Genomic DNA, 68490 nt, shown 5'->3' on the forward strand with positions numbered 1-68490 from the left:
TTATTTGGGAGGTGACCCCCGGCACATGGACAGAGGAGGGGAAGGAGGCAGGGAAGGGAAGGAAGCCCACGTGGGGTGTGTGACGGAGCTGGTCGTCACGGCGGGCAGCTGAGTGCAGTCTTGCTGGGGAACGGTGGCAGGTGGCGTGGAACACGCCCACGTATCCCACCTGAGGGAGAGGAAGATGTGTATTTATTCATTCCTTGAGGGCTGCTTCCAGGCCATTACTTTCTTGGCACTTCTGCCTTGCCCCTGTGTGTTTGAGCATATTCCCACTGCCAGAAACATAAGCCTCAGGCATTGTCCCTGTGTTCCCAGTCACCTGCCTTTGGCGTGTAGGGGTGAGTGCCCAGGGAACAGGGCGGGCACCTGCAGCGGACGCTGTAGGTAGACAAAACCAAGGCGAACCTCCAGCACCACGCTGTGAGGGCTCCTAGGTGCCGGGGATACACAGTGTACACGCACCACCAGGCTCAGTTCTCGTATGGCCCTGCGAGGCGGGCTGCCACCAGCCTGCTGTGCAGCAGAAGACAGCGAGGTGCGGAGGGGTCGTACCCAAGGCTGCAGGACACGGGGTCCGCCGTTTTCCTCCCGCTGTCCACTGCACATCGGTGAGCGAGCAGGTGGGCTGAGCCCTGCAGCGGACAAGAGGCTGACAAAACAAACTGGCCTCAGAAAGGAAGAGGCAGTGGGGGCTGGGGGAGCGGGGTTTGGGCTCAGAAGGTGGCTTCCCTGTCCACCTGAGTGGGCAGTCCGCTCCCCCCTGCCCCCCTCAGTGCCCACTTCCAAGACTGCAAGTCCCAGAGGGCGTGGGTGGGGGACCCTCTCCCACCTTCGGAATTCTGGCTTCCAGCAGAGCGAAGGCCACCCCCCAGACGAGTCACACCAGACATGTCTGTGTTTGGGATGGGGGGAGACCCTTCTCTCCACCCCTTGGCCTAAAATGCCAGCCAGCCAGGTGCGAGTGCGACCCGCTGAGGTGACAGGAGAGATGTGCACAATTGGAAGGGCCATTTCACCCCTTAGTGTAGAGGCGGCTTTTGCCTCGACAGCCAGGGTTTATTGCCACAGCATGCAGCAGGTGTGGCTGCCCAGACACCAAGTGCGTGTGGTTCAGAGCCCCGCAGAGGACCCCTGCTCCCCACCACGGGCTGTGGCAGCTCCTCGGCCAGCCTGCCTGGGGCTCAGTTTGCCCACCGCCACTTGCCCCCCTCCTGCACGGAGGTGTGGCCAGCATGCCCCTGTTCAATGCAGATTTGTTACCTCGCTGGGGCGACACATTAGTCGGCAGCACCGATTCATCATCGGCTTTCCCATTTGCAGGGAGCAAGGCAATGAGATAATGGAACACCGGACAGGAGGATTTTGATGAAGAATAAGCAGGAAAAGCTGGAGCATGAGTCACTGCTGGTCGGAAATGGCTCAGAAGGGGCTGGGAGGTGGGCTAGGCTGGCGGCAAAGGGGCTGCGCGTGGGGGCCTGGACCAGGGCTGGGGGGACAGAGAACAAAGGCTTTCTCCTTGCAGAAACGGGACTGTAGAATCATTGCCTGGGATGGAAAGACCCTCAGGGTCACCTACGTCATTTTACACTGGCTGGAGGCCTTGGGATCTTCCCAGCCTGGGGCTTCCCAGTCTCCAATAATGAGCAAGTGGAGGGGTGGGTGGGAGGAGCACCGGGCACATAAATGCTTCATAGAGTCGGAAGGGGTCGGAAGGGGCCTTGGCGAACTTCCGGTCACTCTAATTTCTTAGAGGAGAAACCGAGGCAGGAGAGTCCCCAGGACGTGCACCAGCCCCGCTGATTATGGGAGGGTCCGGGACTAGAACTCAGGCCCACACCCTTCGAACTCAGATCAGTAAGCAAAGGGGGGCCCACCACAGTTTCTGACCAGAGAGAGCCAGAGGATGGGGGAGGGTTGCACAGCGAAATCAGGGTGGGTGTGCAGGGGCCAGTGCAGAAGCCCACAGGGGCGACACTGGCAGAGATGGGCAGGAAGGCTCTGGCACGGGGCAGAGGGCCTCCGAAAGCGGGGCCTGGTGAAGTGACCCCCGCCCGCCGGTCCCCAGCTTCCCGACCCGGGCCGGGAGGGTGCGCGGCTGGGCCTCCGCCACGAGGTGGCGCCGACGCGCCGGGGAAGCGCGGCAGCGGCTCCACCGCCTTCACGGAGGAAACAATGCGGCGCCTCCCCGCGTAGCGCAGCGCAGCGCGGCGCGGGCCGGACACAGCACACCAGAGCGAACGCCGCACACCCGAGCGAACGCGAGGCAGGGCGGGCGCCGGGCGCCCTCGCTGGGAGCCATGGGCGCTGCACGGCGCCCGTGCGGGGAGCGGCGCGGGCCGGAGGCGCGGGGGACCGGGGCGCGAGCCCGGGGCCGCCTCTAGCCGGCACCGAGGGCGCGGGCCCGGGGATGAGGGCTCCCGCGGCGGGGAGCCCGTCTGCGCGCCGCAGCGCCGTCCCGCCCAGCGAGCGAGCCCGAGCAGGCAGACGCGCGGCCGGCGGTCTGGGGGCGCGCCGCCTCCCGGCCTCCAAAATGTGAAGCGAGGAGGGCGGAGACGCAGAGACGGCCCTCCGGGCGCCCTCGCCGCCCTCCGGCAGCCGCGCCGCTTCCCGTTCCCCGCCCGGCGAGGCCGCGCCGACCCCGCGGGCCGCGGCCCGAGCAGAGAAGCCGCCGAGCCCCCGCGTTCCCCGTCTCGCTCCAACTCGGCTTCCGCTCGGAGCGGGTTCGCGGCCCGGACGCGGCGGGACAGGGCCCCGGACGGCGCGTCCGGCCTGGCCCGCGGCTCCTCGCCCGGACAAGTTTGAACAATGATCACAGTCAACCCCGATGGGAAGATAATGGTCAGAAGATGCCTGGTCACCCTGAGACCCTTTCGGTAAAGTTCTCCCCCGGTTGGCGCGGGGAGGTCTTTTTCTCCGGGGGGCGCGGGGTAGGGGCGCGCGAGGTCTGTCCCCGCGAGGGTTCGTGTCCGGTGGCAGAGGGGGCGGTTCGTGCGCCCACCCCTGGCGACGGCGGTGGGGCTGGGGGGAGGTATGGTGCTCGGGGTTCGGGCGCGTGGGGGGGCGGTGAGTAATTCTGGGACTTGTCCCGAGTTGGGCTAGTTTGGAAAGGACTCCGAGTGCGAAGGTGGGAACGAGGGCCGGTGGCACCCAGGTTGTGGTCCTGGGCTTGGAAGTCGCCCAGCCGGGGCGCGCCTTCCCTGCTCCTCGGGGTCCCGCCTCTCGTCGCCTGGCGTCAAAGTTGGGGCGCCGCACCTCGGGTCGGCCCGCCCACCCCGTCCCGCTGTGCCACCCCTTCCCTACCCCCTTCGTCGAGCACTCCGTTTCTCGCCGCGGGGTGCGGGCTGTCTCCAACGGGGGGATCCCCGAGATTGGGGCAAGGAGCCTCTCTGATGGGGATTCGACCCCATCCCCCCATGTAGGTGGTGGAGAGGCGGGGGCAGGGGCGACGCTGCGCTGTGGGGGCGGCAGGAGCCCGAGATGTGGCGGGAGCGCGGAGGCAGGATGGAGGCGGAGACCGGTCCCTTCACTCAACCTCCGGCGGCCAAGGCCAGGCAGGGCGGGGGGCTGTGCGGCCGGGCAGGCTCCGCTGGCTCCACCGCGGAGGCCTCCAGGAGTGCTACCTCGCTGCCCGCTTGGGGAGTGGGGCACCGCGAGTGGGGGACGGAGGGGACAGAGGGAGCGGCCACAGGTGAGGGAAAGAGCCCTTGAGACTCCCGAGGCTCATGCTGTGGGAGGTGCTGAATTCGAGCCCCTCGTCCTGAGGCCTCCCAGGGACCCCCGATGTCCCGCCCTTCTCCTGACCAGGGGACCTTTGTTCACGTGGCGTCCGCCTCCCCTGCAGTCCAGCCCCTCCATCGGCCAGGTCTGTCGTTGGGTGCTGACCCACCGACGTCTGGAGGGTGCGAGAGGACCACAGGGCCAGTGGACTCTGCGGGCAGGCATTGACCCGGCCAATGGGAGGGACTCAGGAGCCCCCGACAGACACGTTTCCTATGGGAGGTGGGCAAGTCTGGAAGGGGCCTTGCTCCTCTGGGAAGTCCTGTGATCTCTCGCTGACCCACACCGTGGAGAGGGTCCTCACCCCTTCTCATCCCCCCATGTCCATCCTGCCGTCCAGGCTGCAGAAAGCCCAGCCGCAGATCTGAGCTTTAGCTGGACATTTCTGAGGGCAGTTGATGCCCTGGTGGGACTCCAGCACCACGGACAGCGCCTGCGCCCCAGCGGGTCCCTTTGGGGTCCTGCCCTGATTGGCAGGCTCTGGGGTGGCATAGGCCCCTCTCCCCACAAGTTGTCCAGCTTCACCTCAGGGTCTCCCTAGGCCAGAGGCCCACAGACTGCAGTGGGGTCTTTGGGGGGGGGCAGGCGACAGGCCTCTGACCATATCACCGCTGCTTGCCACCCTCAAGGGCAGGCTGGACTAGCCCCAGGTGCAGATGAGGCGTGCTGGGAACACCAGGCTCTGGGCTGAAGGCTGAGGCACCTTCTTGCAGCAGGTCTTGGGACGCTGGCAGCTGGTGTTCCCAGCTCTAAGTGTGACCCCATCGCTGGGGAAGGGAATGGGGGAAGGGAGGGATGAGTCCCTTGGGGGACCCGTCCTTGTCCTCAGGCTGGGAGGACAGACAGCTGATTTCCACAGGACCTTCCTGGGTGTGTGACCCCCTCCTCTTATACTGTCCCTCTGGCTGCTGTCCTGAGACCAGCCTGGCTTCGCTTTGGGGACCCTCAGGCCTGAGCCCCACCCTGGGATTGGTGGGATTCCATGAGGGGTCCCAGAAGAGGAGGGAGCGCTGTCCCTGTGCCGTCCCCCCCACCCGTCACCTCCTGGAGGGAGCTCCCGGTCCCCTCTCTGCTTTTGGATTCTGCACCTTCTCCGACTTAATCTCTAACGAGCTGCCTTTCAATATGTGTAGGGAATTTTGTTGGGCTTTTATTTTCTTCCACAATTATGTGTTTTCTTTAATGGACCAGAGTTTAATTAAATACTGCTCTGCCAGTTTCAAACAGTGAAGATTAAAATGCATAAGGCAAGTCTTGCACCGAGAGACAGGCACACTGGGGCTGGAGGTCTCTGGTGTGCCGGGGGGCTCCCTGAGAGGTGGGGTTCCTCTCCCTGACGGGGGTGGGTGAGGCTTGCCCTTCCAGCTCTGCCAGCTCATCAAGGTCTCTGATCGATTGAAAGTCCCAGAACAGCTGCCGTCTCCGGCCACTCCAACAGTATGCCGGGGAGCTCCGTTCTCCGGTTTGGGGCCCGGGGTCTAGTACAGAAGCAGCCGAGTCTGGGGCTGCGGACTTGATGGGGGCTGCCTACCACCCCCACCCCGCTGCTGGGGCTGCACGAGTGCCTGGCACCTGGTGGACGATCAGTAGCTACAGACTGACGCCATGGACAACAGTCCCTTTCTGGCCCGCTCCCCCGACCACGGTGACAGTACCCGCCATGTGACGCCCACAAGCAGGTGCCGATGCACTCTGACCGGTCCAGGGCTCCGGCCGACAGCCTACTGTGTGCCTGCCTGGTGGAGACGTGCATCAGGGAGAGTCTGGGCACAGGAGGCGACCTCACGGCCCTGCCCTTCTAGATCTTGCCATCTGGTAGTGACGGGGCACCCCCCTCCCCCCTGCCCATGCCAAGGAGGTGTTCCAGCATCCCATGACTGGGGGCTGCGGCCAGGGCTGTGCACACCGGTGCCGGCAGGCCCGGTGACTGACAGGACCTGGGTGGGTGGCATCGGGAGGGGGTTCCTGCTGACTCCTTCCTCACCAGCGGCACCTGGAGAGCTGGTGACAGCAGTGCTTGCCCCGCCCCCAGAGTGTCTGATTCAGGATGGGGTGGGGGTCCGTTCTCAAGAATTGACACTTCCAGCCCTTCTGAAGGGATGCCCAGGCTGCTGCTCCAGGGACCCCACTCGGAGGGCCTCTGTTAGCGAGGCTCGGACCTCACGCCCCGGTGCCCGTCCTTGTCCGTCACGGTCGGGGAGCCGCTGCGCCTCGTCCTTGTGGGGGGGCTGTCTGTCTCCTGCCCCGATGAGAGATGTGCCTTCGCTCAGCCCTTGACCTTCCGTTCTCCCCCTCACCGGCCCCGGTCACTCAGTCCCTGTGGGAGCCCTCATGGGACAGGGATACGTGCTGACCGCCCTGTTGCTCTCCGCAGGCTTTTTGTCCTGGGCATTGGCTTCTTCTCGCTCTGCTTCCTGATGACGTCTCTGGGAGGCCAGTTCTCAGCCCGGCGCCCCGGGGACTCCCCGTTCACCATCCGCACAGAAGGTAACCCACTGGGGAAAGGGGTGTCCGAGGCGGTACAGGCGCGTGTGGGTGAGGGCGGGAGGCCCTTGAGCCCGGCATGGCCCATGGCCCTCTGGCGCCTGTCCCAGGCATCCTGGCCACCTCGTCACTGGATGTGTGAGTAGACAAGGGCCTTGGCTTGGGCTGCGTGACCTTGTGTGCTGCCTTGGCTTCCGACTTGGCCATGGTCATCGGGGCCCCTCTCGCCTGGGCTCTCGGGCCCGGGTCTCCCAGGCACCAGAAAAGGCTGCCTATGTGGCTTCTTTGGTGGGAGGGCCTGACCATGATACTGGCCTCTCTGGGGTCCATGTACTCTGCCTTTGGTCTGGGCTGTGGCCCCAGGGGGCAGAAGACAGGCTCTCCGTGGGCTCTCGCGCCTCATTTCTGGGCCCGTTGGATGCCGTCTGGGTCCCTACGGCTCTGCCCACGCGGCACTTGCAAGGCCGTGGAATGGAGTGTCCGAGCAGGGTGGTGGGGACCAGGTGGCCCTGGTTGGTGCCCTGGCTCATTGTCTACCAGCTGTGCGCCATTGGCCTCGTCACTGCCCTCTCCTACAAGGGAGGAAAGCAACGCCCGTCCTCAGGGCTAGATCCACTGAGCTCACCTGCAGGAGCCATGACGGGGCCACGACCCAGGCGACCTCTGGCTGAAGGCGGCCCTGTGCCCTTCATCCTGGGAGGTGTCCACTGCATGTCGCAGGGCCTCTCTGGTCGACCGTGGGGAAGGGGGGCACGGGAGTGGGGAAACTGAGGCAAGCGAGGTTTCTGGAACTGTCCAGGGCTGGCTCGGTGGGCTTCCCCTGCCCCCCTGGGAAGTCTCTCTTTGACATCCACCCTCTCAAACCCCCGGGCTCAGCTGACTGGCTCCCCCATTTCAGGTGACGACTATACCCTCCTGTAGAAAGGTTGTGCTCCACGGGGTGCTCGGGGGGCATCGCTGTGCCCTGTGTCTCCACATCACAGTCGCTCCTCCGTCTCACACGCAACCCTGCAAACTTGCAAAGGTGAACTCCTGCAGGAAGTTTGCGTCTGTTAGTCGTTCCGGCCTGAGTGTGAGTTAGCCGAGGCCACCCCGCCACGCGCAGTCCCTGAGCCTTCGTGTCCCCCGATGGACGGGGACAGCAGCGCCCGCTTCCCCAGCACTGCCTCGGGGACACGTTCAGAGAGCTCACTCGAGGGGCCCCGAGCAGCGTCCAGGCTCTGTAAATACTTCCTGGAGGGGCTGAATGTGGGGCGGGGGACATTGCAGAAAAGGGCGAAGGACCGAGGGGGAGCTGGGACTTCCAAGAAGAGACACATGAAGGTTGGGGCGGAAAGGGCGGCCGAGCCTGCTGTGAAGGTGCCTGGAGGGCAGGCTTAGGGGGCACCCAGGGGGTCCTGAGGGGTGGGATGTGGGGAGTGATGCTGTAGCTCCCTGGGGGTCATCTCTGCAGAGGGGACAGCTCTGTCTCTGGGGGCTGCTATATATCAGGGGCTTGAGGGAGGTCCAGAAAGGTCAGGGGTAGAGGTCAGGGGCCGGGGGAGGAGGGTGCATGGCTGGGTGTGTGGGTTCTTCCGCTCACCTCCCTGAGAGGTTGGGGCCCACACTGGCCGAGCCCTGCACTCTTCAGTTTGCCTGGTAGGTGAGGTGGGAGCCCGGCTCCAGCCTAAAAGCTTTGTGTCTCAGGGGTGGACAGAGCCACAGAGGGAGGAGGACTTGGCCGAGGCCGCGCAGCCGGATGCAAGGCATTTGTGTGTGTGCCTGTGTGTGTGCTTGAACTTGCTGCTGGAGTGTAACAGGCGCACGCCGAACACGGCTGTGCCCCTGGCAACCCCGATGGAGAAGCAGGACAGGCCCCACCCCCAGAAGGCCCTCGTGAGGTCAGGACCCTGCTCTAGTGGCGCCGGGAGCTTTGCCGGTTTGGGGACTCTGAGAGTGGAGCCATACGGCGGCGTCCTCTGCGTGTGCCCTGTCCTCTGGTATCCCGTCGCCGAGGTTTGCGGTCTCGGGGTGGAGTTGGCATCGTTGTCACTGCTGTGCAGCATTCTGTGGTGAGAACACGCCATGGCGCAGGGTCCCTGCTCCTGTCGGGGGCGCTCGGGGCTTCCCGGTGGGGCTTCTGTGAGTGGTGCTGCTTTGGACGTTCTGGTACCCGCCAGGTGGACACGTGCCGGCGTGTGTGCCGGGTGCCTCAGGAGTGGGGTTGCCGGGGCTCTTGTTGGAAGCGGAATGCCTGCAATATGGAACTAAAGGCCTGAAGGAGGTCATGGTCAAGGGGGGGCCCTCTGAGAACCCCAAAGAACTGACCCTGATTCGCTGCATATCCCAGTTCTCGTTGACCCCCCGTTTCTTTCATGACCTTGGATTAAGTTCTCTTGGAGAGATGCAAAGCAGGGACTTACTCGGAAGAGCCCCAAGTTTATCTTGTGGGTTTAAAGTCTTGGTCCTGCAAGAGACACCCCAACCCCTGCCTGGGGGGCAGCTCTGGCCTGAACCTTGGAGCCCAGTGGGGAGGGCGTGGGCGGGGCAGGGGGGCCGGTTTACTCAAGGAGTCTGTGCTCAGCCCCGGGGAGACTCAGGAAACGGAAACACACATCTGGAAGATAAGTCCTTGCTTCGGCCAACAAAACCTTCTGAGCACAGATGGAGAAGCTGTCTGCTGCCTGTCAAGGCTGAGGGCAGTGGGGTCCCACAGGGAGGGCCCGACAGCCGAAAGGACGTGGCCAGGAGGCACAGCGGTTATGGAAAAGGAGAGGAGACCCCACCGCAGCCCCTGTGGACCGAGGCCTCCCCGGAAGGTTCTGGGTTCACCTGTGGGCCAGTTTATATTTTAAGACAGATACACTCTGTATTCTGCACACTTTCTTGAGACTTGGGGAGGAGGAGGCTGAAGGGAGACGCATAACTCGGAGGAGGTGTAACCCAATTCTGTCTCACAGCAGCGGCCGGCTGGGGCCCCGGGGGCGGATTCCGTGTGTGCTCCCTCTCCAGCACAGTCCCTCCCCGCTGCCTCACTGCCTCTTCCTCCGCTGCCCTTCCCTGTCCTGGGGAGGAACTCTGAGGCCTCCTTTCCAGTGCTGCTGCGGCCCCCCAGGGCACGTGGGGCTGCCCTGGTTCCCTGGCTTGTCTAGAGGAAGTAGAGGCCTGAGTCTGTGTCCGGGGGTGGGGGGCACAGGTCCGCAGGCTGCAGGCCCTTGGTTCCGCCGAACACATTGCCCTGAGTTTCTGCTGGGGCAGACCTCCGGGCCCAGCCCAGCTTGCTCTTGGCTGCCCCTGACCCTGAGCCTCAGCACCAGAGGGCTGTGGGGCACCCCCTCTCAGAGGCTGGCAATGGAGGGGCGCGTCCAGGCCTGGGGCCTGCCCCTGTGTCCTCCGTCGTCCGGAGCCCAGAGCCCCCGTGGCCTCGGCTGGGTTCCGAGGTGGCCCTGTGCCGAGACAAACGTGCTCAGACCTCCAGCTGCGTGGACAGCTCCCACATCGGGTGCGGGGAGGTCTGCCTGTCTGTCTATTCAGGTGCCGGCCCCTTCAGTTTCCAGGAAGCGGAGGAAAGGGCGGGGTGGGGACGAGAGAGGGGGAGGAGGGAGAATGGGAGAGACAGAAAGAGGGCACCTGTCTGGGGAGGGCGGGGCCTCGGTGGGCAGGAAACCCGGTCTGTCAGTGCGGGGAGCCATTGTCTCTCTCCTGCCCCACTTGCTTTATTTGTATGAAAATGTGGAGGGAACACGTGTGAGACCTCAGATGTGTCACCGGGGCCTCACATGAAGTCCTTTTCAGTGTAGCTGATGCTGAGCAGAGAGGTGGCCCTGGGCAAGCCAAGTCAGGAGCGTGCTCTGCTGACAGTCCCGGCTGGTGGTGGCATTCAGGGGCGCATCGCGTGGGGAGGGTGGTGGTAAAGCCAGCTTCTCTCCCAGGGACCCACCCCCGGCCTTGTCCTGGGCAGAAAATGTAGGGGGCTGCCTGTGAGGTGTCAGAAGTTTCCGGAGTCCTGCGCCCCCCTGCCGACGAGGGCCCCTGGGTCCCCGCAGCTGGGGAGGCGGCTGGGGTCCTGGTCCAGTGTGACAGAGGCAGCCTTGCAGACCCATCTGCGGGTGAGGGGCCCTGGCTCCGCAGCCAACCGTAAGCCTCATCTTCCGGAATCACTCCTTCTGTTGACGTGTTGAAGACCTGGCTTCCCCCTTCCTGTGCAGGGTGGTCCAGAACCCAGGTGCCTCCGAGGGACTTATGGTCCCTGGTCACCTCTTGCTCTGGTCTGCTCTGTTGAATTATCCTGTTCAGCGTCTCCCTTCCTGCCTCCTCTGCCCCCGACACTGACCCAGAGGGAAGGGCACCCTGTTCCCCCTTAGTGCCCCTGCCATGCAGAGGTGGGGCGGTGGGCCGGGGCTCGGATCACAGCTCAGCAAAGCGAGCAGATGACACCCTGTCTTGCGTCCTTACCTTTCAGTGCCCCCTGGCCGTCCCCACCCTGTCAGCCCCTCTGGCCGCCCGGCCACTTGCCCCTGTGCATCGCTCTCTCTCCTGGTCTCCCAGGCTGCACGGGGCACCCCAGTCTTCCTGCCTTCTCTCCGCCTCACTGCTGCACGCAGCCGGCTCCACTGGGGCCCAGCCAGGGCTTGAGCAGGCCGAAGCGGAGCTCTGTCCCTTGGGGGATCCTGCCAGCCCCTCAGGAACAGTCCTTTCCTGTCCTGTCTCCCTGATCTCCGCAGGCAGTCAGGGAAGATGCGGGCCTGTAGAAGTCAGCCCTCCGTTTTACAGGAGGGGAAACTGAGGCCCAGAGAAGGCAAGTGACCTGCCCATCCTGTCTATGTCCATTCTCTCCGATGCCCAACCTCACCCTCTGTCAGCCTGTCTGTCTGCCCTTCCTCCTCTTCCCCACCCCTGGCCCCTCCCCCCATTCACTCGGGTTCTTGCTCTGGAGCCAGGACCCTGGCTCTTTAAGGAGACTGCGACGCTTCCCTGCTCTGGATTTGGTGCCTGCTGGCACGGCCAGGGCCTGAGAGGGGGCCTCCTCTGCTCCCCATGGCCTCCTTCCAACCACAGGCGGGCTCAGTGGGCAGGGGACCCAGCCAGGAGGTGACTTGGTGTGGAAACCGGTGGTGTCCGCTGGGTTGGGCCCAGAACTAGGGGGCTTGAGGGACAAGCTAAGCAGAAGTGTCACAGGGAGCTCCGAGATGGGAAGCCTCCGTGGGGTCCCCCTCCTCAGCCCAGTCCCAACCTGGGAGCAGAGGAGACTAGCCCCTCTGACCCCTCTTTCTGCTCCTCTCTGCCTCCTGTCCCCAGGGGCCGGCTGTGCTCCCTCCCTCCCCCCCTCCTCACACTGCAGCATTGAGCTGCAGATGGGGTCTGGGGCTTTTCCTCGGGCCGCCGGTGGGCGGCAACTCTCCCTCAGCCACACAGAGTGGGGGGAGCGGCAGAGGCAGGTGAGAGCCCAGGGGTCTGTCTCCCTGCCCCTCCCAGCCCACTGGGCCCCACCCTTCCTTTGCCCAGAGGCAGTAACTGTTGGTGTCATGCCCCCGGGCCCTCCCCGTGCCCACGCCGCCTGTGGGCTGCCCTGCGGCTCTTTGTCCAGGGGCTTCCCTGCCCCCCCACGAGAGTCCCGGAGCATGGCTATCCTGGGAGTGACCCTGAAGCGGTGACTGGCGGGAGATGGTGTCACACCACCCAGCTCCCTCGTCCCCACCGGGAGGACGTTAAGTCGGGTCCTCCATCTGCTGGTTTCCCAGCTTGGTGACACCCCCCTTGGGGCTGTCTCCCCTGCCCTGTGTCACTTCGCCCCTCCCCCACCGGGCTTTCCTTCACCACCCAAATAAATGACCTTTGTTTTGGGCTCTGCTTCTGAGGAGCCCAACCTCAGGTGCCCCCCTGCCCCTCCCTTGAAGCCCCAGAAACACTGGGGGGGTCCATGGACTCAGCTCATTGAGAGATTCAGTGCCCGGTCCTTGGGGCCCGCGGGGAGCCGAGCTGGGGGCAGTGCTGGAAACCAAGCACCCAGGGCCCGTTTGGAGGGGCTGAGTGAACCCTCCCAGAGTCGTCATTAAGGAGGCATGTGCGGCACCGATGACGGGGACAGTTAGAAAGGAAACTGCGGAGAGCCTCCGTCTGGTTAATGGGATCTGGGTGAAGCACCTCGTTTTCATTGAATGTCACTCTTCACAAGGTCTCCCCTGCACCTCAGCCTTGGTGCTGGTCCTTGGGAGCCGGAAGACCAGCTCGAGAGTCAGGACAAATTCAGGGTGGTCTTCCACGGCAGGGTCCAGGGTAGGGGCGGGCCCCGAACCCCTCGGACACGGGCCTGCAGCCTCCCCTGTGTGTGTGAGCCATGTGGGGAGCGAGCAGTGCAGGATCCGGGGCTCCACACCCTGGAGATTCGAACAGACAGGTGGAGAGCAGGGCCCGAGAATACAGAATTTAACAGTCTGCCCCGGTGGGCGATTCGGGGTGGGGGGGGGTGAATGGTTCACCAGTTTAGAGCCCGATCCAGAAGTTCTGTCTGGAGCTTGGTGGAAGGGGGCTTTGAGTCCCCGTCCCACTCCTGGGCCTTCTCTGTCACCTTGAAGACCTGAGGGTACGTCTCCGGCTTGATTTCCTAGGCTGCCAAACCGAGGCCCAGAAAGATTAAAGGGTTGTCCGGGGGCGCCCCGCTGGGAGGGAGCAGGGTTGGTTCTCTGCTCTCTGGATTCCTGTCCTGCAGGCGAGGGGTGGCCAGACTCCCTTTCCTGACCCCTCCCCCTCTTCCTGGGAAGACAGGAGTGGGCTGGGGGCGGAGCCACCCTGGCCTGGAGACCAGGTGGCCTCAGGCAGCCTCTGGGCTGCTGGGGCCTCACCTGATTATGGCCACGCCCTGTCCACAGTGACCGGTGGGCTGGAGTCCCGAGGTGTCCTCCGCAAGATGAGCGACCTACTGGAGCTGATGCTGAAACGCATGGACGCGTTGGCCCGGCTGGAGAACCGCAGCGAGCTGCACCGGGCTGCCAGCCATGGGCACTTTGCCCTGGACAGGTAAGGGGGCATGGAGTGGGGGAGGGGTGGCGCCCCGGGGGTGTGGCCCTCCTGGGGCCCAGCGGGGGTGTGTCGGTCATCCCGGGGTGATGCTGGAGAAACCGGCAAGAATGCAGAGAGCTGCACGGTAACTCGAGCTGGACCGCTGTTCCGCCCACCCCCCCCCCACCCCCCCCCCACCCCCCCCCCCCGTCAGAGCTAGGAACATCCTGTCGCTGTGGTGGCCTGTCTGTCTCTCCTCCTCTGTAATAACACATCACAGGTGAGAGCTGAAGGGTCCTTTACCTGCTTCCCCCTGGAGACAAGTACCTTCCCGTCACCTTTCAGTCCATTGCAGGCGCGTTCCCACCTGCGTTTCGCACGCCTACGTGTTATAAATGCACAGTGTGTGGTTCTCACACGTCCTCCATAGGTGGCAGTTCGCAGCTCTGTCCGTTCTGAGGGGCGCGCATGGGTGTCCCTGTGGACTGCGATTGGCCATCTGTCCACCAGTGGACTGCACCATCTTTGCCAAAAAGGATTTTTGGGTTTATTCGTTCTAAGTATCCGCCGCTGAGGCCCGAACGCTCAGAGATTCCCGAAGTTTGCGTGGCTGTCCCCTACACCTCAGCGGTGTCCCCAGGAACCCGGGGGTGCACGTCCGAATTGTCTGTCATCAGTGTGTCCGTGGTCTCCGGACCCCAGAGAACCGAGTCAGGGTGTCCCGATTGGGGGTCCTGGCCTCCCCACCTCCCCTCGCTGATGCAGCTGTGGGGGAAGGCGCTTAGGCCCTGCTGTCTCAGGGAGACCTGTTAGGTATTGGGGTCCTTTGTGAGGTGGGTTTGCTCAGTGTGTTCTGGCTGCTGAAGAATTAGTTGGAAACCCACACTTTGACACAGTTTAGGAAAAGCTATACCTCAGCCAGTGTGATTTGCTAAAAGTGTTCTCCTGCTAAATAATACGTTTGAAATTCACACGTTGAGACAATTTGCCGAAAAGCTCTATCTCAGCCAATGCGTGTGATAAAAAAGCCAAGCTCCAGACGTTTCCGGAGGAAGAGGCTGCTACTCCTGATGGGAAGGCGGCAGGTTTGAGGGGCGAGGGAACTTCCTGGGGGGCTTGTCTCGGGCGGTGGCAACACGAATGGATCTCACTCGCCCGCCGGAATCACGGAGGGTCCCGGGGGGCCTGCACTGGCGTCAGTCACATGCTGTCCAGATGGTCTCAGTGACACCGTGCTCTCTCACAGCTGCGTCCTGCAGGCAGCCACCAGGGTGGGAACAGCGGGCAGGCGTGTGTTCCAAGAGCGGGGGGTGGGGTGAGGCCCGGGTCCAGCTCTCAGGCCAGCTGTGGCCATGTCCTCGATGACCTCCTCCAACAAGGGGGGGACTGAGGCTCAGAGGAGTTCAGGAAGCCGCTCCCAGGTGCAGGCTGTGCAGGGGCTGGGCCAGCTGGCTCCAGAGCCCACCTTTCCAACCACGAGCTCAGCAAGCGTGCAGCTCGCGTGGGTTCGTTCTTAACCCTTTGGCAAGACTTTCCATACCAGTGAATGCACAGCCCAGGAAGAAAGCCCTTTGTTGCACCTTTGCTCTGGTTTCTTTGGTTTGGAAAATGTAGCCAGTAAAATGACAGCCAGCAGCCTGGTGTCCTGCGTGTTACTGGGCGCCCAGCACAGTGCCGGCTGCCGGTGGGGGCCTGCACCCACAGGAAACTGGGCCCCTGGCGGGCTCCACGGCTGTGTGCTGGGCCCCCATTCGACGCTGCCCCACTCTTCAGGCCCAAGCATCTGACTGCATGAACTAAGGAGATCCCCTCACGAAATACATACTGGCCCTACTAAGTGCCAGGCGCTGTGACCGGTGTTGGGGACACAGTGATGTTCTTTACCCTCATTCCTGTGGGGAGACAGGCAGGAACCGAGAAGAAGAAATCAGTGAGGTGATGTCAGACCCTGACCCCCGCTCTGAAGGATTGGGGGGTCGCCTAGGAAAGGGCTATTCAAACAGGGGGTCTGGGAAGACCCTTCTGAGTTGGGATATCAGAGCTTGATTTGGAAGGAAGGAGAGGAAGGAACCAGCCACGGGGGCAGAGTTGAGGTAGGGAGAGCAGCAAGCGCAGGCGCCCTGGGGTGGGACCCCGCCGGTTGGCACGGTGGAGGTAAAGGCCAGCACGGCAGCCTGCAGGAGAGGCCAGCAGGCAGGTGGCCCGGGCTGTGGCAGCCCCACTTGGCCTCGTTGGGACACTGTTTTCAGGGCGGTGGGAGGTTGTTGGAGAGCTTGAAGCCAGGATCTGGCTTCTTTTTTTTAAGAAAGATCCCGACTGCTGTGGGAGGAATGGCTCAAGGACTTGGGGAAGGAGGCAGAGGGGCCAGTGGGGGCGATGGGAGACAGTGGCGAAAGTCGTGGGCTCCCCTGGAGTTCCCCCAGGGCATGAGACCATTTTCTTCTCCGTGTACCCAGGTCGATTTGCTCTGATGCTGCTGCTGTCCCCTGCGACCCAGCCTTTCATTGCCTCTCTTGTCCCTCCCACTCTCCTGTCTGCCCCCAGCTGTGTGGCTGCCCTTCTGGGCTGCGGATCCAGCCCTGTCCACAGATCTGTTCCCCAGGGCGAGGGCAGAGGACACAGCTGGCTCCCTGCTGAGTGTCCTGCGGTGGGCAGACAGTGGGGCCACTGTTGCGGGCACATTGCCTGTGTCTCTGGATTTCTTCCAGTTCCTGCTTGTCCCTCCCTCCCCTGCCCTTCCTCCTCCTGGGGCAGCACACGCCACCTCCCAGCTCCGACTGGGGAAGAAGCCACCACGCTTTACAACCAACAGGGCTCATCAAGCCCCACAGGAAGGGCTGTGCATCTCAGGAGCCGTGTTGCTACTCTGGCTTCAGAGACAGAAGCGGAGGGTGTGTCCAGGGCTGTGGGTGCTGCTTGCTCCCTGCTCCCCGTGTGGTAGCCATGTGCCGCCTCGGGGACTCTGGGCGCCCTGGGCACTGGCTGCAGTGGGTGCTGCATTGTTGCACCGTGACCTGGTCATGGCACCCTGGGGACCCACCTTAGGGAAAGAATCTTAGCTTCAGAAACGGCTCTTTGAAGTTGTGGTCACTGTGGCCTTTATAATAGTGTTAGCGAGTTCGAGCAACAGTTTCCGGGCCCGCTCCTACTTCCGGCACCTCTGCTCAGGGGGCTCAGGCCGCCATCGGGAAGTGCGTGGACGGGGAAACACGAGGATTTTCACGGCTGGGGGAAAATGCAAAAAAAGCAGGTATGCGATTATAAATAGAGTCGGACCGCATGGCGTGTAAAACTCGGTAAAATTAAAATACTGCAGAAAAGATGGCAGAAAGGAGATACATCAAAATTCTTGTCTGTGGGTAACGAGATGAGGGGCTTTCCCCTCCCCATAAAAAACTTGTTTTAAAAAGCAGCTTTATTCAAAAACTCAGAAATGCTTCTGGACACCCCAGCTTTGGGGGCCACGGGGCCTGGAAGCACAGCCTCCCTGGGGTGTGTGTGTGAGTCGGGGCTGAGGGCAGGGCAGGGGACACTCTCTCTGCTAAGAAAACTTCGGGCTCAGTTTTAAAAGACACACCTCATTTCTCTCAGCACCGGGGCCGGCCCAGCCCCGGGTGTGCCCCTCCTTAATGCGACAGCCCTGTGGTGAACTACCGGGGCGCTTGTCCGCCTCCAGGGCTGGAGAGAGGCCAGGCTACCGGGCGGGCGGGCGGCTGGGCGAGGTCAGTCCATCCTCCAGGGTGGACACGTATCACGTGTGACAGTAACTGTGAACGTGTGTGACAGTAACTGTGAACGTGTCTGACATCCCAGACAAAGACACAGGTCCGTCCGGAAGTCAGGCCTAAAACCAAACGAGTCAGAAACCAACAGCAAAAGTGAAGGAAGGCGAGTCAGGGACACAGACGCGGAGAGTGTGGACGGCAGCGTCGGCGTCCGGCCAGAAAAATCGGGGGTGAAGCACGTTGAATGGGGCAAAGGGTGTGGGAACAGTGTCAGCCTCACCCGCGGTAAGAATTCCACTCCCAGGAAAACAGTCTGACTCCCCAACCGGCACGGTCGCGTTCATTGCACAACTTTTGTCGCTGCAGGTGCAGCCAGGTCGTCACATCTGTGCACACGACGCTATTCAGACAGCTGGAGAAGGGTCGGTACAGTGTGCACACCCATGGCACCCCTAAAAACATAACCCCTGAGAGTCATATTAAAAATACTTAATGAATCGGCCCGGCTGGGGTGGCTCCGCTGGTTGGAGCGTCGTCCCGTAACCGAAAGGCTGCAGGTTTGCTTCCGGCTCGGGGCACATGCCTGGGTTGCGGCTTCGATCCCAGGTCCCAGAGCCCCGGTCCACACACGTACAGGAGGCAACTGATGGATGCTTCTCTCGCGCGCCGCTGTTTCTCTCTCTCCCTTCCTCTCTCTCTAAAAGTAACGAAAGAAATGTCCTCAGGTGAGGGTTAAACAAATCAGTAGGAGAGGCGAAATGCAAGGCATATTCAACGAGATCTCGGTGTGTCTTAAATAAAAGGCACATATGACATGTTAAAAACATCCTCCAGGAGAAAGCTGGGTCCTGGGCTGGAGATGGGGGTGGGTGTTCTGTCCCCCAGCCCGGTTTCAGCACCCTGCTTCTGCCTCATTCACAGGCACCCATCCCTTCCCCACGTGGTGAGGTCCCACCCAGTGCCCCTCCAGCCCCGTTCTGTCAGCAGTGGGAAGGCACCTGTTGTCTGCCATCTCTCTATATAGGCATATTTCTTGGTCCTCTGGCCTGGGGAGGGGCTGGCAGATCCGGGGTCACCTGTTCAGAGTCCCCCCACCCCCAGCCTCAGGGGCGCTGAGAAAGGAGCAGTAAGAGTGCAGGGAAGGCTGGACACGAGGGTGGGGGCTCCCCGTGTCCCGTATGGTGCGTGTGAGGGGAGACAGACAGACAGACGGACCAGGGGGAACGCAAATCCCGCCTGCGGCGCTCCGTTTCTGGCTGTGCCTGGTTGTGCCTCCCGGTCCGTGTGTCTGCAGGCACCCGTGTGCAGGAGTCTCTGTGTTTTTAAAGCAAAGCGCCCGGTTTCCTAATAAAATAACAACTCCCAGCAAGCACGCTGGCCAGCTGTGCAGAAATCGATGCCCTGTTAATTGAATGCAGCCCTCATAAATCATGGGAGGAGCTCGGAATTCAACCTCCTTCCCCGGGCATCCTGGACCACTCTCCACCGAGCCAGGGGAATGGAGGCTGGAATTGCTGATTGCCTTGAGGGGTCGGGAGGACAGGTCGGAGCCTCAGGGGAGCTCTTGGAGCTGGTGTTGGAAGGAGAAGTGGCCACTGGTCACAGGAAGGAGCCAGAGTTCCCTGCTCAGCCCTGGCCCCTGGCCCTGAGTTGGGAGCAAAGCGTCCTGTGGCCAGAGGGAGGCCTGTGGTGTTGGCTGACTCTCTGGGGGGTCCCAGGGCAGCGCCCAGATGCTGGTTACTCCAGGTCAGCCTTGGGGCCAGCTGGCTGTAGGGGGGCGCTTGTGGTCTGTGGGATGCTCGGGCAAGGGAACTTCGAATACCAGGGATACGTAGACCGCGCCCAGGCTGGCACCAGGTGAGAGTGGGCGGCCCAGAGCCTGGACTGGCCTTTTACTTTCTTAGTCAGAAGTGATGGTTGCGGTGGAATTTCTGGTGCTTAGTAGGTGTGCAGAAAACACCCAGGCCCAGGGCTCACGTGCCGAGTGCGTCTGACTGCTCTGCGGAGGCAGAGGGACAAGCAAGGGCTGGCGGGGGGGGGGGGGGGGGGGGGTGTTGATGGGACTTAGTTTCATCTTCCCTGGGCGGGGCTGCAGGTGTGTGAGGCCCTGTCTAGCTCGGAGGTCCTGGGCTCTGGGCCTGCTCGCTCCTGAACCGGGCCGGTTCTCCAGGCCCCAGCGACCCCAAGGAGGGCAGTGTGAAGGGTGCAGCACACCGATGGGGTGGCTCCGTCAGGCAGGGCAGGTAAGAGCTCCTGGGGTGCGGGTGCACCTGTCAGCCCCCTTCCCATGGGGCAGGGACTGCAGTGGCCTCCTCAGGAGGTGCCAGCAGATCCCAGGCCATCGCTCCCCTCTGCCCCCCACCCAGGGCTGTTTGCAGACCCTCATGCCTCGGTCTGTCTGACATGGGCCCCTGTGGGCACCCCTCCCTGACCGGCTCTGAGGCTTCATTCACGCAGCCCCGCCAGGAGCCCGCTGGTTCAAGCTCTTCTGCGTTGACCACCTTCTGCTTTTCAAATGCACGCACCAAAGATGAAAAAGGGAAGGAATGAAAATAAGCGACGGGCGGGAAGATTGAAGGGCTCTCCGTCCTCTGCGCTGGTGGAAGGCAGATGGGGGCACGCTGGGCAGCGGGCGAAGGGCAGACGGCACCCTCCCGGGTCCCCCCTACCTGGGCAGACAGAATTCCAGGTTTCTACCCCGCTAACAGGCTCTGCACAGTTAGGACGGATGTTGCCAGGGAAACTCCTTCTGCCATAATTTTTTCTGCCTTTACCATCTGCTGTTGGCTGTTATCCCAGTAGAAACAGTACCGAGGGTCCCACCCCATGACGTCACTTCACAGAGTGGGGAAGGCCTGCGGTCTTTTGCTCAGTCATGGCCTTGGTCCTGCTGTCCTGCCGCTGGGCCCCCCAGCAGGCACAGATGGGCAGCCTGTTGACCTGAGACGATCCGCTGTGCCCAGTGTTCTGTTGGTGGCACCAGGCTGCTTCCCGGGCCGAGGACACGGGACCGGGGCCCTTGTAGGGGCTGTGACCTCTGCATGTGTCAGGGGCTGTGAAAAGGGGTCACAATGTGGGGAGAGGAACTGGGACGGGCATGAGAGGAGCTTGGGGAGGGAGCATGTCCGATGGCTGTTTTACTGTCGTCATTCGCGGTGTTTTTCCCCTGTCCTCCCCACAGTCCGGGACAAGCCGTGCCTCCCCAGGCCACGGCAGGACTTCAGGGCCCATCCTCTGGGGAAAATGTCAAACGTGGTGTGAGTTTCCTAGGGCTGCTGTGACAAAGCACCGCACCCGGAGTGTGGCCCCGCAGTTCCTGCGGCCGGGAGGCTGAGGTTGGGGGGTCCACAGGGCGTCCGCAGGGCCGCGCTCCCCTCGAAGGCTTTGGGGAAGGGTCTGCTTCAGGCTCCTTTCCTGGCTTCTGGTAGTTTCTCGGCTCATTCCACCAGTCTTCCCCGGCCTGCTCGCTGTGATCCCCCTCTTTACAAGGACACCGGGAACTGGAATCGGGGCTCACCCTGCTCCAGTATGACCTCACGTTCACATCACTAATTCTATCAGAAATGGCCCTATTCTCAAATAAGCTTGCTTAAAAATTAAAAAGGAATACATTTATTGATTTTAGGGAGAGGAAAAGAGAGAGGGACAAAGACAGGCATCGATGTGAGAGAGAAACACGGATTGGTTGCCTCTCGCACGTGGCCGGACCGGGGCTCAAACCCACAACCCAGGCCTGTGCCCTGACCAGGAATCGAACCCTGACCCTTTTAGTGTACGGGATGATGCTCCAACCCACTGAGCCACCCAGCCGGGGCCAAACAAGGTTACATTGTAAGGTACTGGGGGGTTAGGATGTATAAATTAGGAGGGCACAATTGAACCAATAGCAAAATTATATTTTATAACTATGTTGCTAGAAAAACAAATATATTATTAACATTACATTTAAAATATGTCTTTGACCTTCACCTTTTCCCGACTTTTAAAGAAATGAAAACACTTCCATGGACCCCTGAAAGCACTGTGGGTCCCGGTACCACACCTCCTGGGCCTGATGGAGAAGTCAGCCCGGCCGCCACCCTGACCCCACGGTGACCCCACCACGGCCCTGGGTTCCCATGTGCCCCATCGGCTGGAGGCGGCTGCAGGCTGCCACCCCAATCCACACCCCGATTTTCTTCTCCCAGGTCACGGACGTGCTGGGGTCTGAGGTCTCACAGCATCTCCTTTTATCATCATTAAAAATAAAGTTCCTGGGAGACAGGAGCCTAATCATATGTTATTTGCAAACAGAAAGTGCGCACAAACGCTAGGTCCAGTATAATAACAGTGACGCCGAGATTCTGTTCTGAACAAGTTGAACTTGCCCAGTCAGACAGATGCCGTCTGCACTATTTAAAGCCAGAGCTCGCGCTGTGTTTGGTGCAAAAATGCTCGTCGGGTGAAAATCGCTGAATCTCCGGCATTTGTTGAGTGCCTACTACATCCTGAGCATTGTACATTCGGCCTGGTGTCTAACCCTTACAGCCACCCTGTGAGGTGGTTGAGATGCTTCAGGTGTTATAGGAACCGACCCCTGAATTCAGAGAGGTTAGGGAACTTGCCTGAGGTCCCAGAGCTGTCCAGGGGAATCAGGATTCGAATCAAGGGCCTCTGACTCTGAGGCCCCCGTTCTTCCCAAGAAGTCTCTGAATGATGTGGGGTCACCAACCCAGGGCTTGAGAAGTCCAGGCCCGTTCCTCACCCCCTGCCCCCAGCGGTTCTTCATCTTCAGCGAGAGGAGCACAGGGCAGAGAGAAGTTCAGGGGCGGGTAGGGGAGGAGGAAGGGAGATTCACTTTCTGTGACAGATCAAAAACCATTTCCTTTCAATTCTGCAGATGGTGATTGTGAGGGTATCCTGGGCCCAATAAGGACACGTTCTGAGGTTCCAGGTGGCTGTGGATTTGGGGGGACACTACTCAACCCAACACAGAGATGGAGCCCTGGGCGTGAGGCCTGTGCCGGGCAGCGTCAAGCTCCACTTACAAAAGGTCATTCCCATCCTTAAGGACTCAGGATCCCCTGGACGTTTAAGCCGGATGCTCACAATCACATCCTGGGGCGTGTGGGGGCTCAGAGAAGGGGCCCAGCTCCCGAAGGGTGGCTGGAACGGAGCCTCGGGGGAAGGCGCCTTCAGGAAGTGGGGTGGGCCCCTTCCAGTGTCTCTAAGGCCCTGGCAGAAGCTCGGGCTGGTGGTCCCTGGCTCTGGTTGGAAGTCGGGAAGGGCACCTGGCCCTTCCTCGCCCCAACCCTGACCCAGCAGCTGTCTGGCCCTCTGCCCTGGGGCCCCCTCCTTCAGTCACCTAAATAATCCTTCCTGTCAGAGGAGTGTCCGTCCTGTCTCTGTGATGGTGGGGACACAGTCCCGCCACCCTTGGAGCTTTTTTCGGCAATCCGAGGACGTCAGGGTCAGCCCGCACCTTCGCTGGCTGACCCAGATGTTCTCAGTGGGTTCAGATCAGCCCCGACCGGGTGAACGTTGGTTCCCAAGGGGCAGGACTCTCATACTTACGACAATGGCCTGTGGTCCTCCACGGGCCCAGCATGTGAACAGACAAGCAGAATATCCATGGGGTTGACGTGCCGAGGCGGGGAGAGTGAGTGGGGGGAAAAGGCTCCCCAGGGTGGTGATAATGCAAACAGGCTGGGAATGCCCGGTCAACTGAAATTCCTTCTGCTGCAGCTGCGACCAGCCCACGGCCCGAGCATCAATGTGGGCTCAGCGCACGGTCAGGGCTTGCTTCACCGGGCGCTGCGGGTCGGGGCTGTTCTCGGCTCTGTTCTGACCGAGGAGGACGCTGAGGCTCAGAGAGGGCGGGCGACTTGCCCAGGGTCACACAGCCCATGAAAGGCGAGGCGGGCCTCCAGCTCGCCTCCTTGTGTGTGGCTGTGAACTGAAGATGCCCCTTCCTCACAGCATCTGAAGAAACACCCTCGCTCCTTCCTGCCTGGGGGCCTTCCAAGCAGAAGCACTTGTCTTTTAAACTCCTCATCTGGAGTCTCGTGGGAGACCCTTGTGGGTTCAGTCGTCTTCCAGAAAGACATAGTGAAGTCCTATCCCCCGTGCCTGTGAGCGGGATCTTATTTGGAGACAGGGTGTTTGCAGATGCGACCCAGTTATGATGAGGCTGGGCTGGGAGTGGGCAGGCCCTCGTCCTATCCCGGGCGTCCGTATGAGAAGAGGAAATGTGGGCACACAGGGAGGCCAAGTGACCACAGAGACAGAGGGGAGCAATTCGGCCACAGCCAGGGAGCTCCGAGGACTGCGTGGCCCCACCAGGAGTGGGAGCGAGGCCTAGAACAGATCCTTCCCCGGAGCCTGCAGGAGGGACGGGCCCTGCCTGACCTTGACCTCACACTCCTGGCCTTCCTTGGTGGGCAAGGTCACCCTCCCGGAAGGGGAGGGGAGGGGGTTTTCCAGCACCAAGAGCCTGGGTTGGAAAGATCCTCCTCCACGTAATTCCAGTTCTGTGTGGCCATGAAGACCCAGTTCCTGTACAGGGATAAACGGAGCTTAAGCCTGGCCTTGAAGCCAGAGGACAAAGCGAGAATCAAGAAAATGGAATTAGCGTGCGCAGAACAGCAAGCAGCTTCCCAGAGAGAGGCCCCAGGGTCGTCCGGGGCTGAGCCCCCGGGTCAGCAGAGAGCCCGCTGTCTCTCTAGGAGTGTTTGCGAGGAGATAAATGTGGTGTGTGATGTCTCCTAAACCTCCAAGCTCAGTGGTAGTCAGCACAAGGAAATAAATTCTCCCCAAGTACAGGCCACGCGAGTATTGGGGTAGGGGGAGCCCCTTGGCATTCGTGGCAGAAAATACAGTTCAGATCCTGGGAGGAATCCATTCTCGGAACCCAACAATAATTTACCAGAGGTTTAGCAGCCGGCAGGTCCCCAGGCTGCTTTGGGTGGAATTTATGTTGGCGTGATATTGTCCTTCTGGGAAGAAATAGAGAAACAGTCGGGGCAGCTGGCCGTGTTGGGATGAGGGCCTCTGCCACCCGGAGGCTCCTGGACTGGCCCTCTCCCAGGTCTGGGATGGAGTTTCCCAGCTGCCTCAGCCTCGGCCCGGCCCTGGGACACAGGGGCCCACGGGCTCCGCCTGTGCACCGTGGGTAGTAGCCCCTGCAGCCAGTGGGGGCGGCAGACGGCTCTGCTTCCTGCCAGGCTTTATCTGTTGCTGCGTTTCCACTCAGTGCAGGGGGGCGGGATCCCTGCAGTCCCTCCGCTCTGCTCGCTGGCCAGAGACCCTCCTGGGAAGGCCCCTGGGCAGGTCCTGCCTCTCAGCCTCGGTTTCTCCCAGTAGGTTGCCCCCTGGGGCTGGCCTCATGGAGCGGATCCAGGCCATCGCCCAGAACGTCTCGGACATTGCCGTGAAGGTGGACCAGATCCTGCGGCACAGCCTACTCCTGCACAGCAAGGGTGGGGGCCGGGGCACCTCTGCACCCCCAGGGGCCAGTGTACTGGATGGGACATCTGGGGAGGGGCCCTGGCTTCTCCCACAGTAGCTCCCCAGGCTCTCAGCAGGGCAATGCTGGGTTCTCACACCCCAGCTTGGCATGAGGTGCTGAGGACAGCGGAGGCCCCTGGAGACTCAGGCGGCCCCTCCACTCCCCTTGATGTGGGAGCGGCAGTCTGGGCTGCAGCCCAACCTCGGCCCCCTGAAAAGGTGGGGGTACATTTGGGTGGGGGCGTGAGGTCTGCCCATCCAGGCAGCTAGTCCATAGTCATTCAAGACAGCTCACTGGGTCTGCAACCCCTAAGGAGAGTGGGGAGGTGGCAGGGGGACAGCCCAGGCCTGGCAGGTGGCCTTTCAGGTGGCCTTTCAGGTGAGAAAACTCGGGCTGCAGGCTGTGCTAGCTCTCACCTGTCCCCTCCCACCCCTACCAGCCACTCCTCTGTCTTCGGGCTCTGTCCCTGTCCCAGACCCAGGTCCTCAGCAAGGTGACCTTCTCTCCCTAGTGTCCGAAGGCCGGCGGGACCAGTGTGAGGCACCCAGTGACCCCAAGTTCCCTGACTGCTCAGGGAAGGTGGAGGTGAGGCCTGGGGCTGTGGATGGGACCAGTGGTGACCAGAAAGGGGGATCCTCCATGGGGGCCGTACCCCAGACGAGCTCAGGAGTGCCACTGCTGGTCGCAGCCCTCTAGGAAGTCTCTGCCAGGCCCCTGACCCTGACCCTGACCCCCTAACCCCGGCACCAGCTGGTGGAGGCCAGCCTCAGGGAAACTGCTTCTCTGCCTGGCCCACCAATGGTGTTCAGTACTTTTTTTTTTAACATCTTATTTTTTTAGTTATTTAGAGAGAGGAGAAGGAAAGGAGAAACATCAAGGTGTAGTTGCCCCTCACGTGTCCCTAACCGGGGACCTGGCCTGCAACCCAGGGATGTACCCTGACTGGGAATCGAACTGGCAACCCTTTGGTTTGCAGGCCCACGCTCAATCCACTGAACCAGACGAGCCAGGGCTCATTTTCAGTACTTTTTTATAGCAAACGAACTTTATACTTTATTAAATTTACACGTGCTGCCTCCAGCAGCCTGATTCCCAACAAACTTGGACACGGGATGGACTTAGTCTCTCTCCTCGTCCCTCGTGGTCTACCAGCTGGACCGAGAGCCCCTCAGGCCCCACCTCCTGGGACCTTCGGCTGCTCGAAGCCTGGTTGTTGCGGGCCAGCATGCGGCTGTGAAAGCCAGCTCCTCACTGGTTCTTTAATCCCAAAAAGGGTGGGGCGGCGGCACTGCAGACCCTTCCTTGGGGACCACAAAGTGTCGCTGTGGGTGGGTCCTGCCCTAGCCCCAGCCCTTGCCTCCTCGGAGGCTGCTCCTGACCTTGCTGCAGGCGAATCCAGCCAGACGCCGAGCTGCTGCACCTCCCACAGGGTCCTGCCCTGGCCTTGTTTCCCCAGGGCCTCCTCTTTCTGGGCCCGGAGGATGGTGGTCCAGCTGGCCTGCCCTGAGGTTCTTGGTGGCCAGAACAGGGGCTGGTAGGCCCCAGAGGCCCCATCCTGGGGGACGGCAGGAGCCCTAGGGTCATGCAGGCAGGGGAAACGCTGAGGGGGTGGGCGGGCTGCACGGGCTCCCTGGCCCAGGCTGGTGTCTTCACAGTGGATGCGTGCACGCTGGACCTCGGACCCCTGCTATGCCTTCTTCGGGGTGGACGGCACCGAGTGCTCCTTCCTCATCTACCTCAGTGAGGTCGAGTGGTTCTGCCCCCCGCTGCCCTGGAGGAACCAGACGGCCACCCAGATGGCCCCCAGAGCCCTCCCCAAAGTCCAGGTAGGCCTGGGAGGTGGGGGGCCAGTGAGGGGTTGGTGGACTGCTCCAGGTGGACATCCCCTTGCCCCTGGTACAGTGAGGCTGGCCAGCTCTGCCTGGTGGGTAGGCTGGTCCTGACCCACCCTGCAGAGTGCCCGTCTCCCTCCTGGGGATGCTGCAGAGCCGGGCCTGCTTGAGGGATGGCAGAGATCCTGGAGGTGCCCCCTTAACAGACTAGAACAGCAGCAGTGATAGCTGGCACTTCTCAAAGACTCCTTGTGCCTGACACTTTGTCTGTCCCTGAGCCTCCCCTCTGTCCTCACGAGAGCACTGAGCTGGTTCAAGGCGTAGTTGCTCCGGCTCCACCGGAAGGCGGCCTGGCCTCCCTGGCTTTCAAGCTGCTGCCCTGACCACTAGCCTCCCTGCCTCCTGGGAGCACCTGGGATCCCTGGGCACTGTCACTGCCGCGCACCTCCTCGAGGGCTCGGCACAGGCCGGCTTGGCTGCAGGGATCCCCACTGTGGGTGCCGGCGGACCTCCTGGAAAGGGCGAGGAGGCTACAGCAGGCCCCAGCCTCGCACGGAGGGTGGCAGCCCCTGCCCCTGGGGCGGCAGGTGCTGGCAGTGGCACAGCTGCAGGTCTCAGAGTTCGAGAACCTGGGACTGGACCTCCCTCCAGGCAGTTTTCCGGAGCAACCTGTCCCACCTCCTGGAGCTGATGGGCAGCGGGAAGGAATCTCTAATATTCATGAAGAAGCGGACCAGGCAGCTCACGGCCCAGTGGGCAATGGCCGCCCAGCGCCTGGCGAGGAAGCTGGGGGGCACCCACAGGGACCAGAAGCAGGTACTTGATCCTCTCTGTGCATTCAAGGAGCTGAGCTCAGAGGGCTTAGGAGGTGAGCCCACAGCCCCAGGGTCCCAAGTGACCACTGGTCTACCCTCGAAAGAGTTTTATGGAATTTATTTGAATTTGGGCCAGAAGGGGGAGGGGAGGCAAAGACAGGCTAGAGGCAGGTGGTGGCCCTGGGCCCTTTCAGATTTGGGAAAGAAAGATAAGTTACCCCGCCCCTTAAAGATCCTGCCTCCTGCAGACGACTAGTTCTCATTGGGTGGAAATGTCATGGCATTTGTCTGGGATGTTGGGGACGATGGGGCCTGTTTTGGGAGGGCTCATTGGTCCGTCCGTCCGTCCATCCACCCATCCAATAAGTACTTACCTGACTCTCACATCGCCCTGTCTGTTTCTTTCAGAGCCCCTCTCATTTCATGAAATTCTCTCTTGTCTGTGTTCACTGTTGTCTCCTCTTCCATCCGGAACGTAAGCACCACGAGAGCAGGACGTGACTGCTGTGTTCGCCGGTGCCCGGTGCCGGTGCGGTCACTCTGCCTCTTGGTCCCCCTGCTGTGCCAGGAAGCGCCCGCCCAGGCCCAGCTCGGGGACAGTGTCTGCTGCTGGCCAGGTCTCCCCAGGGTGGCAGGGCCGAGTGCTGCCGCTCCTCTGTGCTGACCGCCTGTGCCCCCGCAGATCCTCGTCCACATCGGCTTCCTGACGGAGGAGTCTGGGGACGTGTTCAGCCCGCGGGTGCTGAAGGGCGGGCCCCTGGGGGAGATGGTGCAGTGGGCGGACATCCTGGCTGCTCTGTACGTCCTGGGCCACGGCCTGCGGATCACAGTGTCCCTGAAGGAGCTGCAGAGGTGAGTGCTGGGGACGGGGAGCCCCTGTCCCAGGAGCCCCAGCTCCACGTGCTCAGTCTGACTCCCACCCCCCTACCCCACACCCCTGTGGGGACTCCTGGTCACAGTTGAGATGCACCGAGGGGGCGTATTTTCACTGAGCTGTCCATGCTGTCGAATTCTCCCTCTCTGGGCTGCCAGGTGCCCTGGAGTTTGTGCTCGGGGGCTGATGGGCATTGGCTTCTGGAACTGAGCCTTGTCGTGGGGGTGGGGTCCCCTCGGCCTGCCATCCTGGTATTCTTGGAGCAGCCTGAAGGTTCTCTTCTGGAGCTGGGCTCCTCCTCCCTGGGCCTATCCGGGAGCTGGAGGCCCGTAAGCCCAGGAGGGTGGTGGGTGGGCCGGCGATGCCTGTGCTCGCCTCTCCAGGGTCCCTCTGAGGCCGCTGGAGGCGGGAGACCGACCGGTGATTGGAGGGGTGGGGCTGCGTGTATGCGCATTACTGTGATTAGGTTTATTTCTACCTTCTAGATCTGCGAGATGTAGAAATACGCACGATTTTTCTTCTTTTGTTTACCACTGTCTATTATTTGGTACCTCCGAAAATACCTGTGACATATGAAGCACAAGGATAGAGGGGCATTCTGTGGCCTCGCCACCCGCCATGCGGAAGAGTGTTACCAGGGTCCGGGTGGCCCAGGTCATCTGCTCTCGCCTGTCCCTCTGCCACCCTGGAGGGGACCTGCAACTTGGATTTTGTGTTTGTCACTCCTTTGCTTTTAAGAAAAAAGTTGGTTATTTTAACACACTCATGTATCCATAAATAATGTATGGTTTGGTTGTGTTCTGGTTTGGTCTGGAGCTTTGTAAAGATGGCGGCCACTGTGGGTCATCTCCGAGACTTGCCTTCCTTGCCCAGTGCTCCATCCCGTGGTTCATCCACGTTGTCACAAGGAGCTCCGGGCGTTTGTGTCACTGCTACGAAGAGACCAGTCCTGCCTGGCTGCAGAGGGTTTGCCCCGGTTTCAGAAGTCATTCTGGCCGGTGCTGCGGGGGACACTCTGGTACACATTGCCTGGTGCACCAGAGTCGGTATTGCTCTTGGATGTGAACTTCGGTGAATGTTTTCGAGACGTAGGGTGTGTGAAAACTCAACTCTTCTCCAGGCGATTGCGCTAATTCAGTCCCACTCGAGTGGCTCCCAGTGGGCCGCCTCTTGCCCACCCTCAGTGTCATGAGGCTCCCTGACGGAGGGTCCTGGTGACAAAGGAGGACAGGCATCTGCTGTATGTTTGTCCGTCCTCCCTTCCTCTCGAAGAGATGCCCGCGGGTGTCACCCACCCACTTCCCTGCTGGGTTGTTGTTTCCTTGTGGAGTTGTAGGGGTTCTTGATACATGCTGGGGATAAACCCTGCGTGAGTGATGTGTGTTTAAAGCTCTTCTAATTTGTGGATTGTCTTGGTGATTTCTTTATTTTATTTTTTTATCCTTATCCAAGGACATGCTCGTTGATTTTAGGGAGAAGGGAAAGGAGGGAGGGAGAGAGAGAGAGAGAGAGAGAGAGAGAAACATCGATTGGTTGCCTCTCGTACACACCCCGACTGGGGACTGGACCTGAAACCCAGATATGTGCCCTGACTGGGAATTGAACCAGCGACCCTTTGGTTTATAAGATGATGCTCCCACTGACTCAGCCACACCAGCCAGGGCAAGGACTTCATTTTAACATAATCAGAATTGTCCATCTTCTCCTTTATGGTTGAGGAATTTGTGCTTGGTGGATTTCTTTTCCCCTTTTATGGGCACTTGGTGGGGAGCGGTCCACCCTTGCCCCAGGGCACACCTAAGCATGCCGGGCGTTGTTGGCCTGGGGACTGACTTTTCATCAGGCCACGCAGTTCCTTGTGGGTGGTTTTCAGGTGAGAGTGCAATTCCTTTGCAGAGCCTGCCCCCATCTTGGTGGTCTGTTGGTTCTTGGTGTCTCTCAGGTTGGCATTTCTTCCTGGCGGCAAAGCCGCTGCTCAGAAGCACAGTCGTGTTGGGGAGAGGAGGCTGCTGCTGGGGACAGAGCCATCAACAGTCTTGGGTCAGGAGTCTGCCAGTCCCTCGGGTAGACCTGCTCGTGACCTCATGAGTCCCAGGGGAGGCACCGGGACTAGCCCTGTCGAGCGGGGGCTGGAGGCCGAGGCTGGGCTGTGCCGGGAGACCACAGAATGACCTGGTGGTTTGAAGGTTTTCATGCCTGTGGCTTGAATGCACGCTGTTGGAGTCATCTTTTTAGGCCCATGTGTGTGAGGTTGGGGACAGGGACTGATGAGGGACTGCACGGTTGTGGCAGCCTTGGGAAGCACAGTCCCAGGTTGTGGGGGATGCAGTGCCACCTCGAAATGACGCCCGCAGCTCCCCATCTGGCTGAATGTCACCTGAGCTGGAAGGAGCCAGGCGGGGAGCTGTCCCTCAGTGCTGGTGCTGAACCTTCAGACCAGCTGCCCAGGGCTGGGAGAGGAAACCCGCACGCTGCCTCTCACCCTGCTGGCATTTGGTTGTCGGACCAAGCTGTTCACGTCGTGTGGGCCACTTCAGGGCCGCGTGCCCACGCACCGCCTGCCAGTGCACCGTGCTGCTCCGCGGCGGTGCCCGCCCCCACCTCCCTCTGAACAGAGCATCAGCTGCTGCCTGTGGAGCAGAGCGCTGCAGGGCCAGCGAACGGCTGCCTGTCTCTGTGGCCTCGAAGCCCCCCACAGGGAAGTGAGATGGGGTGAGCACAAGGAGGAGGGAGGAGAACAGGGACCCGGTGTGTGAGAAGCCAGAGGAGGAGTCTTGGACAACTTGTGGATGGCACAGCCAGAGGCTGTGGGTAGCCATGGGCCAGACCTGCCTCGGGCATAACAGCAAGCAAGGGTCCAGGGGCCCCTGTCCCCTAGGTCACCAGAGACCCCAAGATGCAGTGGGAAGAGCCCTGGGGTGGGGTAGTCCAGAGCCGTCATCCCAGGCCCTGCCATGCACAGAGTCCCCAGGCAGGTGTGGAGCGTCCTTTGGTCCGCATCACTGACACCTTGCTCTGCGTCAAAGTTAGGTGAGCTCACATTTACCAAGCAGCATCCAGCTTGGTCCCTCCCTTCTGGCCATGTGTCTTCCAGGGACAGAGAGGTGAGAGCTTCGGTCCTTTCCTGCCCCCTCAGGGAACAGGAAGGCTTGTCCCAGGCTTGTGACTGTTCAACACTGCGGTTAGAGTCACTTTCCCTGAGAGCAGGGAAAGTTGAGCAGTCTCCCTAAGACGCAGGAATTTAACTCAGTTGTTCCACTTCCCAGCCCACACTGGGATGTCTCCTCTCTCACCCTGCCTGCCCAGAGTGCTCCCTGCCCGGCGGGCCACCCCAGGGTCCGGTGTGGAGCTGTGGTCAGCGATGATGTCATTGCTGCTCACAGGGCCAGAGCAGGGAAGGGGGGGTTGCAGCACTTGGGAGCCCTGAAAGCAAGGCCCTGGCAAAAGTGCCAGGAGCCAAATACCCGCTGCTGCTGCTTCTTTCAGCACACACACACACACACACACACACACACACACACACGAACATGCATGCACACCACTGCAGAACCACATGTGCACACCCATGCTTGTGTGTTCACACATGTATGTGTGTATATGCGCTGTGCACACCCGTTTGACACACATGCCTTGCACACCTCTACACACCTCCCTACACACACAAACGCACATCCTCTGCATGACATGCACCACACCACACGTGTGTGCACACAGGCACCCAAGCACACCCCACAGAGAATGTGTATCTTCCCACCAACACATCACTTCCGGCCAGCCTTGTGTGCGTCGGACACGCCCAGAAACAGGGGCCCTAGGGAGAGGTCATCCCGTGTCCTGTGTACAGCGTGTTAAGTGGCCAGGCCCAGGGTATGCCCAGGCGGCTCTGCCCTCAGCCCCCTGTGGGGGAGGGTGGGCACAGGAGGGTGCTCTTGCCCAGACAGGGCAGAACTGTGTTAATACCCCAGCTCCCTCTGGAAACAGCCTCCGGAAAGTGCTTTTGGAATCTGTTATCTGATATAATTTTAAGACAACTACAATAGTAAGAAGAAAAAGAGAAAACCACCTTACCCAGAGGACACCGGGGAGCATCAAGCTGTCAAAGCTCCCGAGGCTGCCCAGGAGCAGGGAGGGTTGAGGCAGGAAGAGTGGGGGCGGTGGCCTCTCTAAGCCCCTCCCGCCTGGAGCCCACATGCGAGGTCCAGTGGGGAGCTAGCTCTGGTGTTGGGACATTGCAGAACATGTGAACCGGCCTGCATGGCTTATTCAAAAGAGTGTCCTGTGTGTCCCCCGTGCAGGTCCTGAGGGACAGGACGGGGGCCTGGAGCAGGGGTTCAGGGCCCCAGATGATTTGTGGAAAGAGTGTGCAATTTGCACACCTGAAAGCATTCAGGGTACTCGGGGCTGCGGGGGTGGGGCCAAGCGGAGGGGGCGGGCCAAGGGGGCAGCAGCCTTGGAGGTGTCCCAGACACTGGGGTCTATCAGGCTTCTCCCAGGGCAGCAGGTGGGATCCTGCCGACCTGGCACGTACTCTGTGCCACGCCCTTTGTCCTCTTCCCTGGTGACAGGTGTCGTCCGGGCTCTGAGCCCCTCCAGCTCCTAGTTTGCCGGGACACTGTCACGACGCTTACATGCAACCCTTTCCTTCCAGCGGAGATTCCAGTACTGACCTACCTAGTTTCGGGAGTCGCTACAGCAGCGCACCCCAGCCGGGGGGCTTAGGCAACAGAAACGTACTCTGTCTGTGCGGAGCTGAAGTCTGAGACCCCGGGGCCGGCGGGTTGGCTCCTTCCGCGGCTGTGGGGGGCGGGGCTCCCCCGCAGCAGGCGGTTTGTCGGTGATCTTTGGCGTTCACTGGCTTGTAGATGCAGCAGCCCGGTCTCTGCCTTCACCTTACACGGCCTCCGCTCTGTGTGCCCATCTGTGTCCAGGTTTCTCTTATTTTCTTAATCTTTTTTAAAAAAGATTTTATACATTTATTTTTAGAGGAGGGGAAGGGAAGGAGAAAGAGAGGGAGAGAAACATCAGTGTGTGATTGCCTCTGATGCGCCCCCTACTGGGGGCCTGGCCCACAACCCAGGCACCTGCCCCAACTGGGAATCAAACCAGTGACCCTTTGGTTCACAGGCCAGCGCTCAGTCCACTGAGCCGCACCCCCCAGGGCCCAATTTCTCTTCTTAAGGACACCTGTCCATTGGCTTAGGGCCCACCCTAGAGACTTCATGTCTATTTGATGGCCTCTATAAAGACCCCTCTCCAAATATGCCACATTCTGGGGTCCTGGAGGTCAGGGTTCCGACATATGAATTTGGGGCAGGGGATGCAATACAACCCGTAGTGCGATGGTGAGCGTTTGAGCTGGAAAGGGCTTGTGGGCAGAGGGACCACGGGACACGTGCGTTTGCCACCGTGGTTCTGCAGGAGGAGGCAGAGTCCCCGCAGCCTTGCCTCCCAGCCTCGGGGAGCCGTTCCGGGCGAGCGGCACCAGGTTAATTTGAAAATAGGTCAACGGGATGTGAAGGTAATCTGAATTCCGAGAGTCGCAGCTTGGCTTCTGCAACAGAAACGTCTCCCCGGGCTGGCGAAATGACCCGTGTGGGGAAGGCCGCAGGACAAAGACGCTGCCTGTACATTTGTCGCGGTTTATTCACAGATGTTCGCAGCAGATGTCTTGGCCGCTGACGAAGCGGCGGAGCTGGACGGAGAGCCGCTTTGCTCTTCTCCTTGCGTTTCGGTGTTTTAATTAACTGGCTCGCTGGAGGGGTGTTGGGGCGATGTGCAGAGCCTGCAGCTGGCTTTGCTGCTGCATGAGGTTTCCAGGGTCAGAGAGGGGATATCGGACAGTCCCCGGCCTGTGACCACCTGCTGACCGTGGTGAGGAGGGACGAGGCCAGAGCCCACGTCGACCGCACCCCGAGTTGTCCTTGTGAGCGCCCCTATCCATAGCGGGCATTTTAAAGTTGAGCACCCCTCCTTTCCCGCCTGCTCAGAATTAGCTGTGCCCATCAATTTTATTTGCATAATTTCAAGCATCATTAATAGTACATGGCATGAGGAAAAATTACCGAGCTCTTCCTCCATCCATGAGTGAAATTGGGTTTAGTGGAAAATTAGTTGACTTAACTGGCAAATGATGGAAGCTGGAGAGGAGAGCATTTAAGGAAGGGGGACAAGGAGCGGGAACTCTTGGCCGTCAACCATGCAGCCCCTGTGAGAATCAGTGTCCTGGCCTTTTTGTTTGTTCGGTGTTTGCTCAAGGGACACACCGGCGAGGGTCCCCCGAGAAGGGTGCAGGCAGGGACCACCGGCTGCTCAGCCCAGCGTGGCCAAGCTGCAGCCGGCTAAACCCTCCGCGGAGCCAGCCCATGCCAGCTGCCGGGTTTGCACCCACCGGGATGGGGCTGTGTGTGATACAGGCCCGAACCAGGCCAAAGAGGCGAGCTCCAAGCAGCCACTGGGTGGGTGGTGCGGCCGTTCTCTGAGGAAGGAAGAAGAGAAAAGCATTGGGTTTGGGGGGCTTCGGGGAAGACCTTGAATTAGGGTTCAGACATATTGAAGTAGAGGTACCCATATGGAGGCAGCCGGGCGAGGGGCCCGGGGCTCAGAATGGAGAGGGCACCTCCGCAGCCGATGGCAACTGCGCTCAAGTGTCAGTGAAATTGCCAAGTGATAGGAAAAATGGCCTGAGAGCCAAACCTGCAGAAACTGCAACATTCCCGGGCCCATTACCCCATTCCTAAAGCGGCTCATTAGCTGTCCACTGAAGTCCCCAACTGCCTTTACGTCCCCTCGTGCTATTGGGAAGACGCAGTGGCTGCTCTCGTAATGGGCCGTGGGGACAGAGACGGGCAGTGCCATTGTCTCAGGGGACGGGCACAGGCGGGGTCGCAGGGACAGCAGCTCCTGTAATGAGACAGGTCCGGGGAGGCCGAGGCCCCCTGGGTGCACAGCAGCATCTACAGCCAGCAATCTTGGAGGCCTTCGTAGGAATTCTTTTTAATTAGGCCCTTCCCACGCAGGGAAGGGAGAGGGGGAGGGAACCGTTTGTGCTAGAATGTGAGTGCTACCTGGAGAGGTTATTTCCAGCTCCAGACCAAAGGCACAGGGAGAGATAAAACCAGAGGATTTGTAGCCTAGAAGGAACCGTGGAGACCTGCCCAAGCATCGCAGGTGGAAGTGGAGGCAACACAGGGCGATTCGGTGTCTTGTGCAAAGCCACCAGCCCGTCCACAGCGGAGCCCACACCAGGAATGCCTTCCTTGTGCCCCGACTCCCCTCCCGCCCGAGTCTGCTCGCAGCGTGGGTCCCTGGAGGGCCTCTCTGTGGGGGGCGGGTGTCTCAGATGTCTTCCAGTGGGCATCAGGACCATGATACCCAGGAAGATGGGACTGGGGGAGGTGGGCGACTGCTGTGGGACTCCCAGAGAAAGGGAGGCTCCCAGAGGGGCCCACACCACTCCCTGCCCCGCTCAGGGGCTCAGTACAGACTTTCCAAGAGAGTGATCTAAACGCCTGATCGTCCCCTGCAGGGGGTGGGGGTATTGGCAGGCTACGGCGGTGGGGGTGGGGGAGCCCTGCAGGGTGTGTGGGGGTCCTGGGCAAGGGGGTGTACCGGCAGCTGTGGCCACATCCTTCAGGCTCCAGTGAGATGCCCAATGGCTGTGGCCTCCAAGGCAGCTCTGCCGCAGGTGAAATGCTCCTCTGAATGATTTGGTGGCCGGGGGCTGTCGTGGGGGTGGGGCCAGGCATCTCAGCCACCTGCTAGCAGGTCAGCAGCACAGAAGGACACATCTAAGGCAGTTAGGGTTTGGGCCACCTCAGCTGCAAACATGGCCACTTACACTGAGACCCCAGTGGGCTTCGTGGCTCCGTGGGAACGTTAGAGCTGCCCCTCCAGGCAGACACAGCCCTGCAGGGAGTGCATTTGTTGGAATTAGCAAAAGGCGCCACTTTCCCCAGCCGGTGGCCCGGGCCAGGGGCTCCACGTGGCAGGTGAGCCCTCGCAGGACCTCGGCCCACCTGCCCCTCGTTGGAGCCTCTCATGCAGTGAGGAACCCACACACTGTACACAGCTGCCCTGCTCACTCCCTTCCCAGGAGTCGGCCCCTGTTGGGTGCCAGCCTCGTCTCCTACAGGCCCCCATGATCCTCCTGGGCTGTAGGGACCAGGGTCGGGGGTGGGTACCAGGTCCTCCAGACACAGGCCGGTTGGAAAGGTGGGCTCCTGTGGACTGTGGGTCCCCTGGGGGCTCAGACTCTGAGGGGCTCTTCTCTCAGTAACTTAGGGGTGCCGCCAGGCCGGGGGAACTGCCCGCTCACCGTGCCCCTGCCCTTCGACCTCATCTACACCGACTACCACGGCCTGCAGCAGATGAAGCAGCACATGGGGCTGTCCTTCAAGAAGTACAGGTGAGAGCGAGGGCCACGGGGGGGTGGTGGCACTCACCGCAGCCCCGCCCCCACCCCCACCCCCTGCCCCCGAGTCTGGCTGCCAGCTGGTCCAGGGTGGGAGAATTGCCCCGACCCAGGTTCTGTGTGGAGGGAAAGCCTCCCTGTCTTCTGTACCCCCACCCTGGCTCCCCCCACCCTGCCATGTCCCTTCTCCAAGGAGCTCTGCCTCCTGGCCCACTCTGACAGCGAGTCACAGGGAGTGGCCCCAGGGCTGTGTGGCGGGCTGAGGGGCAGGGGTCAGAGAGGAACTGCAAGGAGGGGTAAAGGGGAAGGGGACCGTGGACGGCGGCTGTGACCTCTGCTGTGTGGGGGCCAGCCTCCCCCACCCCAGAGCAAGGCCAATGCCATCGCTCTGGTCTCCTTAGCCAGTAGGACGCAGATTTAATGCAGCACCGAGAGCCCTGCTATTCATTACATTTGCTCCCGCCTCACTGGCTCTCCCACATGATTTTATTAGGGGAAAAAAGTGACAGGCGGTGTTATTGCCTTTATTATTAATGCGTGTTCTCCATGCACGGCGCCTCCCCCGCTCCCTCCCCCCGCCCCTTCTCTCGGGGCATAGTGCTGACCTCAGCAGTCTGTGGACAGTTCTGGGTCCCCAGGAAGGAGGTGGGGTGAGGGAGCCCCTTGTGGGGGCATCTGAGTGTCAGGTGCCCACTCCTGGGGGTGGGACGAGTGGAGGGGCCACGGCCATTGGGACGGAGCCTCTGCCCTGCTGGAAGGTCCACCTGAAGTGGCCAGACTCGCAGAGGGGACTTGGAGGTGCTGCTTGCCCAGAGGTGTGCTGGTGACAGCTGCTGCCACTGCCCCCCCCCCCAGGGTCCTGCTCTGCTGCATCTCAGCTGGGATCATTGGCCAGGCCTGTCATGGGGGTGGCAGGCTCCTGGGCAGGGGGGCCACGGACTGGCTGCTCCCAAGACCAGTGCAAATCGTACAGGTGACCCCTGGGGCAGTGGAGGGACCCCACTCCGGGCAGTGCCTCCCTCTGAGGCTCATGAGTTAGGGGTTCATGGCCCAGGTGTCTCCATGCAGCCCCGAGGTAGTCGGCTGCCGTTATCCCCGCTGTGGACCAGGGGGAAGCTGACCCGGAGAGGTTACAGTGCCTGCCTGCGGCCACACAGCCAGGCCATGCCTGAACCTCACCGTGTGCTACTCTGACCAGCCCCTGGCCGGTTACAGCACCCACGCGGGGGTGACCCCAGCCCAGGGAGACACTGGAGGTTGCTGACTCTGGTTCCCGGTCCCCTGGGGCAGGTGCCGAATCCGGGTCATCGACACCTTCGGGACAGAACCTGCGTATAACCACGAGGAGTACGCCACGCTGCACGGCTACCGGACCAACTGGGGCTACTGGAACCTCAACCCCAAGCAGTTCATGACCATGTTCCGTGAGTGTCCTTCCTGCAGGGTGGGGGGGGGCGGGGCAGGGAGGGAGCAGGGTGGGGCTTCCGGGCTGGCCTGCAGAAAAGGCTCCTGCCGGGACCCGTCCAGCACCAGCAGGACCTGGCCTTGGCCCTCCAGGACTGAAGGGTTCTGTGGCCTTCCAGAAGGAGAGGCCACAAGTGGACTGGGTGGTGGAGGGGCAGGGCCAGCAGGCTTTCCTAAGTGGAGGGAACAGGTGTAGTGGGATAGGTGTAGAAAGCAGTGGAAGGTTCTGGAAGTGCAAGTGCTCCAGCATTGGGGATGACGGGACAGGAGAAGCCGGGCCCCTCTGTGCGGAAACCGTCAGATGCCGGGCTCAGGCACCCAATGCAATTGGAGCTGAGTTTAGCTCTTTTTAATGAGAGTCTAAAATATATACACACACCGACTTAGCCTCTTAAGTGCGGCACGCTGAAAATAATTTAACCTTTTCCTGATAACCCAAGGTCAACTCTCTGTCTCCCTGGTGCAGGGGTCTGTCCTCTGGGGACAGCCGAGGTGTGGGAGCTAGGTCCCCTGGCTAAGTGGTCCCTTCTCCTGTCATTGTTTGAAGCCGTGCTTTCTCCTCCTTGTTGGGAGGTGGGGCTGTCACTTTTCATTGTCGTCAGCGTGTCTGCCTCCGGCAGCATCTCTCGCATCTAATTTGCAGCTCTTTGAAGGCTCCGGGTCAGAGAGCTGGATAAACGCCCCACCAGGACTGGATCCGTGTAAAGAGCAGACCTGGTTCTGAGTGGGGTCCTCAGGAATCTGCTCTAAGAAAAGTAGCTGATTTTTTAAAGATTATATTTATTCATTTATTTTTAGAGAGAGGGGAAGGGCGGGAGAGAGAGAGGGAGAGAAACACAGATGTGAGGGACATACATCGACCGTTTGCCTCTCGCACGCCCCCAGCTGGGGACCTGGCCCGCAGCCCAGGCTTGTGCCCGGACCTGGAATCGAACCAGTGACCCTTTGGTTTGCAGACTGGTGCTCAATCCACTGAGCCACGGAAAAAGTAGCTGATCGTTATTTGGCCTGTCCAATGAACGCATCTCTCTTGGGTGCAGGTCTTGGTTTGACCTGCTCTCCAGCTGTAGGCTGTTAGAGGCAGAGGCGGTTTCTGGGGAGATAAGTAATGGCTTGACTGGATCCCAGACAATTGGGAAGGCAGGAACGTTCCTTGGAGCCCAGATGAGGAAGCTGAGGCCCAGAGAGGCAGAGTGTCCCAGCAGAGGTCACACAGCTCTGTGGGGATCAGACTCCTTCCCCAGGGGCCATTGCAAGGCTGCACAAAGCTGCTCTAAGAGAAGAGCTATCATCCTAACAGGTCATCTGGTGACACTGTGCTCCCAGGAGAGTGACTGGCGCAGGGACTGTCCCTGGAGGGAAAGGAAGGTGGGGGAGGTGATGCTCCAGAGGCGGAAACCGTGTTGGTGATAGCAGAGAGGAACTGCTGAGGCGAGAGCCTTGGGTCGCCGCCTCCCTCGGAAGGGAAGCAGTGAGCTAGGAGGCTGATAAGAGGGACTTGGAGGCCCCAGGGAATGGGGGTGGGGGTTCTGTTAGCAAAGGTGCCTGAGTGCACATTGGATGCTGTAGTTCAAGGTTCACTGTAGTTCAAGGTTCACTGTAGGTTCCTGAGCTAGGAGATTTTTTTGAGGCACAGTGTTCTGGCCGACTGCCGATGGCCAAGGGGGTGGTGGTGGAGAAAGGCAAGCCGGAGATGGGTTAAGAGGCTTCTGTCATAACCTACACTGAGCACTTGAGGGCTTGTCCTGGCAGGGGAGCCCTCTGGATGTGGGGGCCCACGCCTGGCAAACTCCTACTCATCCTCCAAAACCCCAAGTCTGATGTCCCCTCCGTGCCATCACTCTCACTGACCCCCTCATCTCCTATCCAGCAGAATGTCTTTATAACTCTTAAGTACAGCTGATTCTGTGAAAGCGTGTATTGAGTTGTACGAGAGCTGTTTGCTAGTACATTTATTTCCGCTGATAGACTGTGAATCACTGAAAAAGGAGCCACTGGCTGATTTATCTTTATTTCCCTAGAGCCTATCAAGGTCCTCAGAAAATGTTAATTGGTTGAATAAATTAAAGAAAGAAAACCCCAAAACCAGAGAGGCCTGCCGGTTCTAATGACAGACCCAGTGCAGGAAGACATTCCCAAGCAGCTGTCCTTCCCCGTCTAGCCCGAGAGTCTCCCCAGGGAGAGCCGGTGGGGGGTGGGGGGCGGTGCTGGCTGCCTCTCCCAGCCTTACCCTTGCCCTGGCCTCGGGGGCTCTGTGCCTAACACAGGTCCCTGCGACTTTTAGTTGTTTGCAGTACTTCCCGGGCCACGCCAACCAGTTACGTAGCTAATTGTGCCCTACACCTGCCTCTTCTGGTGGAGCTGGTGGAAGGGGGGTTCTTCAGCTCTGAGAGTAGGCGGGATATGGCCACTGGGGAGAGAGGTCGGGGTGGCAGCCCCCATGGGAGCCAGAGGGGAGGGAGAGAGGATGGGGGCGGGGCAGGCGCCTGGTGTCAGGGAGGGTCTGGCCCACTTCTTGGGGCCTTTCCCCACCTGGGCAGAGCCTCCTGAGATGGGGGAGCTGCTGGTGCCCCGACCATCGCAGAAATAGCTCCCGGCCTCCTGGGCCCCTGCATATGCCTCCGAGGCCCTGGAGAACAGATCTGCTGTCCTGCAACCGGCAAACACCCCATCACTCAGTGGTCGGGTTTTAGTCCCAAGAACCCAGGGGCTTTCTGGGCACTTTGACGGGAAACTGTCACCTCTTCTCAGGTGGGCTGCATAGTGGGTATGGCTTTTTGTGGGTGTCGGGGTGGGGTTAGAAATGCTACGTTAAGTCGACACATTTGATTAAAGTATACATCCCAGTTTCAGAAATGCCGGAGGTGCAAAAATTGCATCTGAAGTGAAGAAATTGGGTGTTTGGAATCAGGGCCCTTCTGGGAAGGCGGTGTGGCTGCTGCCAACCTCCTTGCTGCCGCCTCTCCCACTTGGAAGGGAGAAGGGACTTACTGGGCTCCAATAAATATTCTGTTCACAGTCCTCTGCATGGAGGGAGGGACCTTGTGCCTGGCAAATGACGGCACTTGTCCCATGTGGCCACGCTGCCCACGTGGGGCGCACGCTGGTCAGTGACGGCACTCCAGCGCGGCCAGCTGGAATGGGAGCGCAGACTCGGGGAGCCCAGCGCGCAGGGTTCCGGCACCAGGAAGTCGGAGCTCGCCCTGCGCTCTAACAGAGACCTGACCACAGGGCACGGGCCGGCGCGGAGGGAGGGCCTGGCATGTGAGTGGGGCCCTGAAGGCCGAGTAGGGTGGTCTCCCCCAGAAGGGGGAGGAGGGCACCCCGGGCAGAGGGACAGCAGGGGCAGGTGACGGCAGGTGTGAAAGGGAAGATGCGTGGCAGTCAGGGACCAGCGGGCTCGGTTCTCCCCGGTGCCTGGAACACAGATGCGAACAAGACAGAGTTCCTGAGCTCTGGGGCTCAGAGTCTAACAGTAACAGTGAGCAAGTCAGCGTATAATGCGACGTCAGGGCAGCGAGCACCGTGGCAGGAAAGAAGGGTCAGGGGGCAGAGTGAGGGGGCCAGAGACCCCTCAGCAGGGCCTGTGAGCAGAGACCTGGGTGAGAGGGAGCGGGAGGCGGGGTGGGGGTCGGGGTAGGGGTGGGTGGGATGCTGTTGAGGGGGCGGGGGCAGATGCTACGGGTGGCTGTGGGGACTCCGGCTTACAGGGCGGGCTGCTGTAGGGCTTTGTGCGGAGGACCGACCTGATGGCATCTCAACGTGAAAGGCGCACTCTGGAGAGAAATGACGCCAAGAGAACCCCAGAAATGGGGGGCAGTGGCCACAGTGGCCCGCCAGGGTGGCATGAGGGAGGTGCCTGGTGGGTGGGCGGAGCGAGAGAAAATGGGGAGCCTAAGCTTCCTGCTGAAGCAAACTAGGGAAGACGGACGCTGCTGAGTGCAGGGTCCCGGCTGGGTTGTGCTGGCCCTTGGCTGTGCCTCAGTTTCCTCGTCTGAAAATAAGCAAGGGGGCTCAGGTTCCCTTCTGCCCCGAGGCTTTGTGACCATCTCTGGGAGAGGGAGACGCCCAGGGCCAGAGCACGCTGGGATAATCTACCCCTCTCCCCAGGACATCCTTCACCCCCCAGCCCCCTTCCCATCCCTGCCAGCAGGGACCCTCCCATGGGGCTGGTCCTGGGAGACCTGGCCTGTGACCCCTGGTGACTGGTGACCCCTTCTGACCTGTGGTCTGGCTGCAGCTCACACCCCGGACAACTCCTTCATGGGCTTCGTGTCCGAGGAGCTCAGCGAGACGGAGAAGCAGCTCATCAAAGGCGGCAAGGCCAACAACATGGCCGTGGTGTACGGCAAGGAGACCAGTATCTGGAAGGTGAGCAGACCCCACACACCGGCCGCCCTGCCTGGCCCCTAGCACCTGCCCCCTCCAGGATTCCACTCCCACCTACCACCCCCACACTGCATGGTGGAAAACACCCCCCAGTAATGGGTCAGAAAAGAGGTCCCCAACTGCCATAGGAAACACCGGCCTGGGGGCTGGTAATCTGTCCCCCTCCCTGCCCCTACTCTGCCACAAACACAAATGTCCTCTATCGAACTGTGACTTAACCCTCCACCTCCCTAGGACGGATCAGCAAACACTGTCAGCCCGGCGAAGGGGGTTTAGGCCAGGCTTGGGGATGCTGTGGGATGGGGGCCGCCGTGGAGAAGGCAGGGGAGGAGCAGGGCCTGGACCCCATTTTCAGGACGGGGTCCCGGAGAAGCACTGCCCATCGGGGAGGTTGCCTGCTCATTGACCTGTTCTCTCTCCTTTTTTTTCTGCGCCCCTGGCAACGAGGCAGCTGCAGGTATGGTGACTGTTTGCTGCGTGTTCCTCCTCTTTCTGCCTCCCCCCCACTCCTACCGCCTCCCCCGGGGTGCTCCCGAGGGGGCTTGCTGGGGCTCGAGGTTCCTGTGGACGGACCGAGGTGGGGGGGAGAGGTGACGGGGTCAGCTTGGCATGGTGCAGGGCAGCTCCTGGGCAGGTGATTGACCTTGGGCCGCACGTGAGGCGAAGGTCAGTGGTGCCGATGCGGACCACGGGAAGCGTGGATGAGCAGCACCTGCACCCTCTGCCAGGCCTGCCCGCCCCGTGCTCTGCTTACTTAACGGCCCTCGCGTGCACTGGTTGGGGTTAGGTTCAGCAAACAGTGACTCGGGCAAGATGGACGTCCGGTTTCCTCCTCGTTCACAAACTCTGGAGGGGTCGGGCCGGGTTGGTGAGGACCTCCGCGGCTCTTCTCCCCTCGCTGACCCACCCTGTTTAGTTTACACCCCCCAGTCTTGCCTCGTGGCTCAGGATGGCCACAAACATGTCAGTCACTCCACGCACCCCCAGCCATCGAGGGGGAGGAGGGCGGAGAAGGGCCACGTTCAGGATGTCCCGTGCATCTTTTCCCCAGCGCCGCCCCCGGCTGGATCCAGCCCTGTGGCCCCGCCCCGTTTCGGGTGACGCTGGAGCTCAGCTCTGGTTTTGTGTGACTGAGGAAGGAGGAGAGAGGAGAGATTTCGGGGACACCTCAAGGTCGGTGCCGCCACAACCTTACGGGAACAGTGGTAGCTAATGCTCGTCCACCCAGAACTCACTGGGTGCTCGCTCATCTGCCGCACATGTTCTGACGCCCACTTACAAATGAGGCAATCAGGCATGGGAAGTTAGAGGGACAAGCTAGTAACAGGTGGGGCTGGGGTTTGAACCCTCATCTAACTCCAGAGCCTGGACGCTTAACCCGGACTCCACACAGCCCCGCCCCATGCCAGTCGTGAAGCCTTGGGTAATGGTGGAGCGAAGCTCCAGAGGCAGGACGAAAGGGCCCAGACCTGGGCTGCAGTGGGGAGCGGGACCGGAGGTCCTCCTCTAGGGTGGCTGATGAGCTGGCTGCCACGGAAGCCCGGGGCACTGGGGAAGGGGAGGGCTCAGACCGTCTGCTTTTACCAGAAAGCGCTGTTAGAAATCTCCCCCAGAGGAGAAGCCCTGCAGTCGGGGAAGAGAAAGGTTTTCTCTGCATCTCGGAGACTCTCTGATAGCCAGGAGAACGCTGGACAGCAGGAGGGCTTGGAGGAGCTGGTCCGCACTTGGCTCTGGCCTCCGTGACCCAAGCAAGTCAGAGGCGGCCGGGTCGGAGAACAAAAGCAGCCTCCAGGACCCGTGCCTTCCAGGGTTCAGGGACCAGGCCTCGGCCAAACAGTGGAGGGGGCGGAGGGAGGAGCTGTGAGTTGATTGCATCCCATGGGAGCGGCCTGAGGGTCAGAGTGAGCCAGGGTTTTGGTGGCTGCTGTGCGAGGAAGCCTGTCCGATCCTGCACCCCTGGGAAGCAGCGCTGGCTGGGGACTCAGGCTTGGGTGCTGCTGTTTTATTGGAGTGTGAGGGACGGGACGGAGGCCGCTGGTCGATGCAGGGCAGGCCCTGCTCTCTGCTGGAGAAAACGTCCAGGCCTCAGAGAACTGCCCGAGCCAGGACGGTTTCCAAGCTGCAGGTCACTGCCCACGCATAGGCCATGACATCCTCCTAGAGCTCTGGGCTTCTGCTGCTCAGCTTTACTGAGGAGTGATTGACAGAGGAAAATCGTGTGCACTCCCGGCGCACAGCGTGAGGGCTTGATAGGCACACGCGTTGCAGAATGAGTATGCAATCAAGCTGCTGGTGCGCCCACCAGCTCCCATAATTACCTTGTGTTTGGGTGTGGGGAGGCCACTCCAGATTTCCTCCCAGCAAATTCCGAGCGCGCGGTACTGTGTGATTAACTGCAGCCAGCGCGCTGATCCCGGACGTGATCATCTCACGACCGCGGGTGTGCGCCCTCCCACCGGCGCCTCCTGTCTCCTGCGCCCCTCTGTTTCTCTGAGTTCAACTTTTTAATTCCACGTATAAGCCAGATGTTATAGTATTTGTCTTCTCCTCTCGAGTCTCAGCTAGCCTTTTAAACGAAATCAAATAACATAGAAATAATGGAATTAAAGAATATTAGAGGACCTTTTATGTATTGAGAGTAAGTACGATCTCGTGAACCTTTACGTGTGTGCGATTAGGTGGTTAAAGTTGCTGAACGGTATGCGCAACACGAGCCCCTCTGCACGCGTGTACGGTTGAAAGAGGATGTGCGCTGCTAACGACATGTAAAAGGTCTGCGGAAGGCGCTGGAGAAACTGTTAATGACGGCTGCCTCTGGTGATGGGATCAGGAAGCTGACTCCGAGCGTTCAGGGACCTTTTCCTCTTACTTTGTTGTTGTGGCTGTTGATTTTTTTTCTACGAGAGTAATTCAGTTTTAGAATAAATAATCCCTTTATTTTGAGCGTGATTACTGATGTATCTGGCATAGAACTGACCCTCCTGCAAGCTGGTTTCCATGTCTTTTTCTGGCCTGTTCTATCCTTTTAGCTCTTGTTTCTCATCTTCTTTTACACTGACGTATGTTTTTACCATCAGTGCCCATTAGCTGACTGATCGCTCTCTCCTACTCTCAGTGGCGGCCCTAACCATTATAACCTGCTTCCTTGATGTATCAAAGTCTAATCTAAATCAACACTTTCACCCTTTTTGAAGTAATGAAAAGAACCTTAGAGTACTTTAATGGTATCCCTCTAGCTCAGTGATTTTTCAACTGGTGAGCCACAAGAATGTTTAAAATATGCAATACCTGACTCATTAGTCAGGGGCGCTGACCTCGTTTCCCATAGACTGTCAAATGCAAAAACGGCAACAGCAACACAACAACAGCCGTCGGTGTGAATGAATCAAAATGATACCTATGTTTTCGTCCTATTGGCAAAACATTCTTTTTGGCGTGCCGCAGAATTTTAGTAATTAGTTGGTGTGTGCCGTGAGACCAGAAAAGTGTTGAAAACCGCTGCTCTAGTGCGTGTGCTTTTGTTGTATTTTGAGTTTCTAAAGTTTTTCCAAAGATGCCCATATTTCACCTCTGTTCTTGGAGGGCGTGTTTGCCGTGTGCAGAATCCCAGCGTGGAGGTTCCTTTCAGCATCACGAACATAATCCGTTGTCTTCCGGCTGCTTCCATCGTTTCTCCTGAGGAGTCGGCGTGCATCGTACTGGGACTCCTCTGAGGGGATTGGTCTCTTCTCTGCCTCGTGCCACCTCTTGTTGGTTTCCCACGGTGTCACTGTGACATGCTCCGTGCGGGTGTCTTTGGACATACCCCACCTGGCGTCCGTAGCTCTTTTTGAGTCTGTGGTTTGATCTTTCCCTACTTTTGGAAAATTCTCAGCTCTTCTCTTTAAATATTGCTCCCGGCCTGACCTCTCGCCATTACTTCTCCGACTCCATCCACACACCCGTTAGAGCTGACGTTCTTTCCTATAATTTCCTACTTTCCGCCTGTACTTTCTCTGCGCTTCATTTTGGATATTCTCCTTTGTTCTTTCACTGGGTGAACTCTCTCCAGCTGCGTTTAATCCGCTGTTAAATCCATCCAGCTACTTCTTCATTCCAGCCATTGTAGTTGTAATTTCTAGCATTTCCATTTGGTTTCAAGTCTTAGCGTCTGTTTCCTTGACTGTGTCCAGCAGATTATCTTCGAGTCTGTACCTGGTAACTAACCCCAACTTCCGATCTCCTGCGGACTGGCTCTTACTGTCTGTTTCTCTTGGTTTTGGGCCATGTAGTCTTGTCTCCTCGTGTACTGGATTCTTTAAAATCAAGGCATTTAAATTTTTTAATTAAAAAATCTGTTTTTATCAGCTTTACTGGGGCATAATTGATAGGCAGCACACTAAACATGTTTAAAATGTGTACTGTGCTGTTTTAACCTGTGTTCGTACACACCTGTGAAACCAAGACACAGCCGTGACAGTGATGAGAGCCTCCTCCCCGGAATTTTTCTTCTTCCCATTGTCTCCCTTCCTTCCCATCCCTCCTCCTCGTCTCCCGTCAGCCAGTGGTCTGCGCTCTGTCACTTCCAGGTTGGTTTTCATTTCCTGTAACTTTAGGTAAGTGAAATCATATAACATATACTCATTTCTGTGTGGATTTCCGCCCTAAGGATAGTCATGTTGCGATTCGTCCAATTGTCAATACTTCATTATTCCTTTTCATCGCTGAGTAATATTCCCTGGCGTGGATACACCATGCTTCGTCTCTCCGTTCACCTGCTCATGGACATTTGGGTTCTTTCCAGTATTTGGCTCTTTCCAAGAAAGATCGACGTGCAAATCTGAGTGGACGTATGTGTCCATCCCTCTTGGTTAAATACCTAGGGGTAGGGTGGCTGGGTGGCCTTGTAGAACTACTGAACTGTTGAACTTTTTAAGAAAAGTGGTTGTGCGCTTTTGCAGCCCTACCAGCTAGGCCGAGCATTCCGGCGCCTTCAACATTCACCGGTGCTCGGTGTGGTCGGTCTCTTCCACGCTAGCCGTCCTAACAGGCATGCGGGGGCATCTTTTTATCCGTGATTCCCTAGTGACTGGTGACGTTAAGGGTATTTTTGTGTGCTTATTTGTCTTCCATCCATCTTTTTTGGTGAAGTGTCTTTTCAAAAATTTCACCCGTTTGAAAAATCAGTTTGTTAATTTTTTTGTTACTGAGTTAGAGTTCTTTATGTTCTAGGTAGGTCCCTTACCAAGTATACGCTTTGTGAATATTTTCTCTGACTCTGCGGCTTGTGTTTCTCTTAACGGCATCTTTCAAAGAGCGAAAGTTCCGCATTTTAACGAAGCCCGAAGCTTTCTTCCGCGGGCTGTGCTTTCGGTGTTGTCTCCAAAAAATCTTTGTCTGACCCAAGGTCACAATGGTTTTTCTCCTATTTTTACTTCTGGGAGTTTTATACTTTTAGGTTTTACAGTTAAGTCTACGATCCATTTTGAATTAACTGTTATACGTGATATGAAGGAAGAAGTTCTGTTTCTTTTTCTTTTTTTTTTCTTTTTTTTTTTTTTTTTGCATAAGGCTATGCAGTGCTTCCCGACCATGTTTTGAAGACTATTTCCGTTGCTACTGTCACGTCTTTGCGCCTCTGTCACAAATGAATCGATCGTGCACGTACGGGTGTATTTCTGGACGCTCTGTTCTGCCCTGTCAATCTCTCTTGATGCCAATATCACGGCCTCGTGATTCCTGCAGCTTTATAATCAGCCCGGACTCAGGTAATGTGCCTGCTCACTCTCTTCTTCTTCTTCAAAGCTGTTTTGTGTAATCACAGTCCTTTCCATTTTAAAGTGATTTTAGAATCGGCATGTCGATTTCCAAGAAAAAGCCTGCCAGGGCTGTGGCTGGGGTTACATTGGTTACTTTTTCTCATGTCTCGGAGTTCTGGGACATGTGTGTGAAAAGTTGTGGAGGTCATCAGAGGTCTTTTCTTTCAGAGAGGGGTTACTTTTACTCTTGGCTCGTGGCCTCGCAGTTCCCGGTCACCTCAGTCAGTGCGGTGGTGGAAATGATTCCAGTGGATTCAGCCCCTGTTCCACCCCTTCTTCCAGGTGTGATTCCTCAGAGCTCCAACAAAGTGTGGGGTTCCCTCTCTTTGTCAGGCCTTGAACTCTGCCTTTTGCCCCCCATCTCTGCAAGGTGACCGGAAGCTCTGCTCCCTTGCGTAGGGGCTGCCCCTGGAATTAGCAGGTGCCCCCAAGGGCATGCTGAACCCCACACTGGCCTCAACAACCTCCTTTCCTTCTCTGGATCTTGGCCGAGGAACTCACTCTTGTTAGAGTCTCAGGACCCTCCCCGACATCTTCCCACGGCCCCACATTTCCCGGCTGTTCACAGAGGCTGGGTGGATCCGCATTCAGCAGGGTGGGGCCTCCTGGTGAAAAATGTATCGTTCTTGAGTTTCACGATGTGAATTACTAATTATTTTGATGTCCGTTGAAAACATTCTTCAAGAGCTGTGGTTTACTGACTAAACCGGGGCAGATGCCACTTGCTGTCTGACCTCCTGGCTAGCCAGCAGGCGGGGCAGGGTGGGAGGGCAGGGTGGGAGGGTGATCACAGGTTCCTTTTCTCTGCGGGAGGGGGGGGGCCCCGCCCCATCCTTCTTTATGATCTGAAGGTCCTCTCAGCTTCTGCCTCCCTCTGTTCTTCGAGCCTCATCCTCCCCCCGCCCTGGCCCAGAACTAGACCCCAGCAGCAGATTCGTGCTTCTCCCTGTTGAGGTCCTTCACTGACCATGGCTCCTGGCCCAGGGCCCTGGACGTGAGGTCAGCGGGGGTTCAGACGCCGAGCTGTCATCTCTTCTTCACCTGTGCTCTGCCTCCCGCTCTCCCCTCCCCTGCAGGCAGGTCTGTTTCTAGATTCGGGGCTCGCAGGTCTAGAGAGGCTGACCCTTTGCTAGTCTGCAGGGTTTCCACTCCCAGGTGTCCTCTTTGAGGTCAGGTGCTCTGTCCCATCCCTGCCGTGCTCCCAGCACTGAGCTCGGGGCCAGTGCCGAGCGGGTGTTCAGTCCCGTGCTGCTGGGAGGGATCGATAGATGTGTGGATGGACAGAGGGAAAGGCAAAGGGATGGTTGGAGGAGGGATGGACGGGTGGGGTATCTGGGCTCCAGAGAGTTCCACACCTCCTCAGAGGTCCTTGGAGGCCGTCAGGGGTTCAGCAGAGGCCAAGCGGCTCTACCTGGATGCATTTAAATGCTGGTCCCCACAGAGTTCCCTGGGAAAGAAAGCAGTTCCACAGCTAAAAATAGCCCTGCAGCCTCTGGGCTGGCCCTGCCTCCGCAACTCACAGGGGCAGAGAGGAGAGGGTCTTCTTTGCCCAGGGTCACACGGCGGTTTAGCGGCTGACCTAGGACTGGCTGCACCTCTTCCAACTCCCAGACCAGGGTGCTGGTCCCTGCGGGCTCTGCCACCCGGGGCCAGGGTGAGGCTCCATCCCCTCCTCCTCCTGCAGGGCAAGGAGAAGGTCCTGGGCATCCTGAGCAGGTACATGGAGGTCCATGGCACCGTGTACTATGAGAGCCAGCGGCCCCCCGAGGTCCCCGCCTTCGTGAAGAACCACGGCCTCCTGCCCCAGCCCGAGTTCCAGCAGCTACTGCGCAAGGCCAAGGTGAGCCCGCCCCTCACCTCCTCGCCCAGCCTGGCGTGGACACTGAGGAGGTCACCGCCCATTCCTGCCTGCCATTCCCACTCATGGCTCTGTCCACGTGCGGACAGGCCCCAGCTCGCTCTGCTGTCCTGGGCTTCATGTCCAGTCCCCCTGGGGGCTGGGCAGAGGGAGGTGCCTGCCAGGCAGGAGAGGCTGCACAGGGACAGGCCCAGTGATGGGGCCCCCTGTGGGTACCACCCAGCCCAGCGGACCCCTGAGCAGGCCTGGCTCTGGGAGCAGGTGGGAGGGCAGGCCGAGGATGGGGCTCCTGGCTGGAGAACTTCAGGCCCTGAGTTCTGACCGGCTGCTCTGGCAGTCCCTGAGCTGCATCCCTGGAGTAGCACCTGGCACGGGGCAGAAGCCTGTTGATGGGCCCTGAAGGGCCTGGTGAGGCTGGAGAGTCCCCAGCCAGCTGCCAGGTCCTCTGCGGATCTGCCCCAGGGGTCTTGGATGTTCCCGTGTGTGGGTGTGGGGTGGGGGTTGGGGAAGGGTGCCTGTGTGCTGCAAGCGCATGCGCAGCCCTCCTGGCAGCCCCGGCTGGATCCAGAGCCCTGTACTGAGCCCCTTCTGGGAGCGCTGAATGGGGCGCTGAGCTCCCTGAGTGTGGGATGAATGAGTCAGGGTCCTGGGGGTCAGCTGAGAGGTGGGTCCTCCCCAACCTTTCAAGCTTCAGACCCTCGCTCTTTCCCCTCTGCTCTAGAACTGGAACCCGTTAGGGCAGGAGGAGGCTGTCCACCCTCCCTGATCAGACCCCCTCGTTTCACGAGTGTGGCCTGTGGCCTCGTGAGGGGAGCGTCTGCCATGGCATCCAGCCAGTCAGGGTGTCTTTTCCACCCTCCACTGCACCCTGCCCCCGTGAAGGAACGTCCCCACCCAACCCTGCCCCTGGCTCCCCGGGGCTGCTGCGAGGTGCCGGCCCTCCCTGGCTGACGTGCCACCCTGCCCCTTCAGCTCTTCATCGGGTTTGGCTTCCCTTACGAGGGCCCCGCGCCACTGGAGGCCATTGCCAATGGCTGCGTCTTCCTGCAGTCCCGCTTCAGCCCGCCCCACAGCTCGCTCAACCACGAGTTCTTCCGCGGCAAGCCCACCTCCAGAGAGGTGAGCGGGAGGGCTGGCCCCAGGTGGGGACCTGCGGTTCCTGGAAGAGGGAGCCGGCAGGCAGCATGGAGCCGGGCACGGATGGGACACGGGGGCGGGTGCCTCCCGGAGCCCGGCTCAGCCTGCTGCCTGCCGGGCAGGTGTTCTCCCAGCACCCCTACGCGGAGAGCTTCATCGGCAAGCCCCACGTGTGGACTGTGGACTACAACAACTCGGAGGAGTTCGAGGCCGCCATCAAGGCCATCATGAGAAGCCAGGTGCGCTTCAGGGCCAGTCAGCCCACCGGCCCATGCCTTAGGTCTCCGGTATAGGGAGAAAAGGTGCCCCCGCCAAAGGGGAATTCGGACGCACAGGCCTGCGTTGGCAGATTTGACCGTGGATCCCCCCTCACCAGTGTGTGTGCCCACGAGTGCATGTGGCAGGGGTGGGGGTGCCTTGTGCTCAGCCAGCAGCCTGTACACCCTCACATCCGCCCAGGTCCAGAGTCACTTGCCGAGAGCCTTCAGGCACAGCCTGGGCCCCTGGAAACAGGTTACGTGCTTCATAAACATTTGCAGCTGGGCCTCGCCGTCCGTCCGTGTGGCCCTGGGCTCCCAGCAGCCCCTCTCCAAGGACAACGGGCTCTAGACCACCCGGGCATCTTGTTCCAGTGCCCGTCCAGGTTCCTCAGGTCCAGGGTACGGCTGAAATCCTGCGTCTCCAATGAGGTCTGGACGGTGCCGGTGGTGTTGGCCCCAGGGGCCACCGTCTAGGTAGCAGGGATAGAGCGTTCTGGGCTTCCTCCAGCAGGTAGGGGGCTCCCGCTCTGCTCCCCAGTGTCCCTCTGGACCTGCTTCTTGCTGTGGCTCAGACACCAGGTTGAGCAAAATAAGCGCCCTTGCCACGTCCCCTTCCCTGCCCACACCACATTCACTGAGTGCCCCCACCCTGGGGGGGTGATGCTGGGGGTGAACTCGTGGGTCTGGAGCAGCACTGGAGAGACTGGACTCGCTGGGACAGGGGCCTTCACAAGCCAGTGACCTAATAGGTCCCTTCTGCAGGGGAGAGCCCTGCCTGGGGGGACTCACAGCTGGCCAGTGTGGCTGCCGGCCTGGGGCTCCGGGACAGAGGCTACAGGGCTGGATCCCTGCTGGGGCAGGAAGGGCTGAGCTGGGGCCCTGAGGCCCGCCTGGCTGTCCTGCCCCTGATACAGGGCTGTGCTTTCCCAACACCCCCACTGCGTGTATCACCACTCCCACTCAGGAGCCCCAGTCTTAGGCCACGCCCTCAGCCAGTGTTCCCCAAAATTCCCAACCTGCCCCATGCCCGCCCTCCTCCTTCCCGCCTTCTGTCTGAGGGGGAGCGTTTCTCTAGCGATAGCACCAGGAAAGACATTGCTGCGTCACAGCCCATGCCCACCTTCCGCTGGGACAGACGTAGCCAGGCTGACCTGCAAAGTGGCCCGAGTCTGGGCCCTCTGTCAGCTGTGGGGAGAGCCCTCTGCTCCCCTCTTCAGCCGCCGCTTTAGCAGACCTCAGCTCTTAGTCCCTCTGGGTCAGGGGGTGTCTTAGATTGGGCTCCATGAGAGACCCCAAAGCACGACCTAAGCACGAGGTGAGCTGGAAGGAAGGCCCCAGAGTGACAGAGCGAGACAGGGCGTGTTACTGAGCAGGCCGCCCGCGGGCATGTGCTGGCAGTGCCCTCCGACAGGTGGGGTCCATCCTGTTCCCGCCTGCCCCACCCGAGAGGCCGGAAACCCGGAATTTACCCCCAACCTCCATCTGCGGCTAGATGGGGGCAGCGTATGGGGGTGCCACCGGCTCTCAGCACCAGCACCTGCCCTCAGGTGGGGGCTCCCCAAGGGGCGTTGGTGCAGGAGGAGGGAGGAGGTCACTGTGGGAGACTGCCCGGCCTGCCCTGGCCGCAGGCCCAGCACACTGCATCCAGAGTCCAGAAGGCCCCCCACAAGGCAGACGGTGTGGGGGAGGGGGCCGTGGGAAGGGGGATACCCACTCCACACTCTCCTACTGCTCCCTCTCTCCTCCCTTTGCAAAGGCAACCGTCCAAGTCTCCTGTCCCCAGAGCAGAGGCAGGGGTGGGAGGGGACAGGGCAGGCTTGGCCCACCCTCAGGGCGCAGGCCTGGCCTGACTCCAGGATAGGATGCTTACTGGGAAGGTGTTTGCAACGTAGCTTCCCGGGCCCACCCCGGGATGGCCTTGGAGTGTGCATTTTAACTCGGACCCTGGGTGATCCCAGGAATCCCCATGTTGGAGAACGGATTTAGGGGCAGGTAGCTGGCAGCATCTGAGAGCGAAGGAGGGCCACCTTTGAGGACACAGCTTGTTCTGCAAGTCCCGGGGGTGGGGGGGGAAGCAGCAAGGAGGGGGTGGCAGGTGAGGAAGATAGGCGAGAGAGACCTGAGGCATCCGGCCCAGCTGTCCCCCAGTCCAGGGTGGGGGCCTTTTCTGTCACCTCTCGGCCTTAGTGGCTTTGCCCATGAGCGCCTGTCTGTCCAGAGTGAAGCCATTCAAGGTGAGAGGGGAGGGGGCCATGCAGCGCCCCCTCCCCGGCTGCCTCGCTGCTCATTACACGGCTGGCGATTCCCGGCAGGACCAGCACCTGCCGTTCTGTGGAGACTGGTCACTGTGCCCCCTGTAATTAGACCTAATGGGGGTAATTTCTAGACAGGCAGCCGCCTCTGGTGGGGGACTCATGGCAGGAGGGACACGGCTGGCTAAAAGTGCCCCTCACACGGGGGCCTGAGTCACCGTGGGCGGAGTGGCATTTGGAGGACTGATCTCTTCCCTGGGGGGTGTTTATAAGCAGGGCCTGAAGCCTGGTGCCTCAGAGGCGTCTCCCACAGGTGTGCTGGAACGGCCGGGGCCTCCGTGGGGTCCTCGGCGGGCAGGTTGGAACCTGGCTGTGCTGAGCTTAGGCCCGGAGGCCGCCCCGCTGATGGGCTGTGACAATGGTGGCTGGATTTGGGACCTGGGGGTCGTCTGGGAGTGTGGAACGGCCCCTATCTTAGTGTAGGTGAAGTCAGAACTGGGGACAAGGTCGGGTGGCTGGGGTCCTGTCCCGAGAATCAGTCTGGTGGCCAGGGTCAGCGTCAAGGGCAGCGGCAGCTACTGCTCCCCTGGGACCCTCCTCTGCATGACTGTTAGGGATGTCGCACTGTCCTAAGGGCTCAGGACAGGCCGCCAGCCCTTGGAGGCGGGGTCATCTGGCACCACCCACCTCTGACAAGGAGGAAGAGGGGCAGACATACTCAGGCAGAACTGTGAGGTCGAACTCCCTGGGCTAAACCTGGGGGATTTGGGGAGCAGCTGGCAGGGACACGGCCAAGCCGAGATGCGCTGGGCCAGTGGTGGTGCCAACACACGTGTGGGTAGGGGGTGGTCAAAGGCTCAGACCTACCCCCAAGCTCAGGATGGGCCACCCCATGTCCTTGCCCGGCTGACAGTTTCCTGCGAGGTGGCTGTGTGCTGGCTTGCGAGGGACCATGTGAGCAGGGCGGGGCTGCTCCGGTAGGACGTGCAGAGGAGGTGGGGGGGCCCCTTCATCACCTCTTCCTGCTATTCCCCTTGCTCCCCGGCCCCCAGTTACTCCCTCCACCTGCCCCCAGCTCGGGCTGCTTTCAAACTCAGGCATTCAGACAGACCGTATGTGGCTCCGTTTGGGGGTGTGTCCTATGTGCCTGCCTGGTCTGGGCAGGAAGCTTCGTAAAAGCCATCTCGCTCCATCGGCAGGGAGGTGCCCCGGGCTCCTATGCGTGCATATTCTAGGTCTTGGGCAGGACACAGGCAGAGCTGGGGCCTGAGCGCCTGCTGTATACCAGGTGCTGTGCCAGATAGTCCTGGCTCTCAAGGGGCTTGGAACCTGAGAGACATGAGGGAATGGTGATGCAGACATTGGAGGAAGTCTGGGGTGTCACAAAGGAAATTGGGCCCATAACGGGTGGGGGTGGCTCAGGGGCTGCTTCCTGGAGGTGGTGTCCCCTAAGGGGGAATATGGACCCAGCTGGGTTGTCTGTGGGAAGAGAGGCATCGGAGCCCAGGGCCAGGTGGAAGGCTGAACTTACTTCAAGGGGCAAAGCTCAGGGAGACTGGGGCCAGTATGGGGCAGTGGGGGGAGTAGCAGGGCATCTGGGCAGAGGGGCCAGTGGATGGGGTGGCTGGCTCCTGCTTGCGGGGGCCAAGAGCTGCCAGGTCTCCATCCCAAAGCTAAGCAGGGCTGGGCCCCTGGCAGCCAGGTCTCCTCCCGCCCCATGCGTCTGCCTGCCCCTCCCACAGGTAGACCCCTACCTGCCCTACGAGTACACCTGTGAAGGGATGCTGGAGCGGATCCATGCCTACATCCAGCACCAGGTGGGTGGGCCCTCTGCTCTCCGCCCCGGGGTGGGGCCTCACCCCCAAACCCCACCCACCCTTGTCCAGGGCCCCCCTTCTCCAGTCCTTCTGTTGTCTTCCTTCCCACCGCAGCGGGTGGGGGTGGGTGGCCGGGCGGGGCACAGGGGATCAGTATGTGCTGCTCTGTCAGAGGCCTGGCCTGAGGGTACCCCCACCCTGGGTCACCAGCTTTGGAGCCCCAACCCCACAGTACAACAGACACAAGGTCTTTCCATATTTCTATAAGGGAGTTTAAAAGATTTGCAACTGATTAAGTGAATGTAAGTATGGAAGACCCCCCACAAACACATCTCCCCAGGTTGAGTGGGTGGGAGTGGGCAGGGGGTGTCCTGGGGCAGCCTGCGCCCTGCCTTGGGCATGGGGGTTGGAGAGCATTGTCCTGAAAACCTGGGGAAGGGCTGCTGCCCAGAAAGCAGAGGTCCTGCCCCCCCCCAGGGGATCGGAGCCTCCACCAGGGCCCAGGTGGAGCATAGGTCTGGAAACCACCTGCAGTGCTTGGCCAGGTGGCTTGTAACTGCTAAATACCCAGACAGGTGGTGTGTGGCCTTTGGCCACACTTTGTCCGTGGCCCCATCACTTCACAGAGGATGCTGAGGTCCCCAGCAGGGAGGGCTAGGTTGGGTCTGGCTGGGGCCGGAGCCTGGGGCTCGGCTGGGACATTATCACAAGCTCACAGGAAGGCAGCTGCTGGGCTTTGCTGGCCCCTGGATGTGGCCCCTGTCGGGAGGGCCCCTTGGGCCAGCCTTGTCCACGTGGGTGCCAGAATGAAACCCTGACTAACCCGAGTGTGACCAGCAGCCAGCCCTGGGGAAGCCGGCAGCCTCTGCGTCCCCTTGGCCCTTCTCACATTGCTTCCTCCCATCAGGACTTCTGTGCGGCCCCGGGCCCTGCCCCCCCAGGGGCCCAAGCCCCGCAGAGCCCCTTCATCCTGGCCCCCAATGCCACCCACCTCGAGTGGGCCCGGAACTCCAGCCTGGCCCCCGGGTCCTGGCCCCCCACGAGCTCACTCCAGGCCTGGCTGGCTGCTGCGGGGAGGGCCTGCGCCGACGCCTGCCTGGACCACGGGCTGGTCTGCGAGCCCTCCTTCTTCCCCTTCCTCAATAGCCAGGACGCCTTCCAGAAGTGAGTGAGCCCTGTCCGCCCCCTCCCTACACTGGCCTCCTCACCCCCAGAGCCACTGGGCCCCCAGCCCTGCCAGCAGTGGGGGGTGAGAGGGACGCTTTCTTCTGAGACAGGAAGGATGAGAAGGGACCTTCCGGGCAGGTGTCCATGTCCGCTCCACTCCTGGCTATGCCTCAGCCCCGAACCACTGAGGGAAGCTCCCTGCGTCCCTCCCCGCCTCCATGCCTCCCTCAGCACCGTCCCAAGGTTCTTCCTGATGGGTCAGCCCTGGCCACACTCCCCCCCACTCTCCTTGCCCCCTCTCAGCAGGTGGGAGGAGGGGCTGGTGGGGGCGGGGGTTGTCCTGGGGCAGCCTGCACCCTGCCCTGGGCTGAGTGGCGGCTGCCCGCGGTGCCACCCAGGCTGCAGGTGCCCTGCGACAGCACTGAGTCCGGGATGAACCACCTGTACCCAGCGCTTGCCCGGCCGGGCCGGGAGTGCTTCCTGCAGAAGGAGCCCCTGCTCTTCAGCTGCGCCGGCTCCAGCACCAAGTACCGCCGCCTCTGTCCCTGCCGAGACTTCCGCAAGGGCCAGGTGGCCCTGTGCCAGGACTGCCTGTGAGGGCGCCCCCGCCGGCCCTCCCTTCTGCAGGAGAACGCACCAGCAGATTCCAAGCTCCAGCCGCCCCCCCCACTTCAATACCAACACGGCAGGCTGGAGTTTCCTCTCTCGGCCGGGAAGTGGGCAGAGTGGGCGTGGGTTGAGAGGGGAGGCAGCTCGCCCCAGCCAGTGCAGGCTCTTCCTTCTCATCCTGGGGGCTCTTGGCAGACAGGGCCAAGCAGCTGTGGGGTATCAGAGGGTCCCCATGGCCCAGGTGCAGGTGGTCCGAGGCCCCTAGCTTTGTGCAAGGCCAGATCTGGCCCAGGTGGAGAGCCCTTCTGCGGCCCAGGATGGGGCCTCTTGCTGCATGAGGCAGGGAGCAGGCGTGATGCCCCCCTGCCCGATGGCCCACTGGAGAGTCCAGGGACGGAGGGGTCAGCCTTGATGCTCTGGAGTCATTTGGGGTGTGGCCAGAAGGGGCAGGAGATTGGAGGAAGGCCAGGCTACGGGACCCTGTTCATGCCCCCTCTTAGCTGGGCCCCTCCCTGCTGCCCTGGGGGCCACAGTTGGAGGTGCAGGGGCCCCTAGACCTGGGGCTCGACCGTTTCCGTCCTCTCCGTGTTCCAACTCTTCACCTTGGACACCGCCTGAACCCCATCCTGGCAGGACTGCGATTCCAGACCTCGGACTTGTTCCCAAAACCTCAGTTTCCCCACCCCACCCCCAGCCTCTGAGAACAGGCTCTCGGATCCCTTCCCAGCATCTGTTGTAGGCAAAGGCTTGGGGTGGAGTATTGGCCTCATCGCTGCACCCCTGGCCCGGGCCCACCAGCCCCCCTGTCGCCCCCACCCCATCCGTGCTGCGTCCGTGTCCCTCTGGCCTCAAGCCACGTCCAGATCCAGGTGTCCACCTGTGTGCGCATGCCTGCCCCTGAGCCCAGAGTCCTGCCTGACTGAGCAGGCCAGGCCCTCAGACACACTGCCACCCTGTCCTGCCATGTAATCCTCCTCCCGCCCCCCGCCCCATCCGCTGCCCGCCCTCCTGGGCCTATGGGCCTGCCCCGCCCCCCTCCTCCAGGGGCCGCCTGGGCCCTGGGCTGAAGGCAGGATGCCTCCCAAGGGAGAGCCCTCTCCCGGCCTGGGCCAGCCCTGCAGCCAGCCCTGCGGCCGCAGAAACACAGTCATCACCAAGAACCTGACCTTCAGGGGAAAGCAATAGAGACTCTTTTCTCTCTTTTTTAAAGATTTATTTCTTGAAATAATAAATATTTTATTGGGATGTGTGGTGCAGAGGAGGAGCTGTGCTATTTCTCATCTTTTCATGGAGCGCCCAGGGCTGCAGGAGCGAGGGGGTGTGAGCGCCCCCAGGCGGGGGTGGGAGCCAGGCTGCCCAAGGAGGGCCCTGCAGGGGCTGGAGACCCACCGCCCCTCCTGCTACCTGGGCTGTGGCTGCAGGGCCCCTGCTAGGCCAGCAGCGGTCCTGGGTCCCGTTCACGGCAGGCTGGCCTCTCTGGCCGTGGCAGGGTGAGGTCAGAACCCACGTGTACTTGGAGGAGGTCTACCTGACGTTCCCTGGACGTTGGGCTTCTGGGTCCCGGGCTGGGAATGCGTCGTTTTATGTGCTCAGCTGACCTATCGGGTGGGAGCTGTCGTATCCCCCGTTGACAGAGAACTGAGGCCCAGAGAGGCTAAGCAGCATGCCCACAGCCACACAGCTGGGAAGCAGTGAGGCAGGCTTGGCTATAAATTGGGGGTCGTTTCAAAGTTGCTGTGTGGATCATGTGACCCAATAGGGTGACAGCCCAGCACAGCGCCCAGGCCACAGGAGGCGCTAGCGTTTTTATACGGCCCTGTGTTTGAGACACTCCACACTCAGGGGCTTCCTTCCGGCCAGGGGCTCTCCAGTGGGGGCAGCCTAGCGCCTGGGAGGACAGGTGGCACTGTCTGGAGGTAGTGTTGACTGTCACAGGGGCAGGGCGGGGGGCTGAGGAAGTGGAGTGCTAGGGGTGTCCTGCGGGAAGAGGTGGGGCAGCACCCCATGGTGGACAGGGCGGTGCCCACCAGCGCTGCGACCAGGCCTATGCCAGCAGCGTGGAGGGCAGAAACCCTGCTCCGCCCGGGCCGGTGGGTCTCAGACTGGCTGGTGCCCGTCGCCTGATCCTGAGCTCGGTGAGCACAGGTGGCTGGACCTACCCCCAGCCCCTGGGGCAGAGGCTGGGAGTTGGGTCTTTAACAAGGATGCTGCTTCGGGCCCAGGGTCCCCTGGGCTAGACCGAGGGTACTGGGTACCGGGAGGTGTTTCAACTGGTTTTCACGGATCCTCCATTCGAAATTCCCTGAGACGCAGGATGTGGAGCATCTCGCGTGTTTACTTGCCATCTGCCTATCTTCTCTGTGAGATGTCTGCTCGGGTCTTTATCCATTTTTAAATTGGGTTGTTCCTTTTGATTCTTAAGAGTTCTTTGTGGAGGAGCCTACTTTTGAATCCTGTCTTAAACTCTTAATGAGGGAGGGGGTGGAGGGGCAGGCTGGTAGCCAGAGAGCGAGAAGGCTGACCTGACAAGGCCAGGTGGTGGCGGGAGGGCCCTCCACCCCTTCCTCCCCAAACCAAAGCTGGCCACCCCACTTCAGCGCCCCCCACCCCGAAACCTAGGACATCACAGGCACAGGTGACTTCACCTTGCCCACTTACAGGCGCGCAAACAGGGCTGATGAAGCCTTTGGAAACGCCTGGGGCACCTTAGCCATTCCCCGCCCCCAGGCTGCCCCCGGATCAGTTCCTCCCACGCTTCTGAGCAGCGCCTGGACAGGAGAGGAAAGCACTGCACCGAGTCTCCAGTGAGCATCCAGCCTGCGGCACTGGGCTTCCTCTCTGCTCTCGGAGGGGTGCGGTGAGGCTGAGGACCCACTGCAGGGGCGTGGTGGAAGCTTGCGTCCCCACTCCCAAGGCGGGCCCCGGCCAGAAGCAGCTGCCCCCACAGCCCAGGCCAAGAGGCTGCAGCTGCTAATTACCCTGGGCCTGGGCGAAGAATATACACAGCTCTGCTGGAGTTCAAGGGCAGGAGACCAGCAGGGCCGGAGGGCCACAGAGGGGCTGGGTCTCTTCTGGGATTGGGGGAGCCCGCTCCACTCTGACTCCGGCTCTTTCCTTCGCTGGAGTCCCTCCGGGCTGGGGCTGGGCCTGGCAGATTCGCCCTCCCTGCATCCTGGGACCGAAGCTGCCCCCTCCCTTTGATTGACTTCAAAGACCCCTCCAGCCCTGGCTGGTGTGGCTGAGTGGATTGAAGGGTCATGGGTTGGAGTCCCAGTCGGGGCACACGCCTGGGATGTGGCCTGGTGCCCAGTGGGGGGCACTCGAGAGGCAACTACACATTCATGTTTCCCTCTCGCCCTCCCTTCCCTTCTCTCTAAAAATAAATGAAATCTTAAAAAAAGAAAGCAATGCTGTAATAAACACAGAAGCGCATATATCATTTTAAAAGGAGGCCCTCAGAACCCCAACCTGTTGCCATGGGACCCCACCTTACTTTGTCCTTTGTTCCTCCTGTGCAAAAGGAAGGTCACCCCAAGATGCGTGGGGGTGGAGGATGGGTCGAAATCCAGCAGATATCACTCAGGGTACGAGGTGTGAGATGACGTGTTGAGTAACTGGGAGCAACAGGCCAGGACCTCAGGGCTGCCTCCCGTGCTTCCGCATGCCTCCAGGTGCCTCCCGTGCCTCCCCATGCCTCCCCATGCCTCCCTGTGCTTCCCGTGCCTCCCCATGCCTCCAGGTGCCTCCTGTGCCTCCTGTGCCTCCCGTGCCTCCAGGTGTCTCCAGGTGTGAGGAGTTCCTCACCCCTTCCTGGCAAGTCAGGACAGTGAGGCTCCAGGGAGAGTGGCTCCCAGCCTGCCACTGCCCAGACAGGACACCAGATATTCTGACCCCAAAGCTGCCTCCTCCCAGCCACAGCTGCTGGTGGCAGGGTTCTCCTTGGGTAGAAGGAGATGGAAGGTGTTGTGGGTGGAACTGTGTCCCTAAGAAGACATGTCCTAACCCCGGCACCTGCCTGCCTGCGAATGTGGCCTCACGTGGAAAGGGCCTGTGCAGATGTGAGTAGTTAAGACGCGGTTGTGCTGGAGGTGGGTGGGCCCCCAAAGCACTGGCTGGTGTCACAGAAGAGGGCAGTTGGACACAGACACACACCCAAGAGAGGGCCGTGTGGAGACAGGAGGGGTGTGTGTAGAAACCAAGGACGGCCAAGGACCCCGGCAGTCCCAGGAGGGACCCTCCCCCAGACCAGGGAGCGTGGCCCTGCCCCGCCCCCCACCCCAATCTCAGACGTCTGGCCTCCAGAACTGTGAGAGAATCAATTTCTGTAATTTTAAGCTGTCTGATTTGTGAAAATTTGTTACAGGAGCTGCGGGAACGAATAAGGAGGGGTCAGATGCCCACTGCCTTTAAAGATACTAACCCAGAGGGCTGAGCCCCGTGGCCCCTGGGCCAGGCAGCTCCGTCCGTCCTTTCTCGGGAAAATGTGGAGCTTGCTCAATACACCCCCGAGGGAGAAAGAACGCTGCCCCCACCCTTCCCCAATAAACACCCAAATACGACCCGACCCTCCGGGTGTCTGGGTGTCCGAGAGCAGCAGGCGGCTACTTGTGGAAGAAGGGGGGACAGTCCCTTAAGGCTGCCTCTGTGCGCCTCCTGGATTCAGCCTTCGGGCACCTCCCTCTGACTCTGCTAAAAATAGCCCATACTTCTGCATATGTTTGCATATTGGCCTCAAGAGACTTGGGATTCTGGGGAAACAGCAGCTGACTCCCCCATATTGTGTGTGAAGCCAACAGAGCAGAGGACAATTGTCCACCTCTTCCTTCAAGAGCCTTTGGTGGGGGTTCTGCAGTGGCGGGTGGGGGGTCCCAGGGCTGGCATTGGTCATTTAGGTTTTGGAGTGCCGGGATAGTTTCGGGCTGGGGGCTGGCACCAGACACGGCTGATGCTCCAAACCCTGGTCCTAGACCTGCCTTGGTCCCACAGAACCCCTCCCCTGCGCCAGCTCCATTCTGGGGTCCTCAGAAGGTGGGGTGGAGGGGTGGGTAGAGATGGCAAATTCCCAACGCTGTCTAAAGCTGCACCTAGGCATCCTCACTTCCCATCGTGTCCCTCCATCACTCAGTCATTCAACAAACACACAGCACCAGGGTGTGGTGCAGGGCCGGGTGCAGAGGCACCAGTGTGCAGGGCCTGGGCCTGCTGGGCTTCCTGAGCCTGCTGACGCATCAGTTCTGGAAGCCGCTCAGCCAGCATCTCGGCTTCCACCGAAGCCTCCTCGCCTCTGTGCCCCAAGGGTGTCTTCTGCTCTGTGCCTCCCCCAGGCCAAGGTCCACAATAGGCCCCGCTTGTTGCAGGGGGTCCGGGTTGCCCACCTCAGTCCCTGGGGCATGGTGCTCAGGTCTCCAGGAGTTTTTACCGGCCAGGGGCTCACTGGGGGCATCTTGAAATTGGCGGTGGCGGGGGTGTCTGCACCTCAGAAATTGGCACGTGACAAATCAAGACTTTGGTTGTCTTATCTGTGTTTTGTTTTCCGGAGACCAGGTTTATGCCACACGTAAGGCGCCTCGTGTGGCTCAGTATGTGGTAATTCTCTTTCCCCCTTTGCTGAAGACAACGGTCCTGCCACCCCACCCCGTGGAGGGGCTCTCCGCAGGTGACATCTCGCCCACACAGAGGGGCTTTCTAACAGCGTGGCCCTCACCCCGCCCCTCCGCCCTCTGCCCTCTTCCCCACCCCCTCTCCCACCCCACCCCCTCCCCCTCCCCCTCCCCCAGGCCCTCAGAGCCTCACTTACCCTGAGTTTGACAGCTACAATCCACAGCGGGCTGCGTGGGGCCCTGCCTCCCCAGCCACTGCTCAAGGAAATAATTAATAATAATTAATGAATAAACCATGTTTAGTGAGAGCCATTTACCACGAAAAGCCTCGGGGTACATCGCACTGGAACCTAATTAAAAGTGGCACCTTCTAAACTTTGAATAGAAAGCCGCCGTCCACTGTGGAAGCCATGCACCTCCCTTTGCTCCGCAGGGGCCGACAGGCCTGGGAAGGAGCGAGGAGCCTCACCGTGGGTGAGGGTGCAGCTGGAAAGTGTGGGTGGGGCCCCAGGAGTGGGTACCGAAGATCAAGGTGGGCCTCCAGGTCTGAGACGGCGGTTGCAGCTGTGGCCACCAGCAGGGAGGGAACCAGGTGGCTTAGAAGCCGGTGAAGGGGCAAGACACAGCCCCTGGTGCAAGCTCAGACCAGCTGGCCCCTGTGTGCCAGCCGAGTCCAAAGGGAGGTTTATTGCTTCTTAGACCCTGTACCCTGTGTTCTTTCCCTAGCCTGTGGCATTCATTCATTTATTCATTTATTCATTCAGCAAGTGTTTGTTGAGAACCTACAATGTGCCCAGCACAGCTGAGACCCAGGTGTGCACCAGATAAGCTCTTGTCGAGCTTGTGTAGCAGCTGGTGGGAGGCAGACAATAAATATTTAATATCTGCTGTGGAGAAAATTACAGCCGGGAGGAGAGGGAGTGCAGGCAGTGGGAGGTGGTTACCAGTGTACAGACAGACTCTCACGGAGATGACGTCTGGGCAGGAAGCTAGAGGACGTGAGCCACAAGGAAGAGCAACCCAGGGCAAGGGAACAGCCTGTGCAAAGGCCCTGGGGCAGGTGCTGCAGGGAGGGAAGAGGCTAGTGTGGGCGGAGCAAAGATGGGGAGCGGAGTAGCGATCAGACTCCATTCCCTCTACAGAGTTTTGACTCTGGCCCAGCGCCCAGCCCTGGGCTAGACGTCCAAGTTGCAGTGGTCGACTCCAACACGGAGAGGCATTCGGAGGGCTGAGAGAAAGAAACGCCACAATAGAGTCAGGACTTCCGATGATCACGCAGGTGGGGCCCCTGCCCTGAGGAGGCGGGGCACCCCAGGCGTGAACAAGGCAGGTGAAGCCTGGAGAGCCCTTCTCTCCACATCTCCCGGTTCTCCAGCCTCCCCACCCCAAGGGGGCCTGGGAGGTAGCTTTCCTGGGGCCCGCCTCCCACTCTGTCTCCTTCCACCTAGGCCCTCTGCGTGCTTCCCTGGCAGCGTCAGCCTCATTCTTTCCCTGTTGAGACCCCGCTGAGAACCTCCCCCACGTGAGGCTGCTAGTCACTGCTGACTCCGGGGACTGTGTCCTTCCCCTTCTGCTGGTGGAACGAACGGGACCCGCCAGGGTGCCAGCCCTCTCCCAGAGATCAGCCGGAGTACACGGGCCATCTGCAGTCGCCTGCTGGCTTGCTCTGTGTGGTCCTCTAGAATCAGGAGGCATTATCCCTCTGTACCCCGAATCAGGCTGATGAGAGCTGCACTGGGCTGCCACCGAGGACCCCAGCCCCTGCCAGGAGCAGGAGATGGAGTAAAAGGGAGTTGAAGGGTGTCTGCCTGCTGGAGGGGCTGCCCCAGACCAGACCTCCCCACCCCTCCCTCACAGGCAGGTGCGCTCCCCACCGGGACCGGGCGCTGCTGTGTTAAGAGTTCTGCCTCCGGGGGAAGCTGGAAGCTGGAAGCAGGGCTGCTGCAGCTGGACGTGAGGTAGCCTGGCACTGGACAGGAAACAAAGGGAAGGCAAGCCTTTTCAGCCAGGAACTTGGCCTCTTGGTGCTCTGCAATTTCCATTTCATTTTACTCAAAGAAACAAAATTGATTCCAGCTTGGAAAGCAATAGGAGTCAACCCTAATTTTGGAAGCTTCCAAAAAGGCTGGCTTGATCTTTGGGGTCCTTGATTCTATCTCTCCACCCACCCATCACCCACCCATCCATCACCCACTTAGCCATCCATTTACCACCCCCCATCACCCATTACTTAAAAATCAATGGCAGAGCGCATAGCCTGAGCCAAGCACTGGGTTTTACGTCCCCTGTCCCCTCTGTCCCTGGAGAAGGGCTCACTGGAATGTCGAATGCTCCGGTGGAGTTACAATGATGAAAAACGCACACATTGCAACCTGGGTTTAGGACTAAAGTATTAATTTCCTGGTTTTAATTATTCAATAGAAATTAATGGAAATGTGAAAGGAACCTCACAGGAGCCTCTCTGAGCAGCAGGGGTGGGGCGGGCAGCGGAAAGCTGCATAGCGTGGAGTCTCGGGAAGTGTGGTGAATGGAAAGGCCAAGGCCAAGGCCAAGGCCCCGGCCCCCGGCCCAGCCAGGCTATGAGCTTCCCATAGGCAGGGAGCCTCCTGCACCAGCCCAAGACCTGGAGTTTCCTCGTTCACGTGGGGGGCTGTGCTGCACCCCTTCTGTACCAGGCACTATGCCAGATGCTAAGGAGATGTGGACCCAGCCCTGACCTCAGGGAGCTCATGACCCTTGGGGGCGGCACGGCGGTGCCTCTCCCGTTCCACCGCTGCAGGACAGGGGCTAAGAGCTATGGCCTCGGTATCCCAGCTCAGCCCCCACCCCGGCCTGCCTGCGAGTCGGCCAACGGGAAAGTGGGGACTACAGCGAGCTTGAATCGGCTTTGCCTGACCTCAGGTGGCTGGTCTTCATTCATTTCCACATCATCATTATTTTTTTTTACGGAAACTTATATGGCCCTCACTGTGCACCAGGCTCTGTACGGGTGAACTCTGTGCTGAGGAAAACCTCGAGGTGGCCAAAAAGCCTCGCCAAACCCTCTTTCTGCGCAGCCTGTCAGCACACCTCTGAGGTTACGGCTGCTTTCCGTTGTCTTGGACATATTTTACCCTGTAAATCGTACAAAACTGACAAGGACGCGAGTGATTCTTGTCTGCGGAAGTGCGTGGGCACGGCCAGTCCGGCCACCCTTCTGGCTGCCAGTGGGCCTGCTTCTGCGAACTCTCCTTGGAGCCGGTGGTGACAGCTTGCCGGTTCCCCGATGAATTAGTGAGCTCACGAAAACCTTTGACACGTGTTCACTCTGTATGCGATCGAGCCGTGATTGTGCCTTTATGACAGGCTTCCTTCAGCGATGCCTCCGAGCCCCTGCGGTGAGCACAGCCACAATCCCTCTTGGTACAGAGGACGGACAGGAGAGGGGGATAGTTTGCTGAAGTCACACGGCTGGTGGGGGGCAGGACTTGGACACGGGGATCTGACCCTAGTGTCTGTGGCCTCTAGGAGTAGTTGAGCTCTGTCATCTATTATCTGACCCACAAAATCGGGGCAACACTTAGGGAAGAGGACAGGGGGGCCCAGGGACGGTAAGGAACTCACCCGGCTCTGCGGCCGGTCAGCGGCCGACTGTACAGCAGGACAGGGGTCCACAGGGGCGGGGGCGGCGCCCACGGAACTTTAGCGCAGATCGTGGCTGACACTCACGGAGTGCTTCGTAGGTGTCAGTTACACCCAGGCCCCCTCGCTGGCTCCTCACGCCACCAGCCCTGCAGACAGGGACACGTGGAGGCCCCGAGAGGTCTTTCTTCATCTCTCGGTTTGTTTGGGGTTGAGCGCTGTGAACTGAGGTGTCTCCACCAGCGCCCCACTGGTGTCTTCCTAGAGATCTGGTGTGTGCGCCCCTGGGCTTTCCCCTCCCACCCCCCTCCCAGGCTTCCCACCTCCACCTCAAAGCCTCCATCCATTGACTTCTGAGAGGCTGGTGCCGGGCACAGCCTGACCCACTCAGCGGATCTCTCCAGCTGGGCTGGGCTTGGGACCTTTAAAATCTACTAATTACCATTGGGCCCCGGAGCCCCGTCCCCTGGGCCTCAGTGAGGTGGGATAGGAGGTGCCCGCTGCTGGCTTTCTGTTTACCAGGGACCAGCGAGCTAGTTGAAATGTGCCAAATAGCTGCCCTGGGCCGGGCAGAAAGCAGAGCAGCGGGCTCCCGCCTACTGCTGAGTTGATGAGGTTTTAGGCCTCATTTGCAAGGGAAATGACTTGCACTCTCTGGCCAGGGGTTTGATTAGCTGCGAGGAAAAGGTCCCTCCTGTCATATGCATGAGGAGTGGTGGTGGGTGGGGGGACACCAGGGGACCTCGCCAGGCCCACAGCACCTTTGGTGGTGAGAATGGAGATTTCCCACAGAGAGGCTCCCCTCCTAGGCTGTGAAGTGGAGACCGCAAGACCTCATCCTGGGCCGGGGGGGGGGGGGGGGGGGGGGGGAAGCACAGGATTTAATGAGCTCAGTGAGCTGGCACCTGGCACGGGGCAGGAGCTCCTTTTGGCTGCTGTCCGCCCTGCCCCACCCAGAAACCCGCTGCACCCCCAGCCCCCTCCTCAGCTGCGCTGTGTTTTCTCTGAACACGGGACCCTGCTTTGGGCTGCGTGGCTCACACCCCTGCTGGGAAGGTGGGGCACACTGAGCTGTACCCTCTTCGAAAGTCCTCTCTCTGACTCCCGGTTTGGGGGACAGGACAATCCCCCTTTAAAAGCTAAACATTACTTCCGATTCCTTTCCTGCCTTCCCCCCTTCCCTGGGTGTTTTCCACCTCCAGCTCTGCGGATGTTGTTAGATGCTGAATTAAGCCCAGCTGGCTGCAAGGCCTGGGGGCCGCACTCCTGTGGGGGCAGTGGTGTGGGGTCAGTGAGGGGGCACGTGTCCAGAGTGTTGACCACCAACAATGGGGTCAACAGGGTGTGGGGTGCCCGCAGTTCACCCTCCACAATTCCTGAGGGTCACAACCCAGGGGCCTTGGTGCATCCAGGCTGAGGCCTTGAGTTCAGGCTTTGGGGCCTGGCTGCCCCTCATGGCCGTGCCTGGCTGCGGCGGAGGTGGGGCCCTGTCACCCCGTGGAGGACGCTGCTGTGAGCACCTTTCAGACCCGGGGTTGAGACAAAGTTCTTCACCCCTGAGCCTCAGCTTCCCCGTAAGAGAGGGATGGTCATCCCTGAAGGGTCCTTGGAGATGACAGCCCTGATGTGTGGGACGTGGCAGGTCTCTGACTCACAGTAGCTCTTCTCTGAAACCGATCGGAGGCGTCACCTGTGGACCAGGTGGGCCACAATGGGAGCAGCTCTGCCTTGGACTTGGGTCTCCCCCCTACCCCCACCAGGGAGAGCTCATCCCCTTCCCCCTCCAGCTGTCATCCAAGCAGGGGTCCCGGGCGGGCATCACTGAGGTCTGTTAATAAACTCGGAAGAGATGGAGGGGCTGTCCCAGGCTTGGTCAGGGGGCTCCAGGGCTCCCTCTCAGGGGGTAGCAAGGGCCCTGGAGGAAGCCTGGTGTTTGCAGTTTTCCTGGAACACAGATGTGGGTGGGGGTTGAGGACGCAGGGTGTGGGCACAGCTCTCCTGATGCTTGGCGTGGACCTCGCTAGTTTCTAGAGGCTGGGGCTGTGTGGCCCCATGAATGATGGTCCTTCGGGGCCACAGGCAGGCCGCGAGGCCATTGGCCTCTGGACCTTCGAGTCTAACAGGGTTGCAGTTC

General features: G+C 60.3%; 1 protein-coding gene across 3 annotated transcripts; it reads left to right on the forward strand.

The window, feature by feature from the left end:
• Positions 1 to 2425: 2425 nt before the first annotated feature.
• MGAT5B (alpha-1,6-mannosylglycoprotein 6-beta-N-acetylglucosaminyltransferase B) lies at positions 2426 to 58391 on the forward strand. Of its 3 annotated transcripts, none has more exons than XM_053912027.1 (17): positions 2426 to 2876; positions 6155 to 6267; positions 13113 to 13260; positions 24309 to 24424; positions 24965 to 25038; positions 26109 to 26279; positions 26937 to 27101; positions 27783 to 27952; positions 36247 to 36378; positions 37675 to 37808; positions 42089 to 42219; positions 49720 to 49875; positions 50866 to 51012; positions 51165 to 51269; positions 55285 to 55359; positions 56267 to 56523; positions 56925 to 58391. In XM_053912027.1, the coding sequence occupies exons 1-17, from the start codon at positions 2809 to 2811 to the stop codon at positions 57121 to 57123; spliced, it is 2361 nt and encodes a 786-aa protein (XP_053768002.1). In that variant the 5' UTR covers positions 2426 to 2808; the 3' UTR covers positions 57124 to 58391. The 3 variants fall into 3 exon arrangements, with proteins under 3 accessions (XP_053768002.1, XP_024409710.1, XP_045046258.1); XM_024553942.4 differs by having other exon boundaries at positions 2428 to 2876; positions 51153 to 51269; XM_045190323.2 differs by lacking the exons at positions 2426 to 2876; positions 6155 to 6267 and adding an exon at positions 21847 to 21999 and having other exon boundaries at positions 13176 to 13260; positions 51153 to 51269.
• The last annotated feature ends 10099 nt before the right edge of the window (positions 58392 to 68490 follow it).

Source organism: Desmodus rotundus, chromosome 9 (genome assembly GCF_022682495.2).
Source record: "Desmodus rotundus isolate HL8 chromosome 9, HLdesRot8A.1, whole genome shotgun sequence".
In the NCBI taxonomy this organism is placed as follows: Eukaryota; Metazoa; Chordata; class Mammalia; order Chiroptera; family Phyllostomidae; genus Desmodus; species Desmodus rotundus.

Coding starts and splice junctions, on each gene's coding strand:
- MGAT5B (XM_024553942.4), top strand. CDS start 2,809: ATGATCACAGTCAACCCCGATGGGAAGATAATGGTCAGAAGATGCCTG. Junction 13,261..24,308: donor GGGCACTTTGCCCTGGACAG/GTAAGGGGGCAT, acceptor TTCTCCCAGTAG/GTTGCCCCCTGGGGCTGGCC. Junction 27,953..36,246: donor TCCCTGAAGGAGCTGCAGAG/GTGAGTGCTGGG, acceptor CTCTTCTCTCAG/TAACTTAGGGGTGCCGCCAG.